Source organism: Amphiura filiformis, chromosome 1 (assembly GCF_039555335.1).
Source record: "Amphiura filiformis chromosome 1, Afil_fr2py, whole genome shotgun sequence".
Classification (NCBI taxonomy): domain Eukaryota; kingdom Metazoa; phylum Echinodermata; class Ophiuroidea; order Amphilepidida; family Amphiuridae; genus Amphiura; species Amphiura filiformis.
The window spans coordinates 34,446,499-34,510,089 of NC_092628.1; the positions used below are offsets into that span (position 1 = coordinate 34,446,499).

Here is a 63,591-nt window from a genome sequence, read left to right on the forward strand (position 1 = left end):
AACTCTATAAGTAAAATACTTATGAAACGTATGAAACTTGAACAGGGGTGGGGGTGTGTGTGGGGGGGTGGTGTGTGTGTGTGTGGGGGGGTTATCTTACAATTGCTATAGTGCCCATATTCATGACCTTTAAAGATGTCCGGATCTATGTTTGTCTTTATTACAATTTAAAACAAAAACAATCAATTATCATGCCATAGATAAATTAGGGTTTTAAAACTTATTTTCGTGTTTCATAATGTCAATTGTCATGAATACAGAAGAATAGTTTATCTTACAATTGCTATAGTGCCCATATTCATAACCTTTAAAGATGTCCGGATCTATTTGTGTCTTTATTACAATTTAAAAAAATCAATTATCATGCCATAGATAAATTAGGGCTTTAAAACTTATTTTCGTGTTTCACAATGTCAATTGTCATGAATACAGAAGAATAGTTTACTGGTTTGAATAAGTCACACAAAAAAAAAAAGAAAAAAAAAGGTGAAACTGTTGAGGCTCGAACCACTACCCTTCCGTTTCACCGTCTGAAGTACTGTCCATTACACCACGCTGTCATGTTGAAATAATTAGATGGGATTCCGTGATATATGGGTGCGCATTGCATTCTCGTGATTATGAAAATGGTAAATCTCGACAGCATTTACATTTGCTAAAATCAGTAAAATGTAAATACTGTTAGAGCTAACAAAACGTAAAATAGTAAAATTAGATGTAGTTTTTAACAAGCTTTCAAACAAAACACTTTACAAATAAAAGTTGACACCAAATCGGCCTAAATTATGAATTTTGTCAACGGTTTACCATTTCTAAATTAAAGAAACTCCTTGTATTAATATTCAGTATTAGGCTAGGGTAAACCGTCAAATCACTATGTGATTCAATGGGACGATTACAATGCACTTTACCATTTCACGCAAATAAAATATCAATTTTAAAGATATCTCTGCATGAGTAGGCCTACTTCATAAGCGTACTAATGCGATTTTGTTATTGGTGCGATTTGTTTTGTTTTTTGCTCGGGGGCGTTGGTCTGAAAAAAGGTGAAAAAGGTCGTTTTTTGACTATATTGCCCTGCACTGCAGCGTTCACGCGATACCTATGCATTGAACTATATCATGCTGATCACTCACATCTGTAAGATTAGTATGTTTGAAAAGAGCGTTATCGTATTCAATCTATGATTGTAGACATACACAGGTGGGGGTGCAACCTGCTTGTAGTGCAGGGCGATATAGTCAAAATTGATACAATTAGTTGTTTTATTTTATACCCATATCATAGCTTATGCACTAACTAATATTCATTGAAAATTTGGAGTGATTCTATCAAGTAGTTTTAAAGTTATAGCCAAAAGATTAAAATCAGATGTTAATTTTAGCGTTTGCCTCATACAATCCCGAAATATGTCTTGAAACATTAAAAGCGTCTTTAGGGAAATTAGTCCCCCACTCCCCGTGCAATGTTGAAACGTGCAAATGTGTTCAGCGTGTCTCCAAAGTGTCGCAACATTGAATGATGGGGGGTGGGGAAGGGAAAAGTGTTAATTGATGGCCCAGCTTTCTTTTAATTCCAAATATTGAACATTTTTATCCACATTAAATATACACTTTGGATTTCATTCAAGATGCCTAAAGCGTTTCAACGACATTTTTCGGGGATTGTAGTTGTATATTTATGGCCAGATATAACATGGTAGATAGCATTATTTTAAGATTAAGGTAATGTCTTCCATAGAGAGTGTATAGATTTCAAGTGAAATAGCATACTTTGACATGGGATTCATTGTGGCTGGTCTTTCAAGTCAAATATGGTACCATAGATACTACCGTTTTTCGTCAAATAAACGCCCCCGGGGGGGGCGTTTATTAGAGGTCATTTTTAGCACGACAATTCCCGTTAAAATCATTAGGTAAGCTTAAAAGTCACGCTAAAATGACGAACTATGAACTTTTGACACTGACTTCTGGTTCACTTCCGGATTTGTGATCCAGATTTTCGCCAATTATCGACCATGTGGGCAACTTGGTAAGCTTACTACACAAGATAGCATGGAAATATCAGCATTTTTTAAACATCTTGGTTGAAAAAAGTGGTGGGGGCGTTTATTTGAGGGGGGGGGGGGCGACTATTTGACGAAATACGGTATGTAAGTTGTACTTAATTATCACTAATCCTTGTCAATCTATCTAGATATTGATGAATGTACAGATGAAACAGATACTTGTGATGCAGACAATGGCATATGCAATAATGTAGATGGTACTTATGAGTGTAGCTGTGCAGCTGGTTACAAACTTGCTACTGATGATCGTACCTGTATAAGTAAGTAGAATAAGAACAACAATAATGGAATTGTGACACCTTAAAATGTAAGTTGCATGTTAAATTAAAGATTTCCTAGCTTAAATCGCCACACAGTATGACAATGCCAATGCATATGTGATACAGGAAAAAAAGTTACCATAAAAAAGTACTATTGACCCCTATATGTTGTCATTACTGGTCAAAAGTACTTTTTTGTGGGAAATTGTGTGTCCCTGCCTTGAAATATCAGGGAAGTAGTATATTTCATGGCAGGTGATGCAGTATCCACCAATCAAATGACACTCATATTTTTATTTGTTAGGACTATATAATAAAACCTTAGCATACAGACATAAAGCCAGTGCCATTTTCTTTTCAGATTATGATGAATGCATAGCAGAGGATGATGACTGTGATGCCAATGCTGCTTGTGCTGATACTGTTGGTAGTTTCACCTGTACATGCAATACAGGATATTCTGGCAATGGGGTTACATGTTCAGGTGAGATAAATAGTATAGTTTATTTCCTCCACTCAGCGGTAATCTACGTTGGCTTAGGGTTTGGTGCGCGAACATACTTTAACGCATGCAATCAAAGTGGCGCATATGTACATGTACATGCAAGAAACAATGCTAAGCCAACGCTGAACTTCAAAGCTAATTCCACTTACTGGTGGTAGATATATAGACTATAGCACTTATAAACTGATATTGATATTCTTGACATTGCTTTTCTTTAAAAACATGTATGATTTGCATGATTAGTTGGTGTTTATTCAAATTTTGCATTTAGGTTTTGACAGCCTGTGGGGTTTTCTTTGTTTTTTATTTTTGTCTTGTTTAAGGGTGTCTACATTTAAACGTTTCACGTGTAACCGCCCGTTAAATGCACTATCCGTTTAGAAAAATCGCTAACCGTTTTTTTGTTTGTTTTTTTAATTTAATTTTTTATAAAGTTTTTCAATGTTTATCCTACCCTTAAACAAAGTCTAACCCATCCCCAAACCTTACTACATGTATACAAGCCTACCTTAGCCTTTAACCTAACCCAAAACCCTTGCCCTTACCCCCAAAAGGGAATTAGGGGAGAAATTGATTTCGCCTGAAAATCGGACCTATATTTCATGTTTTGAAATACATGAATGTGTTAATAATGTTTTAATTACTTTATTTTGCCTCATTTCATCAAAATTGTTATTTTTATTGCTAACAAAATAAAAGAGAAACCTCTCACATAATTTTGGAAATTTAAAAAAAAATTCTAAAATTCTAAAAATACCAAAAAAATACATCAAAGTGCAAAAGCTTTTTTCTTCTGGGTAAGATTTATTTTCTTACATGCAACAGTTTCTTGCAGGTTAGAAATTTGATAAATAAGTCATCATATACAAAATGCATGCATGTGCACTTAAATGTATTTTTTCTGTATTTTCAGAATTTTAGATTTTTTTTTAATTTCCAAAACTATGTGAAAGGGTTCTCCTTCCTATAATTAGCCATAAAAAATTGCCATGAGATGAGGCTAGATAAAGTAATTTTTTTTAATATATATTAATGCATTTACTAAACATGCTAAACAGGTCCCGATTTTGTGTTCCTTTGAGGGTTTAAACAAGGGTGTTAATTTACACTAGTTGGGCTTGGGTGATTTGTATACATGTAGTAAGGTTTGGGAAGGGGTTGGAGTTTGTGTAAGGGTAGAAAAAACATTATAAAATTTTTTTTTTAATTTAAAATATTTTTTTAGTTTTTCAGGATTTTAGATAAGAATTGCAATATATTTCAGATGACTAGATTTAATTATTTGCTATATTAATAGCAGTATTTGTGACAAATTGTCAACTAATTCAAATATTGTACTTGGCAGTTATGGGATACTTGAATTACAGTCAAACAGATCCCAAAACAAGGCTCCCCTCAGCCATATTTTGACAAATAATTTCAAAATCCCAAGACCTTTTGAACAAGAAGTGTAATATTTGAAATGTATTAAACGACTGCAAAAAGATCTATGAATCATGTTTGACACTACCACTATAAATTTTGAAATTGGTTTTAAAAACAACAGAAAATGCTGTGCAAATGACAATACAGTAGGGTCACTTTCATGTTATCTTTACACAGTATATTGTCACAAATACACTCAAAACAATATTTGTGACATAATCTTTTTCCAATCAGATCAGACCAGAGTCGGTAATTCACCAGCGAAATGGTTACATAACTCCTTGGTAACTTGATCACGCATCTTTTGGCATTGATAGTATACATGCCATAGACTTTGTGTTGTGATCATTTCAAACGTGGTGCAAAACTCAAAAGCGTGATCCAGTTGACATAGTGATAATCAGATTACATGTAACACTTCACTGGCAAATAATGAAATTGAGGTATAGGCAAAAAACATTTAAAACATAAGAAAATTTACATACCAAAAGATGGTAACTTTGGATCTCAATATGCCAGGGGTGTGAGGATAGTGAGCATAAGGACTGAGCAAGTTATAAATGGTAAGGCATCAATTAAAAAAAAAATTTAAGTGGATCAGATCATTTGACTGTTTATGCACTGGACATGTAATTGGTGTGAAACCACTCCTTGTGTCTGTTATAAAACAAATATTGCCCTTACACTTGTGTCTTTAATGCTGTAATCCCATGGATATGCCATCTTACGCTTTCAAGTTACTTTCCTTTGGCTGAACTTAATATTTCCTTATACTTACAGATGATAATGAGTGTACACTTGGCACAGACTCATGTGCAGAATCACATTCTACTTGCACAAACACTGATGGTTCCTATACTTGTGCATGTGATAGCGGATACCATGGAAATGCATGGGAAGAATGCTTTGGTAAGACCCATCTAATGACCTCAAAAACTTCCAAAAGTGTTTCTTGTATACTAGCAAGGCTATAGAAAGCATCTCAACTTTCTAGACATATTTTTTGAAAAGTTAATAACTGAATTTCAAGAAATTGAAATATAATTGAAGAAACTTCATGGGAGGGGATGTGAAGCATGTTTATTTTTTATTTGGCCTTACCCCTTCCTATAATACCCCACTCCTGGGCACTCCCATTTCCCCCTCCGCAATGGCGTTGTCAGGGTTTTTCTTTTAGGAGGGCATTGGGAGGCATTGCCTCCGAGGCAATTTTCAATGGGAAAACATTATTGACAAAAATTGGCAAAAAGGCCTAAAAATGTATTACACTAAAATATTACTGCAGCCAGCATCCCACAGAGGGAGGGTCAAGCAGGATGACAAGATGTCCCACAGGGCAGCTGTTCCTCCCCCTTGGCTACCGTGTGTTTTTTATTTTCAATAATAGGTCTGTGAACTAGACAATACATAACTTGTAATATTGTACTGCATGAGGAAATATTAAAACTAACGTTTTCAAATTGATGTTTTTTGTGCATTATTTACTGCTCACTACAGATTTTCACTTTGACTTCTAGATGCTTTCATGGCATAGTGGTTTAGAATAGATAATCCTTTATGATTGATTCTCTTGACGTTGAAGTGTGTGCTTTTGAATCTCAATTCGCAAACTCTCCATTGTCATAGGGAAACTGGGGCCCCCAGTTCTTGGGATGACATTCATGAGCATGTCTGTTTGAATGTCCAGTTTGTACCCTCAGTATGATAAAGGTAATAAACTTATAAATATATCTTTATTTCAGATATTGATGAGTGCTTAGCGGAGACTTCACCATGTGCAACTAATACTGTCTGTGTCAACACACCAGGTAGTTTCACATGTACATGTAGGACTGGTTATGAAGGGGACACACCAAGTGATCCAGCTACTAGCTGTACAGGTACAGTTATCTCAAGATATTAATAGGTCTTGAGGTCTTGCAAAGTCTGCTGTCAACTTGACATAGTAAAACTAACACACTCGATCACATAGCAATTGCAATGCAAAAAGTTCCAGCAAGCTGGCAATGATCGGTCAATAATGTTCACATGACATTTGACCATTAACATTGCATGGTAGTTGATCAACTTTTAATTCGCAATAGCTAGTACTGCATTTGCAAAGTGTTGGTTATTGATGCATCAGTATTTTTGTAGTCTTTATTTGATTCCTGTTGGTCCCTGCTGCTTTTGTAGGTTTTACACTTCTGTGGGCTGTGGAATTGGTCATTTTTAGCCATCAAACTTTACCTACTCCTTTTTTAATTGAAAAAATATTATCCTGTTTTGCAAAGTGACAAATAGCTCAATCTTAATCTTTTAGTTAGTTCTAACTGACAATAAAGTCAAATTTCAAAAATTTTGTGATTTCAGGGGGAATGGGCCATATGCAACTTTGAATGTTTCTGATAAATTCAGTCGTAAATGTAAAGACTTGGCTTAAGTCTAAGCATTCAAAATGTGTATTATAGGCTATGAAGTTGCTCATAAATTAAATGTTTTATGTTAATTTTGTTAATTGGTTATAAATTATAGGAAAAAATGTGTTTCCCAAAATTAGAATGCATTACCTGAAATAGTCTTAGTACAAGTCTTTGGGCTTGATTGTCACAGCATACAAAAAAACCTTAAAAATGCATGTTTTTGGTGCTTATTTCCAAAAATTGACCAAATATTAAAATTTTACTTTTATTGCCAGTTAGAACTAAGTAAAGGATTAGGATTTAGCTATGTTTCATTTGGCAAAACAGGATATTATTTTTTTAATTGCAAAAATTAGTACTGTATTTTTTTGTTTTTTTAAATAGGGAGTAAGTAATTGTATTTCCGTGCACTATGGTCACAAGCATGGAGGATGTGAGCTGATTCAGCAGCCCTTGAGGTGGTGTTCAGTGCGTGTTATATATAAACTGTGCTCAAGTGTGCCAAGTGGTTGGATATGGTGTCTCTTGGTAGACACTGGTCATTGATTTTCTGTAAAGCGTGCTGAGGCCTGTTTGTTTGGCATAGCAGGCCATAAATTTCTTTGTTTCATGTCCCATCGGGATTAGGTGCTAAATCACTGACAATTTACAACATGTTTTTAACCATACAGATATTGATGAATGTGCAGACAGTACGACATGCCATGCAAACGCTGAATGCAACAACATTGACGGTTCCTACACCTGTGAATGTAATACTGGTTTCCGAGGTGATGGACTGAGTTGTACAGACATTAATGAATGTGTTGAAGATGGAACTCTATGCCATAGCAAGGCAACATGTACTAATACAGCTGGAACTTACACCTGTGCTTGTAATGAGGGATATTCTGGCGATGGAAAGACAGATTGCACAGGTAGGATGCAAAGATATTGCCACTGATGTTAAGCTTATGAATGCAGAGTGACCCAATCCTGCCACAGAGTAATCCCCCATTCACTATGAAATTTTTACACTGAAAAACACACTGAAAATGACAGGGTAACACTGAAAATCATCAGAACAAAAGAAATTGTTAGACTGAAATTGTTTTCAGTGGTATTTCAGTGTATTTTTCAGTGGTATATCAAGTGGTTATTGTCTGCTATAATGAGCAATGATCTAGGGCACTAATTTCCATAACAATGGAACAGGCCAGCTTATTTCAGTGTGATTAAATCCATTTCAGTGGGATTAAATTCATTTCAGTGGGATTAATGACTGGCCAATGATTTTCAGAGGAGTTTCAGTCCATTTTTTCAGTGTGGTTGGACAATGGTTATTTGCATACAGAATAACAAAAGAACTATTTCAGTGTTATTTTCAGTGGTGCTGTTCATTGTGTTAAATTTTCAGTGCTCATTACAGATATGAGTGTGATTTTCAGTGTAAAAATTTCATAGTGATTATTCATCATCAAAACTTAGATTTTAGTATCAGAAGAAAGCTCATCCTTTTCTCATTACCCCAGTAAAATTTAATGCCCAAGATATGTTTTGATTAGATGGGGTGAATAAAAAAAGACATGATGAATTGTGGTAACCATTGCGCAAGTATATGTATACATGTATACTATCCTTTGGGACATCGTTTTTGCTCTCATATCAAAACCACTGGAGCAAAATAACTCAAAATTTGGAAACATTGCGTTAATTGTAGGCCTCAGTGTCAGGTAGAAAACAACATGGAACAATTCCGATCATCAGTAAACTGTTCGATGAAATCACATTATGAAATCTACATATTTGGTACTTATATTTGATGACAAATCTAAAAGACAAGGTAGCCTGATTCCTTTGTCGTCTACAACCTCACATGTTATTGTATTATGCTTGTAGTGATGACTGAAAAACTTGGCATTCGTATCATGTTGAACTCATGAAATACTCCTACTAGACTTTGGTTGTGTACCATAGCATGACTTCTTATTAGTTCTTGTGTCCTACTCTGCCGTTGTGACAGGATCACAAAATATGTGTTGAAAAACAAACAAGATGTAAAGGTTAATTTGGACTCAACTATGCAGTCTCAGATCAGATTCTGGTGGTTAATCCAACGTTTCTCAGTTGTTAACATGACAAAAGAAGGATATCAGTTTAGACAATAGGCTGTACCAATCATCATGAGCTATATCTATTCAAAATGGGAAAATCTATGTAGTTGTCAATAAGAAATTGACCTTTTGGTAAATTGCATAATTCATTGCGGTTAAACCTGAGATGTTGTCATGGGACGTCATGCCGATAATGACGATATCTCAGGTCAACATCTCTCAACATGTGATATTCTGGGTGCCGAAATTGTCCAGTGCAATTGTCCATACGCAAAGTCAAGCAGGACTTTGACAGTGAATTGGTGCAGTAACGCTGATGACCAAGACACACCCACATACCCCTACATGCTGGCTACTACTAATCATGTGCTTTTCACATTCTTGAGCGCCGTGGCTCAAATAATCATGGGTCAAAATGAACATTGGAGTCGGCAAATCCCGGTACGCCTCTGTCTCACGCCAAGCAATTCCAAAAAGTTGACAGCCCTGCTACTACTCTTTGTTTTCTTATAGATATTGATGAGTGCACAGCAGGAACTGATGATTGTGATACCAATGCAGCATGTACCAATAATGCTGGCAGTTTTGCATGTCAATGTAATGATGGCTATACTAATATAGCTGGTGGCACTGGGGATGCTACAGAAGGAGACTGTGAGGGTAAGTCTGTAAACAAAATGTGACAGATACAGACTTCTTGCTCTTTCCATTATTAAATGTGTACATCCGTATCAAAAGGGATGCACTTGTCGGCTGATACAGTATGTTTCTTCTTACATATAGCTAGGAATAAATATCAGACTCATCTCGAGTACTGGTCTATTCAAATTTTTCCAAAGCTCTCTCATTGTTACTGGTTGGCTGATACATATCATTAATAGAATGTTTGATTGGATTAACATTTGATTGGTTGTCACTTTCAAAAGCCATAGCTGCCGACATGTAACAAAGTAGTAACACCCACACCTGATGACCTCTCTCTTACTCCCCATTCAACTCTGTTGTGACTCTCTTAATCATGTTTTTCTCTCTTTTTTCCCTTACTTTTGATTTGATTTTCATTCCAGATGTTGATGAATGCACATTGAATACGGATGAATGTGGCAGTAGCACAGACTGCACCAATAATGCAGGCAGCTATACATGTCCCTGTAGCACTGGCTATGAAAGAATGGAGGATGGAATCAATTGTCAAGGTATACATGTCAGCTAAATTTGTTGTGTGTTTTTGTTGTTTACCATGAGTTAGCTACCTAATGTTACAGTAGTAATACAGCAAGCAGGGCTGCATGGAGAAATGGAAGATACAGCAAAATTGTATTCCAGGAGAGCACAATTTTGCTTAGTATTTCTTAGAAGCAAAATTTCCCTCCAAACCCTAAATTTTATTCCAAATCCCCAAATTTGCTGAGAGTTAGCTTCCTAGATTAAATATTTTTTCCAGGCTAGATATTTTACACAAAACTTACCAACAATAAAGTAGTCAACAATACCCACTAACTGCTGTCCCCTACTAATCTATATGCCCTGAGTGAAAATCTAGACTGCTGGCATTCAACTCTCACAACGACATTTGCTGGTACCGTGCCATCGGGTCAAAAAATAATGAATATTAAATCCTAGTTTAAATATAGTGTAGGGCTGCATGCAAGACAACAAATAATATTCAAATACCTAACAAGGCTATTTTCAAAAATGCAAGAGACAAATGAGCAGCAAAACACACCAACTTTTGAGATGTGGTTGATCACATGAGCCCCAGGTCGGTTTATGATGGGTATTTCAGATAGTGTAACTGGAGAGGATAGCAAGTTTGCTAAGGTCCTTTTTAGTGACCTGGGTGGTATGGCTTTGACAAAGGAAATAAAGATGTTGGAAATCGTTTGGTGGAATCGGGTGTAACCAAACCATGTGGACCGATTTCTATGCAGGGGAGATTGCAAGTGAAGCCATTATCAAAAATTGATTTGCCACTGCGAATGGAAATAGATTTGCATACGACTGGTTTAAGAGTCGGGTTCATGGACTCAATGATTTCATGAATTTAATTTTTATGCCATTTTATTATAATTTGTTTCAGACATTGATGAATGTACTACCGGTGACCATGAGTGCTTAACAGCAGATAATAAGAAATGTAAAAACACAGCCGGCAGCCATGAATGTGAATGTCAAACAGGCTACTATGAGGAGAATACTGAGTGTGTTGGTATGTAATTATAAGCATCTAGGCAAACTTGGTCAAATATTGCACTAAAAAAAAAAAAAAAAAAAGCGCAGTGATTTATAGTGCGCTACGCACAGGCACAACGCCTAGACGTTGATCCACAAGCCTCAGCACACTTTACAGGTTGTCGCTGACCACTACGGCCCACATCATTCCACAAACCATTAAACAACAAATCAGGGACTTTGCCAGGAACCAGGATCAGCTCCCCGAGTTTCGTACGGGTTACAACGAGACAAATTAGCAGTGAGTTCCTTGTCCAGGGGAATTTCAAGCTAACTCAATTTTCTTTCCACGTGAGTGTACTAGGTACCGCCAGGGTTCGAACCCACAACCTCTCGCACCACAGTCGAACGCCTTATCGATTGGGCTAACTTGACTGCACTAGATTTCATAAAAACAGACTGGGACGGAGACATTTTTTTTCGGGTCTCTGTTATCTGGCTATGTTATCTTCATAGGAAAACATGTTTTGTATATGTTTACACTTAGATTTTGTATACTCTGAAGCCTTTATAAAAGCATATCTACGTTACATACCGTCTCTCAGTGTTATTATTTACTCCTTATTGAGTAATCTTGTATTGCCCTAGACATTCAATGCAGTATTGTACATAATTCACTTTATCCTGGCCAGGAAAATTCCATGTATATCCTAAAGAACAAACTGGAAATACTTAGGCTTGGGCCCTTATTGCCCATAAGTACCTGAGCCTAGTCGTCACATGAAATTAACAATTATATTGTGATATTGTTTTCTCTGACAGAGGCTGATTCCCGTCAACTATCTGCTAAATCTACTCACCATGCTGGGTTGTCTGTACCATTGCACTTTGATGCCATCAACACTGTGACAAAGAAAGATGAATTCGCCGCTGATGTAAGTCAAGTCAATCAATCAATCGGTCAGTCAATTGACCGACTGATCAATCAACAATCAATCAATCAATCTTAGATTTTACTGTAAAAACATCTTTTCTCAAATTCAAACTGGGGAAGGAGTACTCAAGTACTGCAATAAATAATGGATTTGGATAATGGAATCATGTGGTCCATTTTGTTTAGCCTTTTCCATAAATTGTTGTGAAAGTGTGGATGGTTTAGCAATTGCTAATAGCTATACTTCAGTTGAGATTAGTGCAGACCTCTTTTCACTCACAAGTATTATATTGCAGTTTGATGCAGGAAACAAATAACCCAAGGTGCCTTTGCCTTGTTGCTCCTAAGTGTGTAACTTGGATATGTTTATTGTATGTCCTAAACCCAATAATAAGGCTCAAACCCATCATAATGCTGGTTTCATACTTTCTGTCGCTTGCCACTCAGCGGCATGATGCTTCATTGTGCCGCTTGCATTTTTCTGCAAGTGTCAATCACCAAGCAGTACCCCGCTGAACAGCAGCGATATAACTGTGAAAGCCTCTGTTACCGCTCTGTGCTTATCGGAGCAGCACCCTTCAACTCCAACCGAGTTTTATATAATTTGGGCTTGAACTTTCCACATTCTCTCCCGATATTCTCCCCTTTAAAGTTGTATGACCTATGCAGCAACATTATGTTATATTTTGTGTGTATTTGCAGGTAAAAGATATGCTAGATAATGACAGCACGTTGAATGCTAAACTGAAGAGTGTCACATTCTACAGCCTCGAGTTCACAGAAGGTGATACCTATGCAGGTGTAACAGTGAACATTAATCTGGATGCTACCAATGATATAACCGATGCATACATACTAGCTGTATTCAATAATGAGCTGACTGGTGGAACATCAGACACCATACCTCCTGATAATAAGATTGTAGCCGGTTCTGCCTCCGTTGGTGCAGCAGGTAATGAAATCGTATTTGTATGTAAGCTTTGTATGTAGGCCTAAGCCTGATAAGTTTGATAATATGTGGCCCAATTCCAGGGATAAAAGTATTTTTTGAAGTTGTATTAATTACAGAATGTCAAAAAATGTGACCAAAATACAAGAAATGCCAAAATTAAAGGCTTTGACCTTTAACCCCATGCAATAAATGATGTTCAAAATGTGTTGACAGTACTCATGTCTGGTCTACATATCTGTCAAGTTTCATTACTATACCTCACTTCTAACCCTCCATTGCTATGGAGAGAAAATGAGTTGTTGAAAACAACTGGTAAGAAAGACTATAAAAAGAGTTTAGATTACAACTAATAGGTTTCTAGTTGTTTTACATACACGATAGCTGTATAGGTTCTAGGAAATTGCAAGAACCCCAAAATGGTTCTTTCTGGTCTTTGAGAACCCATTTTAGGTTTTTTTTGTCGATGAATGTAAAGGCTCTACATACAGGACAGCTGAAGAATGTTTTTAGGTTCTACTTGCAACTTTTTTAAAGAGTGTAAACAACTTAGTTTTGTGAAGATTTTTAATTGTGCATCTTTTGCAAGGTCAGATTAGGGAAGTTAATTCCCACACATTATATTAAAATATATATAGCATAATAAGCTTCCCACGAATTGTTTTACAGTATTCTTCTCCCTTTCTGTTAAAATTTCAAAATAGGCAAAGATAGTTAATTTGCACCAGTGGAAAAATGGTTTATCTTAGTTCTGTTTAGTTTTAAATAGTTTTAAGTGTTTTATTTTTGTTATTATTGTGCTTAGAACTCAATCCATGTGTAGAGGGTACTGCTACATGTGAAACCAAAGACAACTATGGATGCATTTATCTTGGCAACAATGAGCATGAGTGTGGTTGTCTGGAAGGATATGAAGATAATAGTGGAACATGTGAAGGTAAGGTTTGAAAATTGAATTTAATCCATGTGTTGAGGGTACTATTCTCTGTGTCCAATCAAAGACAAATATGGATGCATTTATCTTGGCAACAATGAGCATGAGTGTGGTTGTCTAGAAGGATATGAAGATAATAGTGGAACATGTGAAGGTAAGGTTTGAAAATTGAATTCAATCCATGTGTTGAGGGTACTATTCTCTGTGTCCAATCAAAGACAACTATGGATGCATTTATCTTGGCAACAATGAGCATGAGTGTGGTTGTCTGGAAGGATACAAAGATAATAGTGCAATATATCAGGGTATGGTTGAACACTTAACACTACTTTGTACTAATTTACTAAAAAAATACTGAAGAATAATGAACAATTATGCTACAGAGTACTGTTAAATCATTTTGTGCATGAAATGTGAAAATTATGTTTTCTTAAAAAAAACAAATAGTTTTTTTTTTTAAATCTTTTGAATACTGCAGAGAATTTGAGCAGGTTAGCACCTCTGCTATTACTGTTGTTACATTTAATTCTTGGACATGTTGTGTACATTTGGAAGCACCAAGTGCATCCCATAAGTGTATGATCCAATCACACTGGTCAGGGCCGTCGCTAGGGGGGGGGTATGGGGGTGACACCCCCCTACACAATTTTGTCGGCAACAATTGACTGTTGTCGTCAAAACCATGTGATTATCGGGCAATGTTTTCATTAAGCAGACGGTCATCAAGGTCGCAGTTTCTGCAACATACACAGTCCCTATGCACATCATGCACAGAAAGGAACATACATATTTGTTTGAGAATTAAACATAATAGTAATTAACCAATGAATTTCTGTTTGAGTGATATAAGTTTGTACTTCTCACCACTCGACCGTCATCTTTTCTTGCAGCTGTCAACCCATGTGATGGTGATGAGTGGAGAACTGTCTGCTCAGCATTACATTTCACAGAATGTGTGTATGATGGTCCTGGAGATTATAGTTGTGCCACATGTATACCATCTCGTACAGAAGTAGATGGTGTCTGTGAAAGTAAGTGTGAATGCAGCATACACAAAACATTTTCAAAACTTGTTGCAAATATTGCCACAAAATGTTTGAAACATAATGTTATTTAAATGTTGACAAACATTTTCTTTATTTCATGCAAATAATTTACAAAAACAATTTGTCAACATTGTAAGAATATTTAATATAGCAATGTTACAATACAGAATGCTTAAAATTGTAAATTTTTTATAATTGCCATAAAATTTGTATTATAACGCAAATTACAAAAAATGCAGATAATTTGATAACAGAAGGACATTCCTCGTATTTGAAATACAATTTGGTGTCCCTGATGCTCATGTCCCACAAAAAATACTGTACAAAGGTGGGTGACGGCACCCTAAACTTTTAGTAATTCAAACAACAGATTTCAGGTTTATAAATCATACGCCTTTGCGAGTACACCTAATAACTCGTCATTCTGCGTCACGACGCTCTGCACCGATGCGCACATCGTTTATCGAACATCGTTACTGCACATTGCAAGTCAGCGTGACGTAAAATGAGGAGTTCTCAGGTGTACTCGCAAAGGCTTATGGGATTTACCAAAAAGGTCGATTCAGCTTTTGGGCTGTTCTATTTGAAATCCATACACCCCCTATGGGAGACATGACCTCCTTGTAGATTTTAAATGGAGTCACCCATTCAGGTTACCCCATTTGAAATCTACACCCCCTGCATGGAAGATTAAGGTCATGTCTTCCATAGGGGTATGAATTGAAAAAGGAACATCTTGTTTGTTAAAATGTTTGCCACTAAATCGTGGCAGTTGAAAATTCCCTGAAGATATTGATAAACTCATCACACCAACTATGGTGGTTCCTGTCACTTAGGAAACAGTCGGAGTTGTCAGCATGATGTAACCACTAGCAAAATGTCACTAAAACACCTTCATTTTACTTGGAATTGTACAAAAAGAACTATGTTATGTTAACAACTTTACTATTATATGATCCTTATCCAATAGTGTATTCATTATTTTCCTACAGAGCATAAACGATATGTTGTATCTGTCAAACTCACTTCATTTGGTGCAGAAACCACTCTCACAGAAACCCTAGAGGACACCACTTCAGCAGAATTCCTAGATCTACAAACTAAAGTTTGTAAATATGTAAGTTTTTATGAAAGAACAGTAAGGAGAAAGGGAGTTAAGGAGGAGGATGGTTAGAATATAGACAAATCCAATTTCATGCATTCCTATACCTTAATGGCTGCCAAAGTTGGGTCCCCGTCGGCTCAATCTTACCTAAAATGTGACATAATGCGGCCTTGGAGGGTATTTTAAACTCCATTCTATCACCCGTGTTACACGTAGACAAAAGAATGATGACAGTTTACAACACAAAAGAATCTAACATCGATTTTTAAGCGGCTTTATGGTGTTGCGGGGACCCAAAGATGGCCGACCAAATCCTGACCATGACTTAGCTCATTGGATTCGTCTATAGCTTAAGTAAAAATGTGGCAGTTTGATGCACTTGTCCCATAATTATAAGTCTATTTCTATATAGTCACTATTTTGTTTCAGATCATTATAATATGTAGTCATTTAGTTCTGCTTTATGTTCTACATCTTGTCCTCATCCAAAAATGATTTTCTTCTTTTTTTTTATTAGAAAAATAGGAGGATAGAGTAGACCCTTGGAACAAAAGCATATAGATCATCCCAAATCATAAAACATCAGTCAAAATACATATACAATCCACACAACCAACAATGGTCATGCAACCAAACATCTGATCATGCTGATTAAATTACATGCACATGATTAAAGCTTATAAATTGACAAGGATACCTTATAAAAGTATTAAATATACTACATAAACTAGTGCACTAAGGAGTACTGCCACACAAAGGAGGGCATGCTTAGATCACAAATGCAAAAGAGTTAAAAAGGTCAAAGTGACAAGGCACAGCATCATCATCCCTATATCTTCATGTTAAAAATTGCCGTGATAGTACGGTGAATCCTCTCGTTTTTCAATAGCTACGCATGGCAATTTTGTTCGAGATAGGCCGAGCGACTCAGGCTAAGCATAGTACGACTATCATATGAGATACCACCAAGTTCTATTCTACACATTATTACGATTTGCGCATGCTCTAGTATCCCATATGGTGTTGCTATTACAAGGAAATTGATTTGTTTTCAGGTAAAACCCAGGTTTTGTTTTTAATACACTAACTTGAAATTAAATACACTAATTAGCAGCCATTGCTGTTTGCTCTGGATACATTTTTACTGCATTTTTGGCGTTAAGTTAAAATTGTGATATATTTAATTTTGAGAATTACAATTATATAAAGGAACACATTTAAGATCCAGGTGCTTGTATAATAGAATATTCGATCACATGTGTATATCACAATGCTTGTTTTCAGAGAATAAATAAATTGAATATCTTTTGTATGAAATGGGAAGGTTTTGTGTAAGAAAATAATGTAACAACAAAGTAATTATATTATAAATATAACATATTAATTATTATTGTCTTTCTCATGTGCCCTTACGGACAAACAAAGTATTTAAGCGAATTTAAAAATATGCATAATATTGTATCGTACTAGTGATATAAGAGATGCTTTTGTATTTGTGTGTGTTGTTTTTATTCTTTCTATCTTTTATTTATTTTTTCTCAAGTTATTTGTCTTTTGTCCTGTTTAATCTAAAAGCAAAATGAATAAAAAAATTTAAAAAATTGATGGATGTATTCACCATTGAGCGCCTAAAATGTTCAAATATAGGTCAAGGTCATCTGAGGTAGAATAAGTATTGATTATTAAATTGCAATTAAACAAACAAGATATTCCTGAAAAAAATTGGTGTCAGTTCCTATTTACAATGTAATTATTATTTGAATGTAATGTTAAAAATGGTTCCGAAAAATGGCCAAAAGCAATTCGACAAATAAAAAAAAATAGGCAAATGTGGTGACTAATTTGCATATCTTGCACAAAAATTGCATCGGATCTTACGACTGCCGCTTACCACAACCTCATCAAGTTACATCCCTATGCGTCTCACCAGTTCGAAATAAAAAAAAAAAAACACACCCAAAAACAATTTTGAAGTTAAATATGCAAATTAGCTACCGGTACCTAATTTATGCCAAAAATTACATCAAGTCTTAGAGCAGCCCACTTACCACCACCCTACCAAGTTATACCCCAATACACCTCACCAGCTCCGTGAAACTGCCGCTTACCACAACCTCATCAAGTTATATCCATATATTATACGCCTCACCAGTTCTTCAAAATGAAAAAAAAAAAAAAAAAAAAAACATTTTTAAGTTAAATATGCAAATTTGCTACTTAATTTGCATATTTTGCGCCAAAAATGCATCAAGTCTTAGGGCAGCCACTAACCGTCACCCTACCAAGTTAAACCCAGATACACCTCACCAGCTCCGAGAAACTAACCTGGAAGCCAAAGGCAAAACAAAGTTCACACAATACAAATGTATAAGACCCAATTATATCATAAGGCAATTTATAAGTCATTTTAAATGATTTTAAATGTGACGTATACAATTTGTCTATAACACAGGGAGATATAAAATGTAGGGATTTAGGTACTTTTTGTTCAATTTTCACAGAAATTGAAGGATTTTGACCTTTGTATTTGTTTGTCTGTTTACCCCTGGGTCGCTGAAACAAAGAATTATATTAATTAAATCACCTAATTTATAATTAATAAAGGACAAAGAAGGATAAAAGCAAAAGTATGCTTCATTTAGTTAAAACAATAGTAACATCCCTGTTGTGTACAAAAATATAACTCTATACGACAATGCAAATCAGGATCAATTCATGGACAAAGTGCACAGGGAAATGTTGAGTATGTAAATTAAATGGTACAGCCAAAATGCCAATGGGTATGTAATTTAACTAGAACAGCCTTAAATTGATATCGATATTAACATTGACGTCACATATTCGATTTATCACGTGATCGACAAACCTGTACTGCAGGAACTGACACAAAAAAAATATATATATATATATCACAATGCATATGTAAACTTTCTTTATCTATGTCAATAATAGAATATTGATTTCACCAACGGAGTATTGAGCTGTATGGAAAAATATTTATAATATAGGGTGTTGACACTGTGCAAGGTTTGAGTAATTTTGAACTTCCAAGTTCAGTGATCTTTGTCCACTATATTGGGATAAGTACTTATTACTCTGCCAAATACGATATCTTTAACATCTTGCACTATCATAGAGGGCGGGTGACATCAATGTTTGCTGTCACAGCAGCCTTTTTGCTAGCACTTGGCAATTTGTGTAAAGCATTTCACATGTTATACACAGATATGGCTAGTAACATGGTTTTCATCATTATGTGGAAATCATGACAATAAAACCATGCTTCCCCAGCCTACCCCCCCAATATTCCTTCCCTCTCTTCACACTTCGGACTGCCAAAAAATCCTTACCCCCACACCTTTTACACATGATAAAATTTTGGGAGCCAAGTGTAGCAACATTTCGCATATTTGAATGTTTCTGTATTGTTTTCCTGCACCTTTTTTATTTATTTATTCATCTTCCCCATCCTCTTGACCTTAGAAGTTTAATTATCAACTGAACTGCTGGGAATGATACCCACTCACATTACAAAGGCTGCATAGAAGAACACATGGTCTAGGAGCTTCTGCACTTTGATCGGGAGGGAAACTCCCTCCCCCAACTTAACGGCATTTGGTCTGCTTTTATTTCCCTTTTTTTTTCAAAATAAATTTTTTCCCTACTTACCGACTCCAGTTTGGCCACCCACCACAGCGATATCAAAAATAAAACAACTATTTTTATTTAGCTTTAGATAATAATCCTACATACTCTTATCATTTCTAGTTGAGATCAGCAATACGAGCAAGTAACCCAGACATGGAGGCTGAGCTGGCCCAAGGATCTTGTTACATCACCTCGTTAGAAGATGGAAGTATTATAGTTAATTCGGTCCTTGGTTTTGACGAGACAGCTAGTCATACTGAAGGAGATGTGCAGACAGCCATAACAGATGGTGCACCCGCTGTAGATCTCAGTGCTCAGGGCTTGACAGATCTCACAGTTGATGAGTCTAGCTTTTCTGTCAATGGTAAGTAAAGGTCAATTTGAGAGAGCACTATCACAATCTCACATGTGCTGTCATTAGTAGCCAAACCCAAGTTGCAAGGCGGTTAGAAATCGGTGTTTCAGTGCAGTAACATTGTAAGCGACTTTAAAGTGATTTTGCAGGAAAAGCATTTTTGTGTTTGAATCTGTTACTTATTTCCTATTTTCTTACATGTTATTGTTAAAAGTCCTTGACCTGTTTTATCAGTCATGTTTTTTGTCACTGATTTGGAATTGATATCTTTATTCTCGTTAAATAAATTTATAAATAGATTACCAGTATGATAAAGCATTTCATTATTTTGGAACGGAATTAACATATGTTATGGTTATTTTTTAAATTTTCAGATCCATCAAGCATTACATGTCCAGCAAACTATTGTTATGGCCGTGGTACATGTACCATAGAACAGCGCTATTATCAACCTGTTTGCACGTAAGTATTAACTTTGATAGGAAGGCACAATCTTTATGACTCAAACAAATTTGAGTATCATTCTGGTATACCCTGCCCACCCTGTGTTTTAGATTAAGTTATGGTTACAATTAGATTAGGATTATGGCTAGGGTTATAATTTGGGTGGGTTAGGGTTAGGTTGGGGTTATACTTGTGCACAGGGTATTCCAGAATTATTATTCTTAAATTTGTTGCAGATGTTTCTGAGTAACCATGTATTAACACTGATGAACCCCCGTTCACTATGGAGCTAATATCTCTACTTAAAGCCATATTGTAACATTTGCTGAGGAGGATACACTCAATATTTGTCAAAATTCTGGGTTTTTTTACACAATTGTAATGTACTTTGTTAAACTAACATACCCTCCAAAAATCAAGACTTTAGGTGCTGTAGTTGCTGTAGTTTTATTATGATGGAAACATATTAGTCAAACGTGTACACAATATTCATGACACAGTACGTACATTATGTACATATTGTGTGGGATACACACATCAATGGATCATGCCGTAGCACAACCTACGGAATGACATGCATTGACTATATCGGCACTAAATTCCAATTTTCTTTGCTTTATTTACCTCAGTTGTTCGACTCAAAATTTAAAAGGACATATCTGACAGTAAAAGCTAACATTTTATGGAAAAGTCTTTATCATATGTGATCTGCTCCGAAATGAGCATTATGTTGCAACTTTGTAGTTTTAAGACCCCTGCCTGCTGATTTGATGTTCTTTGTTTGAAGCACACCTGTGCATGCCAGAAGAATGTCTTTGTGAATGGTTGCCATTTTGAATGCAGGAAGTATATCCTTTGTGAATGAGGCACAATAGGGCATTCACTAAGAATGTACTACTATTCGCTGTAGAATTGACGTAAGGCTACCATAGCAATAGATGAATAACTTTTGAATAGATCGCCCTGCACTACAACGTTCACATGGTAACCTATGCCTTGAACCATAGATATCAAAGAAATGCTAATCACTCGCACCTGTAAGATTAGTATCTTTAACAAGAGCGGTATTGTAACAGTATTCAGTCTATAATTGCAGACATGCACAGGTGATGAGTGCAACCTGCTTGTAGTGCAGGGCAATCTATTCAAAAATTGTATTCAGCTAATACTATGGTAGTTAATCCGATTATTACATCACTTCTACAGCGAATACTTTTTTATTTTTAGGTATTCTTTCAAGATGGTTTATACATGTGTGCATCAAACAAAGAACATCAACTCAGCAGCCTGGATGTCTCAAACAGGGGCTATTTTTGAACGATGTCAGATCACCGAATAGGCCTATGTGTAGGCCTTTAAGAGCATTTTTAGTCGACCTGCTCAAATGAGATGCAAAAAGTGTTGATGAAGTAGAGAATGTCTTTGTGAATGGTTGCCATTTTTCAAAAGCATTCAAAAATTGACATTTTTACCTGAATGATGACCGTAAGAAAGGCTCTAACCATTGTCTACTATTCAAAGAAATATCACTTACATTGTTAATTGTATCTGCACGTAAATATTTTTATCTGCAGACATACACGATGAGTGCAACCTGCTTGTACAGGGCAATTCAAAATTATATTCAGCTATTACTATGGTAGTTAATCCAATTATTAAATAGCGAATACCCTGGTCTCAAAACTGGACCAATTTGCGATTTTATGCTCATTTTGTGGGCGCAGATCACATATTAATGTGTACATAGTCAAATTAATTTGTGTTTTACATGCATGATGGGTGATTTATGCATAAAATATAAATGAGTCCTAACTGAATTCCCATCAATACATCTTCAACTTGTACTGTGTGAACTCAAAGTACCATAATTAAAGATTGATTACATCACTTAATACTCTGTTACAACCTAAAATTAAATTGCTGATTTTCCTATAGTATAAAGATATTGTGATATCCTTTCAGCTTGCAGCCATTTACAAATATAATATGAATTTGTGTTATGTTTTTGTGTATAGGTGCTCGGATGGTTACTCAGGCGTATATTGTGAGGAAGACCGTAAGTAGATTACAGAGTATCATGTAAACATTTACTTCAAAGTCAAATGAAAATAAAGTTGCGATTCATTCTGATGAGATGCAGAGCTACATAGAAAAAAAGATGGCTGTCTGCCACTGTAAGGTCTACATGCAAGGAAAATGTCTTTGGAAGTTGTTTTCACCAATTTTCCCAAAATAATGCAGATTTATAGCCATTAGTTGAAACTTTTCATTTCCCATAGAAATGTAGTGACACAGCAAGAGGTGTTAGCATGGCCTAGCTTCCATACCCAAATAATGATGGTATCTGAGAGAGACTACCATGCTCACATATGGTGTTTCAAGTAGTGGCTGTAGGATGTCACTGACCCTAACGTTATCCTACCACATGTTACCCCTCTCATCAACTCGATCTTCTTGAATAGGGTTGATCACACACACACCCCCACACACACGAAAAAGAACCATTTTGGCACTACCCCAAAACGAAATTCCAAAAGGATATTCATCAAGTAATACATGTCAACCTCAAGTTTGGTAGTGACATGTTATAGTGCTAACTTTGTTGGTGGCTAAGAGGAAAGATAATTTGTTTGATCGAAAGGTGTGTGACCCTATTTGATAGCCGTTATTAAATGCAGATTTTGGTAGCAGGTAAAAGCTCATATTTTTTATATTTTATATGTGTATCCCTTGTGGACATTTTAGGCCTAAAATATGTATTGTTTAGGTGGTATGAACTATAACATGGTAGTTTAGTGGTTTACTCATGTATTGTTTTATGAGCCAATGTGATACATTTTTCTTCTAGACTCCAAACTGGTGGAGCTATAGAACTCACAACTTGAATTAAGAATTTTTGGGTTACGGGCCTCAATGTGAGGTAGAAAACACAATGAGTTAAAATCAGACCACTCACCTTTAATGTACTATTTTCTCTCTTCCTACAGCTCCAGGACGGAAACTCAGCGGAGGTGAAATTGCAGGTATTGTCATCGGATGCCTTGTATTCATCGTACTTGTTGTAATTATCATTGTTGTCATTATTAAAGTAGCTGGAAAAGGAACAAAGGTCCATCCTCCTACACCTGAGCCAGGCAATGATCCTGAACGACAATAATGACAAAATTATCAACAACTCTGTAAATATGTATACATTGGATATAAAAGAATAATATAATTATAGCAACAACATGGATGCCTTTTAAGTAGTGCCTTGAAATAAAACCACCCTGATTTGTTCCATGAAGAATTCCTTGAATGCTAATATTTATTGTGCCTTCTGGTACTTGGTAACTATATGTGAGATGAGAAGTATGTAAAATATGTACAAGAAAGACTTCCGATGTCAGACAATTTGATATTTTATGAAAAAAAATGTTTTTTCTGGAGATGTGCAATATTTGGTTAAGAATGTGCAATGTAATTATTTATTTTCTCAAGCAAATTATGTGTCCCCATTAGCTATTAGGAGGCAAATATCATTCCAATTTGTTTAAAAAGTTTTAAGGGTGATTGATTTATGGATGAATGGTTGAATTGGTCCAAGGTGGATTCATTACAGTTTTTGTCAGAGAAGGACGGCACTTGTTTACATTTTGAGAACGTGTAGAGCGTAAACACGGAAGTGGGGTTCTGATTGGCTGAATCAATCATCTGACAGTCATAGCAACAGACCGATAATCTGATTGGCCGATTGTGCGTCAAATCGTTGGTCGGCGCAAATCAAAGTGAACACAAAGCTCTGCATATGTCGCTCATTAACAGGGCGCTCATGTCAATGTGAGCAAAGGACTGCCGTTCTTCTGTATGTTATCCAGTGTAACATACTTACCCAGTGTAACATAAAATGAGAGTAGATTCATTGTAACACCTGACATTACAATGGGTAATAGGGATTAATAACCCATTATAAAGTTCTTATGAGTACAGGGTGTATTTCACTGAACTTGTAACACTTTGTATTTCAATTAACCATTTGCAAGTTACTTACTAGTCATAGCTTTACAAAGGATCCTTGCTGTAAATGGCTACTGCTTACAAAGTTTACCGATCACAAATTATTTTAGTGAAGGGGATTTTATGATGCATCATAAGCTGCGATGGATTTTGAGACTATAAATTTAAATAATGTGTTGTAAATGATAGTGAAATGGACCCAGACCACATCTATGATACAGACTGATAGTAACTTAATGATGAGACACATTAGATACGAGGGATAAAAAAATGAGCCAAATTCATCACTGAATCATTAGACCCTTGATTTGTCTTTTTTTAACAATTATAATTCTTATCAAGACTGGGTCATTAAATCAAAAGAAAGTGTGTTCTTATCCAAATTCTATGTAGGTCCACAAACCCATAAACTGTAACTTGGGTGTTCTTGATAACAATAGTAACTAATTAAAGCCATAATATGTAATCTTTCAAAATAAATTTTATTAATTGTTTTCAAACCTTATTTTGTGGTATATTTGTAATGTTTATACCTGTTCCAACTTACACAACTAATTGGAACCAGCCAAAACAATTTTGTAATGATAATGAATAAATGCCACAGAGAATCCTTAGTTAAATGGTCAATATAGTAAGTGGGTTTTTTCCTTTCATTTCATATTATTATTTCGGATCAAAGCTGATAGCAAACAGTTATTATTAATACATTTGTGTGAATGATTAACAAAATGAAAATTTGAAATCTTATTATTATGGCTTTAAATAACATGTAAATGTATTAATGTAGTGTAATTAGAAGTTTTTATGCCATGTGTGATTTGAAAACTTTATACTGTATTCTAAAAGCAATAATATTAATGTAATGTAGCCAAAGCAATAATTAATCATTGCAAGTAGTGTCCTATCATATTATTCATTTCTTCTGTCTTGTTGCATTGAAGAATAAAGATTAGTAGAATTAGAGTAAAGTTTGAAAATAAAGTTGTTTTGTAATCCGCTCTCGTATTTGGCATTAGGATTTTAAAAATAATACCAAATGACCAGGAATGTAAGAATGTCATCTAAATCTGATGTTAACTATGTGATAAAGAAAAATTGTCGAAGACATTTTAATTGCGGCATCTACCAGTAAAATGGGTTATTTCAGTTGAAATCCATACACACCCTATGGAAGACATGACCTTCATCTCCCACACAGGGGGTGTAGATAAATGGAGTCACCCATTCAGTGAACCCCGTTTAAAATTCACACTCCCTGTGTGGAAGATTAAGGTCATGTCTTCCATAGGGGTGTATGGATTGCAACTGGTAATCAAAATGATTGCAACCAACGACTTGTCATTTTTTTCACTATGTTATGCACCAGTTTAGGCTCATTTTTGTTGTTGATAGTTTGAAATTATAGTGTTATCGTCTCTAAGAATTTTTAGATCATGAAGATGGCCAATAATATTTATCCATCTCAGATTGACCAGGGGCATAGCCAGGGGTGGGGAAGTCCCCCTAGAAATCCTTCAGGGACAAAATAGGGAAGGCAAAGTGTCCTTAAAATGACTAAAACTGGGACAAAAAATTGACAAACGGGGGCAAAAATCTGGCTTTGCCCCCTCACACCAAAATCCTGGCTATGCTTCTGAGATTGACTATTATAATAGAAGCATCAGCTATTCAGAACTTTAATAAAAGGCAATATTTTCTTACCGGAAGATACATTGTTACTCTTTATCATTTATCAATTAGCATTGGGCTTTGGGAGTATTAAAATCTTAAATTCTTCAGTCTTATATTAAACATGGTCTTCTATTCTTTCTGATTCTGTTATTGATATGCAGCACATATGGCATATGCTTATCGTTGTTTTTGTTTGTTTGCTACAGAAAACATTCAATTATAATTATAAGTAATAAAAATAGTTGCAAGTTGTGTTAGGAGGGTAGCCTGAATCCCTCGGACCCCATCTCAAAACTATTAAACATGGCAAAACAAAATGTCCGTTTCTCATTTGCAATCACAACCAAATGACCGTGTATGTGTGTAGTAGTTGAAGGACTGGTGGATTCAGTCTAGTTAGAAGGGTATGATTAATTTATCAGTGCTATATCTGTACCAATGTTTCTGCAATCTGAATTTTGTAAATTATTTGTGTCAAGTGCAATACAATGAAAACAATTGAGCAATAGAGTAAATCACTATAATACCTTGATAATACAGTTCAACTGTGATGTAGATAAGACTTGTTATGTGAATTTGTAAGTGTACTTAAAATACCATAGAAACAATAGATAGACTTTAGATTTTTTGTAAAAATGTCTTTCTTATGAAGTGTGTGAAACCCCAAGATAGCTTTATTGTAAATATTAAGACAAAATATATTTATGTATTGAAGATAATACTCTAATGAGTGCTCAATAAATGTATAGGTCTATAATATACCAGAAGATATCTCTAATTTAACAAACCAAAAGCATATATCATACAATTTAAATCGTAATTACGATGTCTAAATATTTTGTGTTTTCATGTTTTTCCAACACAAAACAATCATGGTACCTTTTAATTATATACCAGCTGTTATATCTCTAGTGTAAAAGTCTATTTCTTATTAGGACCAACATCTTAATTGGAACTTTGTGTAATTTGGATCGAACTTAAATAATGTTATCTTCAATAAAATACAAATTTGGTTCAACTGTTTAAGGAATTGGATAGCAACGTTTGCACAGTATTTTCTGTAGGACATGAGAGCAAATCAGACACACCAAATTGCATTCTGAATATGAGGAATGTCCTCCTGGTATCAAATAATTTTGATTTGTTTTTTAAATTCGCGATATAATACAAATTTAGGTAAAATTATTACAAATTTATATTTTTATACTTTTTATATTTAACAGTCCTCAAAGCGAACTTTGTAAATCTAATGATATGTACTTATAGTGTATGTAGCTGGGAGGAAAAGCCATCCATCATTTGAAAATTTTGACCTTTTGTATCGAAGATATTAGGTCTTTTGGGGAAAAAATTTATATTTTTTAACGATATACCAGAAGATATTATCTTAAAGGAGAAACTATGTCAAAGCCAGCACGAAATTACAGCACATTGTCTATGGAGCAGTTTAGTATACATAATCATGCATAACTGGTAAACGCAAAATCAGAATCAACTGAAACTTTGGGAATAAACTTTTTTCGTGGATATCTACAGAAAAATGTCATAAAAAGAGGATGCTAGGATCACGAAATACTCCTTTAAATCAAGTGTCAAAAATATAAATTTTTAATAATTTTATTTTATATCGCAATTTTTTTTTTAAATCAAAATTTTGATATCAGCAGGACATTCCTCGTATTCGGAATGCAATTTGATGTCTGATGTGCTCTCGGGTCTTACAAAAATAAACGTTGCTATCCGATCCCTTAAGGAGTTGTAGACGATAAGATGTAATGATGTAATAATCTTAAAACATGAATTTATATACTACTTTTTAGTCATTTAAGATGGTTTGTCAATTCCGTGTAATCCAGAGAGATTTAATTTCAATAAATGATGGCAACTATTATTTATTTTCTTGTCACATTTAATCGACAACTTCAAACATGCGTTCCTCAAACTTCACTAAAGGTTGATCAGGAAACTTAACAAAGTGCCAAACATGCATCTTTGAAAACAAAATGGTTGCACAATATGTAACTTCATAATGGTAAGGCCTATCGTGCAATATTCTAACCTCTATCCTGTAACACGAAACGTTTTACAGAAAACGTTTAAATGGTGGGTCATAACGTTTATATATTACTAACATTCAAAAACATTCCTGCAACTTGACAATGTTATTTTTTATGTTGTCGTTTTTAATATTAATCGTTTCACGACTAAAACATGTTGAACGTTTTAAAAACGTTTTTGTGTGTTTGTGTGTCCTGGGATAATTTTGTCCTTTCAAAACTTCCGCATCCACAAATAAATATTTTTAGGATCACAAATTTACGAAACGTGGTTTTATCAGTTCGGCAAATATAACGAACAATGGCTCACAAGTCATAACGCACTATGAGCTTGTAAGTCATAACATAAAGAAAAATGTTGTGGAGCAAAGAAGATTTAACTCTCGTGTCTATTTTGGCCATTTCAATGATTCTTTATAGCAATGGGTCCCATTACTTTGATCAATTTTTTTAAATTAAAACCACTGATACGGTGATACCCACACTCATCGTGCGAAACATAGCTCACAATTTCCATATCCCTAGGTTCAGTGGTCTTGCTTGCAACTCCTTCTTTTATCAGGGTAACCTTGACTAGAATTCACACCAGGTCCGTTACCAACAAGAATTCCTTCAAATCCCACGTCAAAACTCATTTATCTGCAACCTCAATGAACCAGGAAATGGCTGCATATGTTAAACTTGTTTCATTTTAGTCCCGTTTTTTTCATCACGTTTTTTCATCACCTTTTGCTGGCACCTTTTCATTTATTGGGCATGTTGGGGGTGACACTCGCATTTTAATTTTGGTAGGGGCTTTCATTGCCGGCCTCAAAAGTAAGGTTTTATGAAACTAACTTTGGAACGACATGTCTTCAGAAACTACTACATATGTAATTCTGAGATTATGGTTCGTCAAAATGATTAATCCTAACTTTCACAAAGATTCTGAGCGTGAATTTCAGTGTAAAATAAGAAAGGAAACATCTGGACAAAACACAACGTCATTGTAATTAGCCACAGATTGTTTTGAAAGACTTGTAGCCAAGTTGTACATAAGGTTAGTTGATCGCTGCTATCTTCAGTAGATAGCAATAATCCAGGATTTGCTCACGGTGCATCACTGACTAAGCACATTGTTCATAATTCGGAATTTTAAACAGCATAAAATTGAATTAATCTAGAAATGATGTAGTGTTAGTGAGAAATTAAAAATAATGAAATGTCCAGTCGAATTTGAGTTTCTAGACTGACAACACTTTCGACAGCACTGTGCCAGATGTGTCTTTCTATATACTTCTGTGAACGCCCATTCGAACTCGTAAGAGTCAGAGTTTCCTTGTTGGTTCCAATACATCAAGAATTTGAGTGCTTATGGTTGCTAGGCTACAGTAGCCTAGCAACCATAAACACATAAAATTCTTCTCGGATTGCGATTAACTACTATACGATCTCTGACAGGCCAGTATTTGTCAAGTTTTTCTTCTAAACCGCAATCGGTGTCACCTGTTTGTGCGGAGTGTCCAAACATTAGGTAGCTTGTATTGTTCAAATGTTGTGTTAACTTGATTAGTATTTATTTAGGGTTTTATTCATTACATGCATTTCATCCATTATAAGCTGTCGCAGACATCCATGATTTCATCCTCACTAAAACAGTATTTTGCTGAGGGACTGTCATATAAATATTTCCGATTTATGCAAATTTGGGGGGGGGGGATGCGTATTTTCAATTTGACATATGTGTCAGCGCAACAGTTTGCATAAGTTATAGTATGAAGAAAAAGATACTAAAACAATTAAACACGCTCGTTTGCCTGGTAATCTCAGTGTCCGTATATTATAGCTTTTTAAAAAATTAAACCTACTTAAAAATAAATATTATGGTTATTACCGTCTGTCGAATTGTGTCCCTGGTCCCTTAATCATTTCGTATCTTGTGCCGCTGCTGTAAAGCTGTTGTATGCAAACTTCGTGCTATGGATCAATTTTACAGGAATACAGCTTTGTTTTGTATCTTTAAAATAAATGGATAATGGAGAGCATCGGAAAATAATTCAATTATACGGTGCAGGTGAAATGTCACATTTCTCTTATGTCTTGACTGATGGAACGGAAATTAGAAGAGGCCGGTAGGCTGTACTTCACATTAAATATTATAAACATTGGTGATATAGGCTCCGCTAGCTCCGTTGCCAACGATAGAAGTTGCTGTATTATAGATACCGTGTTAATAGTGTGAAATGTATTAAATTATCAAAATGATTACGAGAACTTTTATGTTGAAACTTACAGAAGAATATTCCGTGGCGTAAAAATTGGTAAGTTCAAATATTTGTTAAATTTAGTCTATAAATTTCATTCTTCCCCACTTTTCGTTGTTTCTCTCAAGTTATTGTGTTTAAGTGAATGGTAGGCCTATATGTGTAAGAGCATGTCAAAAGGTACTTCATGTCGGCCACAATAGTTCTGAGATTATGAGCACGTCAAACCATCATATCAATAATAAGGAAAATAATGAGAAACTTGGACAATTTTTTCATAGTATCTCTGGTCTCTGGAACTAATTCTTCTCTCAGTAGGGCCTCATTTCAAAACTTCTTTCTCTTTTTAGTAGGATTCAAATCTCAATATTGAAAAATGAAGACATGAAGTTCCTTTCGAAGTGATAAATGAATAGTTATAATTTTCTTAAATTTCAGACAAACTACTCATTGATACCGATGTATTTAGTTTGGATGATATTTTTCGTTGCCTCTCTGGATCGAACAACTCAAGGTAAATCAAGACGATTGAGTCACATGTGACATGTCATAAAAAAATCCGTGAATAGTTTGTGTTAAAGCCATAGGCGGCAGACCTTGTGGCAAAATGACCCATGCATTTTTTGCTCTTTTCAGCCTTTTTTTTGACAATTCAGGCCTAATGTCCCCCACGTTTAAAGACGGTTTGACGCTAGCCTAACGGTTAACCCTATACTGTATTTCAGCCGCCGAACCAGTTGATATAATTTCGATGCTGTCTCAGTGTCGATTAGTAGGCCTAAATATATAGTTTCGAAAAAAAGTATATGTTGATTATGAAGCGAATGTTTGCTTAAGGGTATACGAGGTATTGTTGGTCGACGCAGCCAAAAAAAATCGATTTTCATTACCTATCTGAATCAATGAAAAATAACACTTTGATGTTTTGCAAAAGTTCATTGTACAAATCATGTACTTTGAAAACTTGCTTAATTTATTGTTGTTAATGAGTTATGTACGTTTTACAAAAGTGTTGTTGTTTCAGCCCTCTTTTACAACATAACTCAAGAACCACAGGACCTACGAAAGTATATTTTGTATTCTTCTATATACACGCTCGCTATGAATTGAGCAATGCAATTTTTGTTAAAGCTCACTACTATTCGCAAGATGCTGTGAACTACTTTTTTTCTGCTGCTTCGACCAACAATACATCGTATAACCTTGAACTTGTTTTTCATTTCTAAGCCATTGTAGTTATTATCTATTGAAGCTCCGTAGCGAGGCAAGGACCATTGGTTCAAGTGGTGAGCAACATTATGTTTAGCCAATTTTCCTAGTGAAACAGTAGGCTTATGGCAAAAAAAATCTTTATTCTCTATTGATCTCCTAGACGCAAGGAATTATTAATCCAAACTTGAGGCTTTATTTATCCGAACTTCCGAAAAGTGGTTTGCAAACAGTGATATGCCGAATGATGGTGTGCCGAAGTAATCAAACCGTGCCGAAATTTTGACAGAATAAAGGCACACCTGCCGTAATAATGGCACCCTGCCGAATAAAGGCATCCTGCCGAATAAAGGCAACCTGCCGAAATAATGGCACCCTGCCGAATAAAGGCATCATGCCGAATAAAGGCACCCTACCGAAATAATGGCACCCTGCCGAATAAAGGCACCCTGTCGAAATAATGGCACCCTGCCGAATAAAGGCATCCTGCCGAATAAAGGCACCCTGTCGAAATAATGGCACCCTGCCGAATAAAGGCATCCTGCCGAATATAGGCACCCTGCCGAAATAATGGCACCCTGCCGAATAAAGGCATCCTGCCGAATAAAGGCACCCTGCCGAAATAATGGCAACCTGCCAAATAAAGGCATCCTGCCGAATAAAGGCACCCTGCCGAAATAATGGCACCCTGCTGAATAAAGGCATCCTGCCGAATAAAGGCACCCTGCCGAAATAATGACACCCTGCCGAATAAAGGCATCCTGCCGAATAAAGGCACCCTGCCGAAATAATGGCAACCTGCCGAATAAAGGCATCATGCCGAATAAAGGCACCCTACCGAAATAATGGCACCCTGCCGAATAAAGGCACCCTGCCGAAATAATGGCACCCTGCCTAATAAAGGCATCCTGCCGAATAAAGGCACCCTGTCGAAATAATGGCACCCTGCCGAATAAAGGCATCCTGCCGAATATAGGCACCCTGCCGAAATAATGGCACCCTGCCGAATAAAGGCATCCTGCCGAATAAAGGCACCCTGCCGAAATAATGGCAACCTGCCAAATAAAGGCATCCTGTCGAATAAAGGCACCCTGCCGAAATAATGGCACCCTGCCGAATAAAGGCATCCTGCCGAATAAAGGCACCCTGCCGAAATAATGGCACCCTGCCGAATAAAGGCATCCTGCCGAATAAAGGCACCCTGCCGAAATAATGGCACCCTGCCGAATAAAGGCATCCTGCCGAATATAGGCACCCTGCCGAAATAATGCCACCCTGCCGAATAAAGGCATCCTGCCGCATATAAGCACCGTGTGACAAAATGATGGCATCGTGTCAAAATGTCAGCTTTTTACTGCCGAGAAAAGTAAAATGATACTATCGCTATGTACGTGATAATGTACATGCCGGACCGATAAATACCCCTAAATTATTGCAATTTCGGTAATAATTGCCAATGTCGACACGGACGCTCTTCCAAAATCCCGCTATGCTTAGCCAAGGTGTGGGGTGGGGGAGTCTCCCTCGTGAAGGTCTTGCTCCCTCTTACCCCCGTGTGATGCTCGCTGTCTTGATATTTCAGATTTTTAGGCCTTTTCGGCTCTCATACTTTAGCCCGTTTTTGACAATTTTCGTTAAATTTTACCTCCTTGAAAGTTGCCTTCCCTCTGAAAAAGTCCTGGCCCGCCACTGCGGCGATTGTTTTGGTAGATGTTAGGATTAGGGTAGGGTCTGGGTTAGGGGTTAGGTTTAGGGATCGTTTGCCTTAAATGTCCTATCATTTTTACCAATATCTTGGCATTACAAAAGCAAAAACATACAAATCGGCTTTTAACGCAAAGTAAACAGTATACCGTAGAAACCCGTCTATAAGGAATAGAAGCGACTGTGATGATAGCATATTTCACGCTAGCGCCCTCCACAATATTATATCATTATGGAATTTGAGCAAATCATTTACCGACACAAGCAGGTATACAATGTATTATTTTATCTTTATTTCGCATCTCACGAGCATAGCTCACTTGGCAAGGCATAAGACTTTGGTTCTTTAGATCGGAAGATGGTGAGTTCGAGCCTCATCACGGTCACACAAACTTTTACAAACAAAATATTGTTCAAACTTTTCATTTATATTTTCTTGCATTTTCTAAAGACTCCTTTCGTGATCATTTTTTTTTTTCATATTTAGTTTAATTTATTCTATTGTTTTTCTTTTATTGTTTCTTTTCTTTGTCTTTTTTTCTTGTTTAATTTTATTTTTTCTTTATTTTTCTTTGATTCATATAATATTGGCAGGATAAGGAGAGGAGGGAACTAAAGACCCATTCAGTGATTTGCTCATCCGGACGATCGTAAAAATCATCAAAATTCACCTTTGTCATTGTCATAGATGTGGTAACATAGCCTGCTAGTGGTTCAGCAGAAAACCGTGTGACACATAATATACATTTGGCTACATTTTATTATACGATAAATACGAATTTATTAAACATGGTAACAAATATTCTCTAGCAGATCGGTTATACGATGGAACTGGTAGGCATAGGCCTATTATAAATTCGGGATATTAAATATCTTCCTGACGAGACAGATCTGCGCATGTGGTCAAAGACGATTCCTTACTAGCCACAGACCGTCCGCTGGAATTAGTTGAATCGCTATGGCTGTTGGTCGGACCTCTCATCTCTCCACATCGATTGTGACCTATCCCCGACATTGCCCTTATGAACTCACATCCTCCTGTTTTATTCAATACGCTGGCGAAGTTACGTAATAATCGGATTAACTACCATAGCAATAGGTGAAAACAATTTTTGAATATACCGCGTTATACACTGATACGTTCAGGCGGTACCTCTTCATTGAACCATATCATGCTGCACCTGTAAGATCTTTGAAAAGACCAGTATTGTATTCAATCTATGATTGCAGACATACACAGTACAGGTGATGAGTGTAACCTGCTTGTAGCGCAGCGCGATATGTTCAAAATTGTTTTCACCTATTGCTATGGTAATTAATCCGATTAATTACGCAACTTCACCAGCGTATAATGGCCGAATAAATTCTGACCATCACTTGGCTTGTTGGATTCGTCTATATTACAATTCGCTGTCGAAGTGACGTAATAATCGCAATAACTACCATCAAGCAGATTGCACTAATCACCCGCGTATGTCACCAAACATAGATTGAATACCACTCTTTTCATAAATACTAATCTTACATGGCGAGTGATTAGCATTTCTTTGACAACTATGGTTTAATGCATAGGTGCCACGTGAACGATGAAGTGCAGGGCTATATATTCGAAATTGTATTCATCAATTGCTATGGTAGTTAATCCGATTAATTACGTCACATCGACAGCGAATAGCCTATAGTATGGGTTCAAGTGGAACAAAAAATAGTGTATGTCCATTGCTAGCTATGGTAATTAATCATGTTAGTGTTTACATCACTACTTCGGTGAAGACAAGAGAAGTGTGCCTTCTCTACCAACGCCTGTGATATAACAGGTGCAAGCGAAACAAAATTGAATGACCAGAATAGTTTCCTTTGTCAGATGAATTGATTGAAGTTTTTGAAGACACTCTATTCTTGATGGGACAATAGATTCAAATATGGAATAATTATTATTCCTCATCTATTTTTTTTTATTGAAAAACTGCAATTGTGGCAACAGAACAATATTTATTTTGATTTCATTTCAAGTAGAAACAAAATCGTGCTTAAGCCAAAAACGCACCCTACCTCAAGAATTGGGATGGCACAAAGGTGCAACATAGGTTTTTATTGCAAAGACGAGGACAGACAAGTAGTTACAACACATCTGTCTAACCGTGGGTTTCGCTATTATTTAGAATAAATGCTTTTACTAGTTTCTATAAAACCACAAAATTACAAAAAAAAAACTATAAAAAAAACTATAAAAAAAAAACGCACCTAAAATTAAAAGTAGAAAGGTAGATTTGAAGAAAGATAAAAAGAACATGTCAAAAGTTAAAATTAAACGAGAATGAAAAAAACGGAACCGGTGCCCGGACCATGCTCTCTTCAGCATGTCTTCAGTTCCAAAGTCTGACGCTCTATCAATTGAGCTATACGATCCTGATATACGAAACAGTCGTTATTATGTCAATACAATTGATTGGTGTTACAACATACTTAGATGGAATGCATAGCCACCCAGTGCCAGTATATATTTGCTCAAACTCCAAATACAACAAGCAACCAATTTTATTGAGGGCGTTTCTTGGGTATATCCTTGTAGACGGGGTTTTACGGTATTCTATTATAATCTCTTCCACAGGATGTGACCCATTTGTTGGTCATATATACAATATTACGGGATTTTTAAGCGATACCATGGATCTTGCCCATAACTTGACGTGTGAGTATGTGAGTATCATCTCTTCAAAACTACAACAATAATTATCAGCAACATAGCCGGGCACATAATAGCATCACTACCAACAACAATAACAACACAACCACAGACACAACAACAACACCTCCACATGCACAATCACACCATCATCAACAACAACAACTATGCACCGACAGTAGGCCTACTACCACCACCACCACCACAACAACAACATAACCACAGACACAACGACACCGCCACCATACAACCACACCACCACCACCAACCCCGGCAGTGACTACCACCAGCACAACAACAACAACACCACAACCACAGACACACGAACAACAACACGGTCGACCACCATGAGCTACCATGCACAGTCAGTCAATCATATCACTATACCACCAACAACACCACCACAACCACAGACACACGAACAACAACACGGTCGACCACCATGAGCTACCATGCACAGTCAGTCAATCATTTATTTATTTATTTATTTATTTCATTTTTTTGTGCAGGTTGAAAAGCTGATCATTCACAGTCGAAGCGATATTCAGATATGTAATAATTGCTACGTGACGAACTTGACTTATAACATCAGCGGCATGGAGCATATCAATAGTAGATATCGTATTGACGTCAGCGTGACAAATTCTACTGAGAAAGTGACAGCAGTTCAACTAAGAGACATTTTGGTCGAAAGTTCTGGTTTTGTTACGCTGGAAGGCTTTGTATTAGAAGTTAGTGAAACCACATTCTCTGTCGAAGGTGAGGGCATTTTGAAAGATGGTATAACGTAGGAAACAAATGACGCCAACATACAAAGAGATGCGTGACTGCAGCTGAGATCATTTAAGGGTAGACTACGATGGGTAGTCAGTATGATTGTAAGGGGTGGTTGTGGGTCACGAATCCGGATTGTGGGTCACGAGCCGGTATTTGCTTTTCATAAAACATTCGGCAATGCTTTCGAATACCGTAAAACCTCGTCTACAAGCATATGCCTATAGAGTGCTTCTGATGAAAGCTAAATTAATCCAAGTGCCATTATGGAGTTTGAGCAAATAAATGACAGATCCAAGCATATACGAACAAGTATTATTGTAAGACTGAGCTTTCATCAAAAATACTATAATTATATGCTTGTAGACGAGGTTTTACGGTAACTGCCTCTACCCGGCCAAAGAGATGAGGATTAGAGTTAGGTGTTGGCGATGGAGCACTAAACACATCACAAGAAATAAGTCCCCCTGACAACATGTCGTCATAACAGTGTAAGGTTTAGTTTTGTACCAATAAAACTAACTTTAACATAATTATATATGACTGTTTTCTAAGTGTTGTGTGAAAATGAAAGATGTCCGTGACTTCAGGGATGAATGAGCTCAAATTGAAGACAAAAACTGCCCTTTTCACAAAGTAGTCACAAAGTCCCAAAGTAGTGGACAAATAAGGCCTACCACTAATTAATTTTGGTTACTAGAAGTTGAATATCGGTCTTAAAATGTTCTTTCAATTGATTTTGTGTGAACATTTTGACTTTCATCGCTTGGAGGGGCGCAGAATCGATGCTGAATTGGTCAGTTTGGCGCCCCTATAAGGGTGACGCCCGGGGCACGTTTCCCCCTCCACCACCCTATTACGCCACTGAAAGAGTTGCCGTTTCATCAAACATAGAGACACCACAAGATTCCTGATAGGAAATAAAATATTTCTGGGTGATTATCAGATTATTTGGATCTGAAAAAGAACATTTTTACTATATACGAGAAAAGGGGATAAACATGCCAAAAGTGACAGAATTGAGCAAATCACGCTTCATGACGTAGGGAGGGCCAGCGACAGGGAAGGAAAGTCGACTCGTCATCCACGTCATGGTCGATAATTAATAAGACTTCAGATTTTGAGCTTTGAAGCAATATTCAACAAATCTGACAGCATTTTGTAAATAAAATTAATATGATTTTCTGTATAATTATCTTCCCCAGAACCATTCCAGTGTTCTTCGCACCATCCGTGTAAAAATAAAGGGCGATGTGAGCTGAACATGACTGATCACTTACCTTATTGCAGGTACGTGTGTCACGGTAGCACCAAGTAATTCACCTATCCTGCATGGTCTAAAATTCAATCACAGAAACGTTCAAATATATAATTTTGCAAAATAGGCCTAGGATAGGTCTCAAACACCCATTTCCCTCTATTTTCTCACAATTTTTTTTACTTCACCTAGGATTATTGGGGGGAGGGGGGGGGGCTGAAAGGTATTCTAGGCCCAACACCAAAATTATTGAGGAGGCTGAGCCCCCCCCCCCCCAAGCCCCCACCCCGGTTCCTAAACCAATGTATAGGCCTAGGCCTACTACCGCCGACACCCCAGCCTCAGCAACTCCGGCAGCTAGCAGCCATGCCACTACTGAAAAACACCACCATGCACAGGGCCTGACAGCCTGACCATGCACCACTTAGGCCTAGGTCTATATCGTTAGGATCTGGAATGAGCGTTTGACAGTATTTTTTGTGGGACATGAGAGCACATCAGACGTATCGAATTGCATTCTGAATGCGAAGAATGTCTTTCTGATATCAAATAATTTTCATTTTGTGAAATTCACGATAGGCCTATAATACAAATTTTATGACACATTATTCAAATTTGATATTTTTCACATTTTTGATATATAACAGTCCTCGAAGTAAATTTGATAAATCTAATGATATATTCTAAAAGTGTATGTAGCTGGGAGGAAAAGCCGACGATCAATTGGAAATTTTGACCTTTCATATGGATTTTTTCCCCAAAAGACCTAATTTTTTTTTTGTGTTTTGGAAAAAAATCCATATCTTCAATTCGAAAGGTCAAAATTTTCAATTGATCGTCGGCTTTTCATCCCACCTACATACACTTTAAGTATAAATCATCAGATTTATAAAGTTTACTTCGAGTACTGTTAAATATCAAAAATATCAATTTTAATGATTTGCCTTAAAATGTGTATTACATTGCGAATTTCAAAAAACCTTCATTCTTCGTATTCAGAATGCAATTCGATATGTCTGATGTGCTCTAATGTCCCACAATAAATACTGTCCAAACGTTCATACCCCATCGCCCACGTTGTTTTATAAATCAAACAAATTTGACAATAGACACAAGTAGAGTGCATTTTCCACATGCAGCTTCTCCTCCTAAAATGAATCGATTGAAACAGATTAAGATTTAGGCCTATCCACCTTTTTCGTATAATTGACCATTTCGTTGCTGTTGGCGACGTGCGGATCTGCTAACTCCAATTCGGTCGGAGTTAGCAAAGTGGAAAACTGAAAGCGAGTCCAAAGATGCAGATTATGCAAAGTTAATTTGCCAAGTAACTATCTAGCTGAGATTTCGGATATTACGATACATAAAAAGATAAAAATGTACTTATTATTTTGAATACTTTTTCTTTTGCAGATGCGTGTATGGATTCAGCGGAGCGCAATGCAAAACGCTACGTAAGTAAGACTTAAAAAATTATCTTGGTCATTTAAAATTTTGAATGTGCATTCATTTGTTTCACAAAATTAAAAAGGAAATAACACTGAAAAACGATCAACTGTATCAATTGAGTGGATTTACGTAACTGTTAAAACCTTAACCACTTTAAAAATGTTGTTATTTTTTACTCAAAATGCTAACATAAAAGGGAAAGATTTATAAAGTTTACTTTGCGTTATGCTGTTAAATATCAAAAATATCAATTTCTAATCATTTGCTATAGGCCTCAAATGTGTATTACATTGCGAATTTCAAAAAATCAAAATTATTTGATATCAGAAGGACATTCTTCGTATTCAGAATGCAATTCGATATGTCCGATGTGCTCTAATATCCCACAATAAATACTGTCCAAAGGTTCATACCCCACCCCTTAAGGCCACAACAAACGGGCATTTTCACCCTCTCATCAATGCTCATGAAAAATCATGCACATGGGGCGGAAATTACACACCTTACATATCACTGTAGGCCTACATCAAACCTTCTTTACACTCCTTGCATATCACTGTAGGCCTACATCAAATCTCCTTTATACAACCGATATCATTCCTCTTATGTATCTCAATATTTAAGTGCAAATACCGCTATTATAGGTAATATTCCGTTCTGACCCACCTTAACAAAAAGGCTGGGACGGAAAGTTATTTTGGCAAACAAATTTAGGGTATACGTCACGATAAAAATGTTAAAATAATATAAGTTGTCAAATTAGCTTACTCACTATCGTGTTTTGTTATGTTTCCAGCGCCAGAAGTCGTCAAACGGCCTGACGTAAGCGGTACGATTGCCGGTATCCTGGTGTATTTGATCGCCATAACCTGTCTTTTTTCCATCATTGCGGCATTAACAGAGATGATGATGAGGATGAATACTTGCATAAAGCTGGATACACTGAAGACATCCGAATGATTTAATTTCAATGGAAATGTAGCATAGGCGTAAATCCCGGGGGGAATGGGGAGATATCCCCCAATATTTTGCCAGGGGGTGGGCCATACAATCATCCCCCATGTTGACACCTGTATGTGAGTGTCTGACCAGCTCATATTTGGTCTTTTTATCCCCGAAAGTGCAAATTTTTTCCCGCTTCGCGCGAATTTATTCCACTTTTGCACTGAATATTTTGATCAGTTTGGCTTCAATATGGCTAAATTTCTCGCGCGCTTCACACGAATCGAATTTGCACCATAAACTTATTATGTGCTGGATTTATAATCGTTTCCAACCCCATCCCCCATGTCAAAAAGGAATCTACGCCACTGAAATGTAGTAAAACTATAATGTATGGAGACTAATGGAGACCACTCCAGCACGCCATTGTTATCTTTGGCACGCATCATGACGCACGTTGGGAAGCGCGTGTTGCCTCAGTATTTGAAACGGAACTCATTGCGCCATGACAAATTTTCCACCATGGTGCATAATTCTGAATTGACACTTAATTTGGGTGTACTTTGTCTTGGGTCCAATCTCTATCATAGAAAGTTTGCTGTATCTTTAGCGTTTCATATTTGAAAGAACTAATGTTTAAAGGAGTATTTCGTGATCCTAGCATCCTCTTTTTATGACATTTTTCAGTAGATATCCACGAATAAAGCTTACTTCCAAAATTTCAGTTGTTTCCGATTTGGCGTTTGCGAGTTATGCATGATTATGTATATTGCACTGCTCCATAGACAATGTGTTGTAATTTCGTTCTGGTGCACCAGAACGAAAATCAAATTTGGCGATATTTTTGCTAAACGAATTAATCTGCAAGAAATATTTGGTACATAAACATTATGTAGCCAGAGGTATCTAGTGGTGTAAAAATCTCAACTTTTTTTGGGAAAAGTGTGGGGATGAGGCTGTGGATCACGAAATGCCCCTTTAATTGCAACATTTCGAAACCACAAACCAAAACTGGGTGCTATGATGTACAAGATTGGGCTACAAGTATGCATTTTACCAAGTTAGCAATAGGTAATTGCTTCATTTTGGATATGCATGACTTTCTTTATTATACTCAAAATCGGATTTTATTATACATGTTATAAGGAAGTTGTTTACGTGCATTAGGCTCCTTCACAGCCGGTTTCTGTCGTGTATGTTTGCGAGTGAACCACAAGCAGACTGGGTTGCCAGGGACTACAGGACAACATACCTGTTTCTGACTATAACTATTAGCAAGGTCTAGCAAGGCCCTACCAGCTCTACTGATAATGGTTAATTGGAAATCTGAAAATAAACACTTATTTTGTAAACAGATGATACTCTGTGATTATTTATGGATGGAAACTTAGGAAATTGCTGTTAATGGAATAATTGACAAAACAAAATGTATGTTTAAAAACATACATTTTGTTTTGTCAACAATAAAAATCCATTCACAAATAAGGTTTTTAGGAACCATTTGACATTAAATATTTTGAACAATTGCTCTACCTAAAATGATATAAATGCACCCCTGCTGATCCAGGCTACTGATAAGCTGTCAACAAGTGACTACTAATTCAACAATTATAATGAGCAATTATCTGACAAGACAGGAACCAAGCTGGGTATAAGGTGCCCAGGCACCTGCACTGTTAGCTATTAGTTTATACCATCACTAATTGATGTTGGGAGTGACACTAGGGGGGGGGGGGTTAAATACCAGTAATTGGGGTAGATAGTTGCTTTGGTTTTATACATGTTGGTAGAGCAACTGGGCAGTTAGTAGTAACAATTATAATCAACACATTCAGAAAATAAAGATTGAATTGAGCCAGGGAACCCCTGGGATCGAGTAGTCAGTCTTTTTGATTATAATTGTTAAAGGTCATCTGAGCCTGAGGTGGAATAAGTATATATTGTTGGATTGTCAGAATGTTCAAAGTCATGTCATAAAACGTAGTCACAAAGTTGTCTGAATATAGATTGTTGGATTGATGCGAAACTCGGTGGGTGTGATTTCCATTGATCCCTTTGTTTGTACAAGTATAAATTAAGTTTAAATTAAATGTAGGCTACCTATTTAACACACATTTTTCAATTTAGTTTATAGTATGTCATTGGTGGTATTCGTGGTAACAACATTTCCAACCCGGTTAGTTGTGCATGTGGTACACACAAAAAATTACTAGCATTCCAAGTACTTGTCAATGTAAAATTATGAAACATGAATTTCATCCATGGTGTTGTCTTTTTAAAGGCATTTCTTGTTTGATCTAAGAACATGAAGAAATTCTTGTGATAGTTTTCTAGCGTTTCATGCAATTATTTACAATGATTTGACTACAGTCATGTAGTGTGAATTTCTGCCGTTAGTAATTATTGTCCCAGCAAAGGTTTTGTTAAAACGTGTTTTAAACGTTGTGATAACATACACAGTGTCGTGAGAACGTTTTTTGAAGGGATAAATATTAAGGTTTTAGGAAATTTAAAACCCACCCATCGATAGGGGCCTATGCCAAAATCACTGAAAAGATACCCCAAAACCGTGGCACATCCCCGTATACCTTCAACCAGGGAGAACCCCGCCGGGGGATGAAAGCAAGGTGCATCATTTTTGATCTGGAATGAGCGTTTTGACCGTTTCGACAGTATTTTTTCAAAGTGGGACATGAGAGCACATCAGACATATCGAATTGCATTCTGAATACGAAGAATGTCTTTCTGATATCAAATAATGTTCATTTTTTGAAAATCACGATATAATACAAATTTTATGACAAATTACAAAAATTTAACATTTTTCACATTTTTGATATATAACAGTCCTCGAAGTAAATTTTATAAATATAAAGTTATATTCTTAAAGTGTATGTAGCTGGGAGGAAAAGCCGAAGATCAATTGAAAATGTTGACCTTTCATATTGAAGATATGGATTTTTCTCCCAAAAGACTTGATTTTTGTTGTGGTGTTTTGGGAAAAAAAATCCATATCTTCAATACGAAAGGTCAAATTTTCAATTGATCGTCGGCTTTTCATCCCATCTACATACACTTTAAGTACAAATCATCAGATTTATAAAGTTTACTTCGAGTACTGTTAAGGGGGTACTACACCCCTCGATAAATTTGTGTCTGTTTTGTATTTTTCTCAAAAACTAATAACATACTGGTAACAAAAGTTATGTATATTATAGGGGCAAGGAATGCAATTACTACACTGGAATTTCAGTGACCTAAGACAAGCGGTTCGTTATTTATGATAAGAAATAAGGTACCGCTAGGATGTACCTCATTTCCTATCCTATATACTGAACCGCTTGTCGTAAGTCACTGAAATTTCAGTGTAGTAATTGGAATCCTTGCCCCAATAATATACATAACTTTGGTTACCAGTGTATTATTATTTTTTGATAAAAATGCAAAAATAGTCACAAATTTACTACAGGGGTGTAGTACCCCCTTAAATATTAAAAATATCAATTTTTAATCATTTGCCATAAAATGTGTATTACATTGCGAATTTCAAAAAATCAAAATTATTTGTTATCAGAAGGACATTCTTCGTATTCAGAATACAATTCGATATGTCTGATGTGCTCTAATGTCCCACAATAAATACTGTCCAAACGTTCATAGCCCATCCCTTATTGGCATTTAACTATATTCAATAGAGGGCACACTATTGTGAGACTGCATGGTTGCCGAGTCCTGTGTTCCTCAGGCCTGGTGTTCCTCAGGGTGTTCCTAGTAATTTGAAACTCTGCCCTCTATCTATAAGAAGAGTTTGCTTTTATGATAACGAAGACTACGTTTGGGCCGGTTAAGAAGTTCAGGGCTGATTTAAGTTCACCCTCTATAGAAAATGAAATTTATGAAATCTTTAACATTTGTTTAACATGCTTGATTACAGGTTATCATGTAAAATCAAATAAGATAATAAAAATAAAAGAAAATGATAAGCTATGTCCTTTGTTTGTTTGTACTTGGGTCCTGATGAGACCAGACTTATAATCATCAAGCCAAGCCAAGCTAAAAAGTTATACGTGCAGTCGGCGCAACATGGCCCGTATGAAACAGAATGAAGAAAAAGAGCAAGGATTAAAGGAAAGGGCACTCCCAAGTACAATCTAAAATAGGTTTATATAAATAGTGACAGTAAGTAGACTAGAGTAAAAGCTAGTAAAGTAGGCCTATAACTAGTAATGTTTATCCTGCATAAACAATACTAGTTTAGCCCTACTTTACTCTTACTGTCACTATTTATATAAACCTATTTATTGAATACTTAACTTATGATAAACATCTGTATAATTTTGAGTTAAACTAAATGCGTTCATCATAATTAATAACACATTTTTTATTTAACAGAAATCAACTATGGCAGAAAGAAAATCTACCCAAAAACATGCGCTTATGCGGTGACAACCAAGCTATCCGTAAGATACATTTTTATTTTATAAAACCATTATTTTGAAACATTAACGTAAAGAGAGTTATAGGCTTAGAAAGGTTTGTTTCTTGTATAATGACAATATATGTTGTCCCGGATCTAGTGTTGCACTAAAGGATGTTACAGCTTTGCAACTCGGAACTCGAAACTCGAAACTGGATACTTGTAACTCGAAACTGGATACTCGAAATTGGATACTCGAAACTCGAAACTGGATACTCGAAACTGGATACTCGAAATTGGATACTCGAAACCAGGGACAGACTTAGGTTTCAATTTTCTACTGGCCCTCCGGGCCAGTGAAATGGCAAATCTAGTGGCCCTGCAATAAATTTACTGGCCCAGCTTTTTCAATATGTTCTACTGCATAAAAAAAAACCCAACTTTTTTGTCGGTGCTTTTGGGGAAAAATCTATATCAATTTTTAATCATTTATCATCATATACAATGTGGACTATCATATCGCAAATATCAAAATTATTTGATATTCCTCGTTTTCAAAATGCAATTCGAAATGTCTGATGTGCTCTCAGGTCCCACAAAAAATATGTTGAAACATCACTATCCGAGCCCTTAAAGTCAAGCAAACCTTAACATTTTAATTTGTTTTGTACTGAATGTACCGGTACTCAATGTAGAGAGTGTAGTCACTAACACAAGTTCAGTCAGTAGTCCTGCCTTTTTTAGTTCCAAAAGTTTCAAACTAGGCGGTATTTGCAGTATCGCTATCATCATCAGATATAATTATGTAGCGCATGGAATTGGAGCTAAGTAGTACATAGGCCTGCTATCATTGTAAAAAGTGGCTGTATATTTCCAAGTTGCTAGCAACGCAAGAATAAGAATATAAATATTATACAAAAAAAACATCATTGAATAAAGATATAAATTTCAAGTGACAGGCAGAGCAGAAAATTGTGTAAATATGACCATCACTGATATCTTGTCTCGTAAGTGTTATATCAGTCAAAAAAATCTAGTGGCCCGCCGGGCCAGCATTGTTGGAAGTTTACTGGCCCGACGCAAAATCCACTGGCCCCGGGCCACCGGGCCACTGCTTAAATCCGTCCCTGCTCGAAACTCGAAACTTAAAAGTCACTACTCAAAACTCGAAATTGGATATTGGAAACTCGATATTAGAAACTCAAAACTCGATACTCGAAACTCGAAACTGGATACTTGAAACTCGAAACTGGATACTCGAAACTCGAAACTTAAAACTCATACTCAAAACTCGAAACTGGATATTGGAAACTCGATACTAGAAACTCAAAACTCTATGACTCAAAACTCAAAACTCGATACTCAAAACTGGATACTCGAAACTGGATACTCGAAACTCGAAACTGGATACTCGAAATTGGATACTTGAAACTCGAAACTGGATATTCGAAACGGGATACTCGAAACTCGAAACTTGAAACTCATGCTCGAAACTCGAAACTGGATACTCGAAACTCGAGGAGCCTAATTATAGGCGGCCGAAGCGGCCAAAACTTGCATCAGTGTTTTACAAGGTCTACATCTAGTATGACTATGGCTTGCCATATAAGCTGAACGACAAAAAAACAACATCAGCAGCAGATAAAAGACCCGAAAACAAAAAAAAAAAGAAGGAAATGAACAATTAAACAAACAGAAAAATATATAAAAACTCAATAATTTCCATCATTTTATACTTATTTATTTGCTTACTATTTCAAAAAGCAATACATTTATCTAACTATAAAACATTTCAATAATAAATAATTGGTGCCGGTGGATCATCTTTAGAGTCATTTTATAATTAATTGTTTCACTTGCCAATATGCACACCAATTTCCCGACAATTTGAAGTTTACAGCCATCAAACCACAGATCACGGATCTGTGATCAAACCCAACTAAGACTCTCTTGAACTTGAACCCAATAGGCCTACTCTAGACATAGACTCTAGATTGTCATATTTTTATAATCTATAGGGTACATCCAATCAGTTTCATCACAAATTCCCTAATTTGACATATCGGATCAATTGACACTTTCCTAATTGCTTGTAAGTTGCAACCAGTAATTAATAAGTTCCTGGCATTAATACACTTGATGCTATTAAAACACACTAAATATAAGGTTATATATTATAGTGGGCAACCCCCTCCCTGCCCTTGATGCATACATGTCATGCACTAAAATCCTCAGCACCAAGTGGAGATTTCCGCTACACGTCCACTACTCCAAATTAATCCTCATTTTATGTTTAACATCATAACATCACACGTTCCTGACAAAAGCCTCGAAATTCAAAATGAGAGTTGAAAGGGGGAAGGGGATAGCGGAGGGGGCAGCTCACTCTGTGGAAACAACATTTTTACCGTTCCTACCCCCTGTTGTTGCTCAAATTTGACCATATTGATCTTTCCCGCCTAGTTTCCACCCCTCTCGGCCCTCAAAGAAAATCACTACTAGCGTAGCCAGCGGTGGAGCAGAGTGTACCGCCTGACAAAAATGAAAGAGAAAATCGGGTAAGCAAAGGAAATCACAGGAAAAAGGATCAAAGGAAAAGATCACTGTTAGATCCAAGGAACCCGTTTCCCACCAAAATTCACCTCAATTATGGGCAAAGATAGTGTAAAATACCAAATTTTGCGCGCTTCGCGCAGGACACGCACCCACTGTAACGATGAAGCCCTTTTTGGAAGACTTTACATGTAGGCCTACAGTTTCTTAGTAAAAAACCGGTAGGCATATAAATATAATGTGTGTATATTCCACCGATAATACCGAGTCAAAATGATACAACCGGGATTTTGTTTTGTCTTTACCGCTGAAATTTTTATTTTGACCCCCGCCCTCCGCCGACCAAGAAAGGGCAAATCCGGGGGGGCACTCAACTTTAGAAGTGACGGGTATATACCTACAGGCGTCGCAAAGTATTAAGCGTTATTTTAAAATAGGGGGTCATTGGGTATAAACAAAATAAAAAAGGGGGTCATTGGGTATTATATAATGAAAAAAGGGGTCATTGAGTATAAGATTTAAAAAAGGGTCATCGGGTAGAAAATTTTGAACAAATGAAGCAAAATTTTGAAAGTTTCGGCATTATTTTTTGGCATTTTGATGATGCTATTCTAGAAAATCTAGAAAAAAGGGGGTCATTGGGTAGCCGCAACCAAAAAAAGGAGGTCATTGGGTAGCCGCAACTAAAAAAAAGGGGGTCATCGGGTATGACTTTAAAAGAAAGGGGGGGTCATCGGGTATAGTCGACTTCAAAAGACAGGCACATACCGTTACTTCTAAAAATGAGTGCCGGGGGGGTGCAAATTCATGGCTACCGGTACTGGCCCAACACCGTTTACAGTGGCGGTACCAGGAACTTTTTTCGGGGCGGGAGGAATTGGGAGGGGGGGGGGAATCAACCAATTTTGCACAAACTTTCCCCCAAAAGTGGAAATTGTGTATGTTGGGGTTGCTTAAAACTGAGGGAGGGGGCAAACTGGGGGGGGGGGGGGTTGGCAATGCAAATATCGGCCCCTAGTGCCGCCACTGGTTATTCTTCGTGATCATTCCTATGGACGGTAGGCCCGACTGAGTCACCCGTCAAAGTTTGACAGAGGCTATACATCATACATACAATGTAGGCCTATAATTATGACTAAAAAGTCGCAAAATAAAATGCTCCTGTTGACCACACCTTTTGGCTTGGGGTTACACCCTAATGTGGGTACGGTACTTCGTTTCCGGCGTCTGAAAAATGAACTTGAAATGAAATAAGTAAATGTGGCAACTTGATATGAAGTCATTGTTTTTCAAAGTTTTTAACCATTTTTTTTCTTCAAACTGGTGAAATAAACAAATACATACATAAATAAATAAATAAAATGGACAAATATAGATAAATGAATGATATTTTACGGTGTCTGATCTCCGCCAAACTCCCCCTTTTATAATTCATATCCCCAATTTTTAGTTTTCCCCCTTTTTGCGAAATGCTTTCCCCCTTTTTCAAATATTTCCCCCTTTTTAACTTTCCCCGTTTTCAAATAGTTTCCCCCTTTTCGACTTTCCCCCTTTTCAAATAGTTTCCCCCCCTTTCGACGACAAGTTACCCCTTTTCAAATAGTTTCCCCCTTTTCGACTTTCCCCTTTTCAAATAGTTTCCCCTTTTCGACTTTCCCCTTTTCATATCGTTTCCCCCTTTTCGAATCCCCCCTTTTCAAATAGTTTCCCCCTTTTTTAATTTCCCCCTTTTCAAATAGTTTCCCCGTTTTCGAATTATAATATCCCTTTTTATTTTTACCCATTTTGTAAATAGTTCCCCCTTTTACAAATAATCCCTTTAACATTCCTCCTGCTTTTCACAAATAGGTTCCCATTTTAAATAGTTTCTCCCTTTTTGTACCGGGGCCAGCAAAGCTGGCCAGGGTACTTATTAATTGGTTGAAGTTTGTTGTTGTTTCTAACTTTCTATTTGATAGTTTATGAATAAAACAGAAAATATTGTCAAAAAATGATCAAGTTGTCATAGCAAATAGAAATACCAAAATTGGTGTGTGAAGAAAGCAGAAGTTTTGTGTTGATTTTGCATGACTAAGGTAAAATCAGTATATATTTTAGGAACTTTCTTTCTAAATTGAAAATTGTGCAAATTCGCTGGTCCTCTTACCATGCACATTGACCTTATTAGAGTATAAAGTGCAGGGGACAATAAAATACTCAGTAAATGTGTCAGTGTGTGGTCATCATGTCATAGTGCTTTTCAAGCAGGGTCAAGGTTATCTAGCAGCGATCTTGCTATAGGTTAATGAAAATGTTTTGATGTCATAAAACTTACACATGAAAATTAATTGGCAGTTGGTGGGAGATAGAGAATAATTGGCAGGACAATTGGTTCTACATTTAGGAGTTTCACATGATAATAATAATATGTTAGGATAGAAGAGGGTGTATGTTATGCCCTTAATCAAAAGTCTGGTATCAAAAGCTATTTGCACACATGATAAACAATTACCTTCTTTTGGATAAGTTGATTAACTTCATATATTTTTGTCTATAATATTATGATGATATACAGAAAAATCAGAAATCAGTAAAATGTAGCTTTGGTGCAGATGTAACGAATTATGTTCCTACGTTTATATCACTAGTCTTTAACCATGCTATAAACAAAATTAATACAATAGCTTTGGGTTTCAGTTTATGTAGGCCTATAATATATTTGTTGTTTATATATTCCAAAAATAATTATTCTTGATATAGTGTTTAACATTCTGTGTGTTTAAATTTTCAAACCAGATTGTTATGAATTAATCTATACTAAAAGATGCGAATGTTGTTTGCTTTTACAAATTTCATTTGTGCAATCACAATTATACTATATATAGACAGTTTTGACGTAAGTATAGTGTGAGAGAGAATACAAAACAGAGTGTAACATAAACTATTGGGCAAAATCGCCAATGAATTAGCTTCCGAAATTCTTGAGGATGTAGAAGGGATCACATTTGGTACCAAATGTTTGGAATCGATTCCATCTTTTTTCAAATTTATGTAACAACGTAAAGACTGATGTTGAAAGAATAGCAACAAATGAAACTTGGCTCAAAATGTTCAAAGAACAACAATCTTTACACTTAAAAATTATTTTTACTGTATATTTATATTTAAAAAAAGAAAATACAATAAAACAAATATTTCTGGAATGTTATAAAAGGTGTATAGGTGAATTGATGGCACAAACTTGGATGAGTTATTGGCAATGGGTACATTGTAAAGGAATCACTGTGATCTACTTTTTCTTATATAATCTTCACATGAAATCATTCCTGTCCGGTACATCCTTTTTAAAGGTTTTTTATTAAAATAATACTCCCTTTTTGTTTTTGGGGCGCCCTCTACGGAGGCGTCCCACAATATTGGCATGTACTTGTGAGTAGCTTCTAATTTCAGTCTTACTAGATTTACTCCGCAATTGTTGTGCTATTTTGCTAAAATTATGCCCTTGCTCAGAAATAAATCCACAATATGCTTGGATTTTATTTTATTATTGTTTTCTGTTATGCACAGGATAAAATGGTGTGCGTATATTCTTTGTTTAAAAGACAAAATTAATGGATTTGTAAAAACACCAAATAAATCGAGACCTTTGACCTTTGTAACCACTTTGACCTTTGTAACCAGTTTACCGCCTCTTAGAACCAGATAGACGGTGACCAACACTTTGGATTACAATAGCCTAATCTGAATGGCATAGTCCAATAAGCTCAAATAAACAATCATAGTGCAAAATTTGACCTAACTTGCAGAGTATGAGTTTTTGTACCCAAAGTTTCAAAGTCAGGCATCTTATCAAGATCAAGATAGTGATAGTGACATAACAATTAACACGCTTATCTTACCAAGGTCTTATCTATCTGCATGGGGTAAGAAATTATGGTGTAGCCTATTTGTTTTAAGGATGAAACAACTGGCTCCTTTTGCATGGAAATTAGAACAAATTACTATACAAGCTGTATCAAAAAGTTTGGTACCCAGCAGTTTTGATAGTAATTGAAAAGCCTGGTTCTTCCAAATGCAATATCGGGTCCCCTTAAAATGATAAAAATGATCAGACCATAAATCTTTTGTGACTGTTTATGACATTAATCAACAAATTATGCGGATCCTAGATGTGTCGAGGATGTTATGTTTATGAACAAAACGTTACGTTTGTATTTTCAACATTGTTAATCATTGCTACGTGTATGTTAACAAATGAAAGTTCTGTAATTATTTTAATTCTTCAATGCTAAGTTAGTAAGTATTCTTTTGGATATCATCAAATTGTAAATCTCTAGTCAGATTTTCAGTGTGTTAACAACTATGTATCAAAGATGTTACGTTCATGTACAAAACATTAACGTTCTTATCTTGTAAACATTGTATACCCATATAGCTACTTTTGAAGAATGAATGTTCTGTAATTGTCTTTTATCCTTCATCTCTATTAGATTTTCAGTGTATTAGCAAGTAGATGATGTATATGTATCACAGACGTTATGATGTATATGTATCACAGACGTTATACATTCATAAAAACTTTTCTTTTGGTCAACATAGGTAGATCCTCTTCTATACTATCCATCATATACCCCCTGTATAACGAAATTCAACAATATTCAATATCCAAAGCAATATCATCACTACAATATGCCCCAAAATTGAACTCCCCACCCCACATAATCGCAAATTGACACGACAGCTTCATTCCAATTCAATTTATTTCATCCAAAACGGTCCTGTGATACACCTTCCCCAATCAAACACATTTGTCTTGCATTTGATCATCTTCTACTCTTCCCTAGAAAAAATCATTATGATACCAAATCCCCGGGACCAAATCTAAACACCATGCCATGGAATTCACCATATCACGTCCAAGCTCACATAATTTGGGCGCCCCATTCCTTTTTTAAAGGAATTTTTATTAATACTCCCTTTTTGTTTGGGTACTCCCCGTTTTCCGTGCGTACCAGTAAGCCTGGACCCTGGAGAGTACCGTGCACTCACTAGAGCTCATTCCGCTACATCCATTCTACATGAATTTGGATACCAACGTAGGTAGATTTATAGCCTGTTGTGCAAGCGCCCGCTAAATTCAATGGGTTAGGGATCCGTCAACTTTTATGTACGTTTATAGAGGGGCTGTACAAAGAGCAAATCCGATATGATTGATAAACCAAATTATGTTCAGAATGTTAAACGGGTGAAATGGCATGCATAAATATTTATGCTGGTCAAATTCATAGCAATGATGTTTAAAAGTATGTGAAGAACTTGTCTATAAACAGGGATATGTCAGAGACAACAAACAACTGGCTGCCATTGTTACAGAAGCCTAGATAGGCCTAATAAGAATTGTTTGTGCTATATATTCAAAAGGTTTTTTAAAAGTTCGCCCCCAAGTTTAAAACAAGCGGTCTTAACAGTGAAATGACAATAAAAGCATATATTTATAAAACGGGCCTGGACAAAATGGGCATTGCATATTTATGACAAGTGTGGCTGTGTGATTTTATGCAACTTTATTTTTAAGCCAGTTCCGAGTAATTTTCGCTATTCTTGTTTGTCAACAATCCCGTTAACAATAAAAATGTGCTTTCTAATCAAAGGCTCTATGGCATATATTCAATTGACCAGACAAATGAACCAGGGACTTCGGTCAGTGGTGCACGCCTCAAAAATCCAAAAGAATTAGTAGGCCCTAAATGTTAGATGAAGAATTAAGTAGCAATTAAGCCTAGTCTTTTTTAAAAGACGAGACAAGTCCAAAATAATAACGATTAATAGGGCAATCTAATTGATTCGAATTCCAATCTCCTGGCCTTTTCCTGGGTCTAGGCCTATATTTAGTTGCATGATATAATTCCGATTATGATTTTTCTTAAATGTAGATCTATATCCTATAGAATTAGAATTCATAAATTACATAATAAGTATCATTTTATTCATTTTATTTAGCTCAAGAATTTGTATCAGACAATCACGTGCTTTCAACGTGTAGGCTGGACCTATTTCAATATCAAAGTACATGTATGCACGATCGAAGCTATGAAGGCTGGCACTATAGATGGTCGGTGCCTACTGGTAAAGCCTACGCATCGTCAAACGGGGGAATAAAAAAAAGGGAGTAAAAATTTAAGAAGGGAGAAACTATTTTAATGGGGGATATCTGTTTTTAAAATGGTATTATGTAAAAGGTGAAAAGAAAATTCGAAAAGGGGAAACTATATGAAAAAGGGAAAAAACGAAAAGGGGGATACTATATGAAAAGGGGAAATTGAAAAGGGGGAAACTATATGAAAAGGGGAAATTCGAAAAGGGGAAAAATATGAAAAGGGGGGAAATTCGAAAAGGGGGAAACTATATGAAAGGGGGAAATTCGAAAAGGGGAAACTATATGAAAAGGGGGGAATTCGAAAAGGGGGAAACTATATGAAAAGGGGAAATTCGAAAAGGGGGAAACATGAAAAGGGGGAAATTCGAAAAGGGGAAACTATATGAAAAGGGGAAATTCGAAAAGGGGAAACTCATATGAAAAGGGGAAATTTGAAAATGGGGAACTATTTGAAAAGGGGGAAAGTCGAAAAGGGGGAACTATTTGAAAAGGGGGAAAGTCGAAAAGGGGGAACTATGGGAAAAGGGGGAAAGGGAAAATATTTGAAAAAGGGGGAAAGCATTTCGCAAAAAGGGGGAAAACTGAAAATTTGGGGAGATGAATTATAAAAGGGGGAGTTTGGCGGAGATCAGACACCGTAATATTTACTTATTCATTTGGATTTATTTACTTCCTTATTTATTTATTTACTTTATTGGATCATAGGCCTAAATAAATAGGCCTAGGCCTACATTAAATAAATACAAAAGACATCAGCGTCAATAAAATTGCGAATTTCGGCCACAAAAATTTTATGACCCCCACCACCACCGATCCGATATAGGATATAGGCCTACCTTACCCCTTAAACTAGTCCGACGAGTAGGACTGACCTTTTTTTTCTAAGTTACCAGATTATACCTGATTATACTCATTTCACACTATGATCACTCACATGGCGCAAGAAAGACGAACCGCGACTTCCATTTTTTCGGGAGGGGCGGTTAGTGGATTTTTGTGGTTTCACTTTCTTGAGCGATCAGAGGCAGAGTATAGTTGGTAACTAAGAAAAATAAACAGGTCCTATAGGCCCTATTCGTCGGACTACTTTTTAATAAACAGAAAAGTATTGAAATCAGTCTTTTTGAATAAAATAAACACAGTATTTGTATCTTGTGACTCACTACATTTTGGTTATCAAAAATTGTATGACCCCTTCCCTATTTTCTTTCCAAAATGTATGCCCCCCGTATATTTGGACCCCCTCCCCTTCCGAAGAAAATGCCATCCCCTTAAATATTGAAAATTATTACTTCATTAGAAAACGGGGAAAGATTTGACGCAAGTCTAATCGGAGGTTTCTATTTTAGCTGGTTTTCAAAGCAATTAGGACGCGTTTTATACAAAAATTTGTGTTTGTCGAATGGGGGAATAGAAACTACCGAGGTCCGAGGTAATGCACTGCCAGATGTGTGATGAGCATGAGTGGACGTTTCAGATATGGGGATTCCACACAAAATGAGTCATAATTTTGAAGTGCTGTGTACCTGAACTGACAACACATGTGATTGTGCCTCGCATATCGCAGCTCAGCTGTGGGAGATAAACATTGACATAAACGTTAAACATTTCCGGTAGAAATTTTAAAGCAGTGCAAAAATGTGCAACTTTTCTCTTGCGACGTTCAAAGATACATTGAGACTGCAAGCACATGATGCGGTATCTCCATGCTGTTTTCATGACTGTACAGCTCAACAGCAGCATTGATTTTGATGGACCGTGTGAGTCCGTGACCCAGGCGGTTGGGTGTGGTCGATTTAGCGCATGATATGACCTTGTTTCCGTGCTTACAATACAATACAGCATTGGCTCTTACAATAAGCCAATACAACAGTGTATGTGTGGTGTGTATGTTGTGAATAAAAACCGGGAGATTCATACATTTACATACACGACTCCATATTCATTATTCACCGGTATCTTGAACCGCGCTGTAGGTGGACCGTACAGTGAGGTTGGTGCATGTACACCGGGCATACACACTGGCCCAGCTGGGAATTTCTCCCTCTCCGTTTACACAGAACATTATTCAGTTTCAACATCTACAGACATGGCAGAAGGTTGAAGACCAAAAGAGTTCCTACCAGAGGTGTACACACGTGAGGTCAGTAGCTTGTGATGTTTGAGTGTTCACTGTTAGGATTGTGTTCATTGAGCCGTACCAACAGACACGCGACTGATTTTGGCAAACTAAAATTTTGTGCTTTGTTCTGCTGTGTTAATGGAATTTCTTTGTGGTTTGAGTCAAGTACAATATTGGTATTTATTTTGATAGTGATGAATTGCTGTATGTTATGCCACATTGGAGTGACTGTGAGTAGTTCTAGTAGGACATAATTCTGCATGGATGATTCAATATCTGCTGGATATTGGGATTGGCATATATTGCATGCACAAAATACATTTATTAAATGTTATGATGAAGCCATCTTGCTGGTGTCATGGTAAATATATTTTAGGTTTTCACCAAGTTGTCCACTTCTAACTTTGTTTCGGCAGCACAGACATGTAATGTTATCCTTCCTCAGTTATATCATTCTGACATTTCTTCTCTACATGGAATCTATTCTCCACCAAAAAAGTTAGACAATGAATAGGTGATTATCACAATTCACATAGCACCAATTCAGTTACTGGTAACTTGTAAATATTTGCGTTACAAATTTCAGGTCACATGTATCCTTTCTACATATTAAGGGGTTGTGCAATAATTATGAGTCCTGGTGGGGAGGGTAAAATGGGGGGGCAAGAAATTTTTGACGAGCGAAAGGGGGGGAAGCAATTTTTGGCACACATTCTTGGGTTGCCTTTTAAATAAAACACTAAAAAGGCTTCTAAAGGAAAACAGTAGGGGAACCTGTACAGTGAACGGAGTGCCCATCTCTCTTTCATTGGTGATTGGGCCAGACTCATGCGTCTATGTAATGTTGCTGTAGAGTGTAGAGGGATCACTCCGGGGGGGGGGAGTACTCAGTACAAATGACCATACAGGGATGTGTGGCTATGTGCCGCAAACATGTGTAGCATTTTCGGCCTTTTGGTATATCAATGACCTCTTTCCAATTTTGGTATATATGGATGGGTTTTTTTAAAAAAAAATTCTCAATTTTTGTGTGAAAATTTTGCCTTACAAAGTTTTGGGGGGAAAGTTGTAAAAATTAAGATATATATTGTGTTGAATTTGGCCAAAATTTTAAATTTTGTATATCAATGGGTCCAAATTTCTTTAAAAATTGGTAAATTAATGGATCCTCTTTCATATTCTCAGTGGCACACCCCTACCCAAACCAAGATTGAGTACCCTACCCCCTCCGGAGGATCGCTACACCTCCTCCACAGCGAATCGGTTACCTTCCCAATCCCAGCATTAAAGAATGCCGGTACCCATTTGTACACCTGGGTGGAGAGGAGTAATCGGGATAAAGTACCGTACCTTATTCAAGGGCACAACACGATGGGTCGATGGCAACCTTCCGATTACGAGGTGATTCATTGCAAGTGAGATATTTTGAAAAGAAATACGGCTCTATGAAGTCTATGGCACTAGCAATTAGCAAAATTACGATTTTTCCACAGATGGGTCGGAGTAGTCTTTCCGAAGCCAGTTTGGTTTCGCTCCCTGCACACAAACAGGCGGAGGGAGTGGAACCAAGCTGGCTGTGGTGAAGACTATGCGATCATGTGACCTTAGTCGATGCCTCATTCTAGAAATCATTATAGAGGTTATGCATACATGTATACGGTATATGACGTATCATACCGTAAATATGGCGAACTTCTCAAATGACAGACTTCGCATGATTGCAATCTACCACAACAGTTTGTCTCGCACACATAACAAATGCACTACGATCAAATAGGTTGTTGACAACATTTGATTGAATGGACTATTGGGCGATGATTCCGGTGAAGGACACTGGTTCAAATTCTTTGTTTGGAGCCAATCAATAAAAGCATGCAGGTCCTCTATGGCTAGTGCTCAAAGCAGTTGGATTTTTCAAAGAAAATGATATAAATTTGGAAAACTGAAGCAGCATACAAGTTCTAAAAGTTCTTGTATGGAATTTCTGTTGCCTTATCCCTCATGACCTCTGCTGCATTTTGCTGCCTCGCCATTGAATTTGTGTGGCAGCACATGTACATCGCTAAATTGTGAACATTACCTCCACACCGCTTGCCGAACTTGCTATGCGATAGACAGTAGACACCCATAGAGTACTGAAGTGTGACGTCATAAAATTTTCTTTTTTGCATTTCAGCATTTTCATAACCATATTTCAGTAGAACATGATGAAAAACATCCACAGTCTAAATTTGGTGGGAATCAGATCATGAGGGCCCGAGATGTATGATGACCGCATGAATACCTAATTAGCCCCATTGAAATTGGTGTAAATTGGCCTGATTCATAACTGTTTGCTCCCCTTTCCATGGTTTGAATTTGGTACTTGCTGTTCAGGACAACCAGCCAGCTGAGACACGGAAGCCATGCAAGAACCAAGATCTTGTGGCAGCTATCATATGGTGATCTCAAATCATCTATTAAATGCAGGTTTCTTTAAAAAAATTGTTAAATATCAGGGCCAAATTTGTACCTATTCATATCTAATATTAAATTCTATTTTTTTTTCTCTTTTTAGGAATATTGATAAGCAACCAGACTGCATTAGAGTGTGAACAAAACACATTTAAATGAAGAAGCAAAGAGAACCAACAAGATCATGTAAGTCTTGTATTGACCCACAGGATCCATTCCAGTCTCTTGTTCAACTTGGAACATTACACCAGTCAAGGTTTGAAACCAGCAACTTTTTTTTTTTTCACATTTTGTGTTGAATATTTACCTCCAATTTAAATGGTGCTATATAATAAAAGTAAAGATCATGTCTTGCGCTTGCCTAAGCAGAAAGCAGACACCGTGTAATCTTGCAGTCTTTATCACTTCATCTGTCCTATATCAATGCCTACTGCTCTCTGCAGTGTCGATGGAGTGCCTGAGGGATGGCAGCTTCTCACGGTGAGCTTTTCTCTCGGACATCACTAAATGTTGTGTGCAACCTTTGTGCTAAGAAAATCCAAGCAGTAGCTGACATGCTATTATTAACTAGTGACCCACGCCCTGTGAATACAGAGACTGTCATGGCTCTGGGGAGTCCTACCCAAGTGTCGAGACACTCTGATTGCACGGACTAAAGGGCTTGCTATATTGACTCGAGACGTTCGGGCTCATTTGATGAACAACCAGCTGCATGAGACATCTGAAGCTTTGCAAGAACTAACAGATCTTGTGGTAACTATCATAGAGTGCTCAAGTCATGCGGCTTATCTAGCTGCCATTTCCGAAATCGGATCAAAACAAGCTGTGCCGGGTGTGATCGATAGGTACAAAATAACAAGAGCCAAATGTGATATTGAACAAGGATGTACTAGATTACAGATTACTCCGGCTGCCGAGTTATCTCCTCAAGTTGTGGTGGATGTCTCCACAGATATTGCAAAAAGTTTGACCATCCTAACCAATGCCAGTAAGCTTGCCAGTGATGCCAATGATGATCAATTTCATAAAGAACAATTCAAACTTGCGATCAAAAGTGTGACAGCTTGCACGAGCACACTACTATCAAGCATCCGTCGTTACAAGACTACGTTGGATGAACGCAGCAGGTTACGCTGCGTGTCCTTTTCTAAACCTCTAGTGCAATCATGCCAAGCGCTTGTGGACTACGCAACTGAACCAGAGCACGTAGGAACTCAAGCACAGCTAACGGAGAGTGGAAAGAAAATTCAGACTGCTATTCTAGGGGGATGTATGAGCATTGCCAGTTCTTGCGTCCAGTTATGCAATGTGACGCGAGCTGCCAGTTTTGATACTGGCAACCCTGAATTGTTGTATAGAATGACCTCATGTTGTGCTGCAATCGTTGATGGTGCCAAACTATTGTCGCAGGCGCTTAGAGACAAAGCGTCCCCAAGAACGTTACCGTCCAATGTTTCTTCCAACTCGACAAATTCCCACCATACAAACAATAAAGGTACCGGTAACAATAATGGGGATCAAGGACATACAATGTAGATCTATGTAGTCATCAAAGTAATCTATTCAAGTGACATGTATACAGTATACTCTCTCCTCTGTTTTCGACTTATGGTAGTAATCATAGGCCAAAAGTAATTGTTGTGTTGTTACCAACCCTGAAACTTGCAAATGGTGTGTTACATTTAAAAATTTGTTTGTTTTGTAACATAAAGTGTCAAAATCTCATTCCGCTAAAAATGAACATGTTTTATTGAAGGAATTGAAATAAAACTCCAAGGGTATACATTGTACACACAGTAATAAAATTACCAATTGATGACATTTGACCCGATTTTCTTTGCAGGATTTCAAAACTTCAGAGGAAAAATAAATAAAACATAAAAGATCAAATTGTCCCATCAAATTTTTTACCTTGCTGCATGTATGTAGATATATTGTACACCAAGGGTTCTCAATCAGGTCCAATCTTACCTGCCGATCAATTCTGGTTGGCCATTGAACAGACTTTCTGAAATGTACATGTACAGTAAACATGGGTTTGGTCCTGGGGTTTGGTTTGAAATTGGTTCAAAATGGCCCTCTATGTGGCCCGTAAGTAAATATAATTGAGAGCCTGTGTTGTACACAACACACACTTAAGTGTGCATATGCACTGAAGATCAGGGTTGAGTAGAACAAGGACTGTGGGTGAAGTGACTGGAAACTGCTTTGATGGCTATTGTTATTGGATTATCTTTACAACCTTCAATTACAATTCTTGCGCTGAGGGAGGGAATTGCAGGGATGTTCGATTTCTTATTATTTACTCATGTTTCCCTTCAAAATACCAAAGAATCATCCAAAAATTGTGCACAATTAGTATGATTTTTCGAACATGTAATATCTAGATGTAGCTTTGAAAATCATTTGCATAGGATTTGGATAAAATTTTGTGGAAATGTAGAACAAACAAATTACACATATTCCTGGAATGTGTAGGCCTACACCATACGCTTTCTGTTCCTACTGATTTTTATACTGAAATAATTCTTAAAATACGGTACAATGTTTTTTGGTGATTTATGTTGGCATTTCTAGAGTCAGTTCCTTTGGTATCATGTAAGGCAAGTCATGCACTGTGTTGTAACTGTGTCGGGATTCGTACCAGGGTCTATCAATCAACATATTATGCATGCTTGCTCAATTCTGAGGATAATTTGTAAACCAGCAACTCGCGTTGTACAATGAGTGGAATTGAAGCCGTTTCCAGTCCCTTCACACACCTGTTTGTGAAGGTTATATAAATGATAACAGTATTTTATAATCACCTGTAATTTTGTTATGGTATTTTGAATCCTCATCTTGTAGTATGATGGCAACTTTGTGACCTCTTTTGTTTACAGAAAATTATTATGGGTTGTGAGCATGGTGTTACGTAACCATGGTAACACAATGTTGAAAATTTTGCCAGCATATGTGTTTGAGCTAAATAGCTCCAGAAATCAAGACACGGGATGTTTCCTGCTTAAATTACGTATGACAACAGATAAAGATGTCGAACATTTGTGTCAGGGCATTTTGTGTAAAGCAACAAAGTGTATAGTAGCTGGAAAAATGAGAAAAAGTGTGTGTCACAAGGTTCCCGCTAGCCTTCAAAAGATTTGCATCCAATCGGACACACAACTGTAAAACCTGGTCTGGAAATGCGCATCCCACAAAATTAAATATAAGATCGTACATGTACATTATGGCTTTACATGTACGTTATTGTTTGCTTTGTAAATACTCATGTTTCATATCTTATACTATGGGCTCAATACGGGAATTAAGTGAGAAATGACTTGGTGCGTTTTGAGAGTGTTTTCTAAAAAAAGTTATTTGGCGGCTTATTTTCAACAACAGAGGTCACACTGATAATAATTACTGGAAGCAAGCTAAGTAAGTTGCTGTACTTTTGTTGGATTGAGTAGCTGTAGTTTCTAACCATGCCCTATCCTTTATATCAAAGTCAATCCGCAATTCCGCATGCATATATTGCAATCACGGTGCTGGCAGAAACAAATCGTGACTGATCAATCTGCCCCCCGACTATTTTCCCCGTCACCATGAATGTTTTTTTTTTCTTTTTGTCACCGTACCTTTGAAATACAATAGCCACACGAACAGAAAGAAAGTACCAATGCAACTACATGTATGAAGGCTACAAAAGGGGTTTGTATTGGAACATGTAGCTTACACTGTTCATCTAATCATTCTAATGAAATCATCATCAGATCTATACAGGAGAACTTTTTTTTTCATATTAGGACATTTTTAATTTTTGTATACCATAGCTCTCCTGCATGAAATTCTGGGAAATTTTAGATATATATCAACTGTTTGGCTGTGTTATTGGATTTCCGTAATTGTATGCCATTCAGATCAATATTATTTAAATTTTGAGCATTCTCTTAGCTAAGTCATGTTGCCGAAGTTTTGAAATGTGCTAATGAAAAGTGCTTACAAAATTAACACTTTTTGTATAATTGGCAATTGCTGTAGCCAGTGCAAATCGGGGGGGCTCAAAATATTTTCTGGCTTTCAGGGAGTTAACCCCTTGGGCTCCCCTGAATGATCATTGCAGTTGCTGTGGGGCATTCAAAGCAAACTGGAAAATGTTTCATGAGCCCCTTCCCCCTTTTGATTTGCCCATGGTGGAAAAGCACACAGACATTTGTGTTGATTTAGGCCTATTAACATTAGAATTAATTGGATTGTCATCAAGGTCATTGTTTTGTGGGACAAAATACTTCGGTTATGGCCTAGAAATCTGCAACAATTCAGAAGAATGTTTCAAATGGAAATATTTCTTATTAAAATGCTTGTTGAGAGTACAACTGACATTTGTACACAGTATGTAACAATAAAACAACAGAGATGACAAAGTTCCTATTCCAGTTCCTGTATTAGTCTAAGAACATTGGCAAAATTCATAGATGCGTTGTACACATGTTTGTAGCGTAAACAGAAAGCAAGCAAAAATAATCCCATGTTAAATTGTTAATATTTTAATCAAATAAGTAAAATTAATTATGCTTTGTGATTATCTACATGTACATGTAATCTTGATGAATTAATTTAAAAATAAAAAAAAGCTTGCATTTAAAATTATTATAACATTTACTTATCTCGGCAATTTGCTAGATTCGAGAGCTTCCATAACGTTTATTAAATGTTGGGTTGAAAGTTTCATGCAATTTAGTACAGTGTGCTTTTTCAATTTAATTATATTCTCATGAAGTTCTGACTCTGTGTAGACATAGTTACACAATATGATTAAAAAGTGTGAAATTTTTTTTTTTTTTCATAATACAATACATCATACATGTATGGTACACAAAATTTGGTGTGCCTGTGCATACACTTGAAGAACAAAAGTACAGCAGATAATGTGTACATATATGATGATCTCTCATTACATCATTCATATATACCTCAAAATCAATCAGGCCCGGAATATATACATGTAATGTTCTAAAATATGCAGGGGCCCTATATTTCTTGCAGGGTCCTCAACTTTTTGTACACAACATGGATATCAATAAGACAAACCTGGCTGGAGGCCGGAGGGCCAAAAGGTTTGGCTTTATATTTTGAGGTTTGTACATGTACATTTATGTACATAAAAATTTGTTCCAACTCAAGTGACACCTCAATGTGACTTCATGCATATTTCCTGACCATTCCAACTCTTGTATTGATTTTTCAAAATGAAATGCTAATACATGTACCTATTTTAATGCATCCAAAGGTCCAGGAAAATTAATGAGGTGTTACTGGAGATGGAATAGATATGGTATGTTACGTACATGTATGTGCATGTACAAAAGTGCCACAAACAGTAAAATCAAATTTTACCTAATGAGCATGATGAATATGATCATGGTGATGCTTTTCATTCAAGGGATATTTGTGATAAAACAACAACGCAACCATAACTCACATCAAAACATGGCAATGTCTTTGGAAAATTAAAGCACAGTTAGACAATTAACCACTTGAGTTTAAGGTTGCATTTATGAAAACTTTAGAGCCTCACATAAATTGTTGGTCTGAAGTGTA

General features: G+C 36.5%; 3 protein-coding genes across 3 annotated transcripts in view; all 3 read left to right on the forward strand.

Moving 5' to 3' along the window:
- LOC140158579 (uncharacterized) overlaps positions 1–27,643 on the forward strand; it is a 65,895-nt gene extending 38,252 nt beyond the window's left edge. The window contains exons 22-38 of the mRNA XM_072181720.1: positions 2,197–2,328; positions 2,690–2,812; positions 5,039–5,167; positions 6,001–6,138; positions 7,332–7,577; positions 9,267–9,413; positions 9,821–9,949; positions 10,834–10,962; positions 11,748–11,860; positions 12,562–12,811; positions 13,614–13,745; positions 14,633–14,773; positions 15,781–15,905; positions 19,662–19,905; positions 20,271–20,358; positions 22,356–22,396; positions 23,328–27,643. Of these exons, the coding sequence (XP_072037821.1) occupies positions 2,197–2,328; positions 2,690–2,812; positions 5,039–5,167; positions 6,001–6,138; positions 7,332–7,577; positions 9,267–9,413; positions 9,821–9,949; positions 10,834–10,962; positions 11,748–11,860; positions 12,562–12,811; positions 13,614–13,745; positions 14,633–14,773; positions 15,781–15,905; positions 19,662–19,905; positions 20,271–20,358; positions 22,356–22,396; positions 23,328–23,497 (2,477 nt within the window). The 3' untranslated portion in view covers positions 23,498–27,643. The remainder of the gene's footprint in view (positions 1–2,196; positions 2,329–2,689; positions 2,813–5,038; positions 5,168–6,000; positions 6,139–7,331; positions 7,578–9,266; positions 9,414–9,820; positions 9,950–10,833; positions 10,963–11,747; positions 11,861–12,561; positions 12,812–13,613; positions 13,746–14,632; positions 14,774–15,780; positions 15,906–19,661; positions 19,906–20,270; positions 20,359–22,355; positions 22,397–23,327) is intronic.
- Positions 27,644–29,973: 2,330 nt separating this feature from the next.
- On the forward strand, positions 29,974–42,883 carry LOC140146046 (uncharacterized). The gene is made up of 7 exons (XM_072167792.1): positions 29,974–30,364; positions 30,746–30,821; positions 35,832–35,920; positions 36,416–36,665; positions 37,886–37,970; positions 39,352–39,392; positions 40,184–42,883. The coding sequence occupies exons 2-7, from the start codon at positions 30,767–30,769 to the stop codon at positions 40,345–40,347; spliced, it is 684 nt and encodes a 227-aa protein (XP_072023893.1). The 5' UTR covers positions 29,974–30,364; positions 30,746–30,766; the 3' UTR covers positions 40,348–42,883.
- Positions 42,884–54,921: 12,038 nt separating this feature from the next.
- Positions 54,922–60,242, forward strand: LOC140146055 (talin rod domain-containing protein 1-like). Its single transcript, XM_072167802.1, is given in 3 exon segments — positions 54,922–55,578; positions 58,115–58,627; positions 58,629–60,242. Coding segments are annotated over 2 exon segments (1,071 nt in total). The 5' UTR covers positions 54,922–55,578; positions 58,115–58,475; the 3' UTR covers positions 59,548–60,242.
- Positions 60,243–63,591: the final 3,349 nt, after the last annotated feature.

Coding starts and splice junctions, on each gene's coding strand:
- LOC140146046 (XM_072167792.1), top strand. CDS start 30,767: ATGTATTTAGTTTGGATGATATTTTTCGTTGCCTCTCTGGATCGAACA. Junction 30,822..35,831: donor TCTGGATCGAACAACTCAAG/GTAAATCAAGAC, acceptor TCTCTTCCACAG/GATGTGACCCATTTGTTGGT. Junction 36,666..37,885: donor AACCACATTCTCTGTCGAAG/GTGAGGGCATTT, acceptor TATCTTCCCCAG/AACCATTCCAGTGTTCTTCG.